A 72,089-nucleotide genomic window follows, 5' to 3' on the forward strand; every position below is an offset into this window, starting at 1 on the left:
TATTTAGGCAGAAAATGCTTTTCTCATAGCATGAATGTAAAATGTCCCACTGAATACCGTGTATATAAGAAGAAAAGAGAAAGAAGAAAAGAGGTGGAGAAAAATTACCAAGGAACTCTACATAGACTCAGGTGATCAGGGCACTGGGAGGTACACAATGATGAGAGGTTACAGTAGAAATGTTCAGTGCTAATGTCCTCTGAGAGGCAAAGGGCCCTCAGCAGTCAGAAGTGAGCTCTAGATGCTAGGGGTGAGCATGGTCAGGGTGGTGTCAGCCACATGAGAATAATTCACTGTGACACGCTGCTCACTATATCTTCTCCACTAGGAACTGCGTTCGTTCAGAACAGAAATTTTGTTTTGTTTTGACACTTCTGTACATATGGAGCCCAGACCACAGCCTGACAAAATGGAAAAACCACATGAATGTCCAGATTGACCTTGTGAATTAACCAGAAAAGGACAGCCAGAGAGAAACATAGAACTAAAGCAGAGATCATGATTGAGGTTGATCTCTAGACATTTAAATTTGAGGTTCTAAATTGATTCAAGAGGGCATGTCAAATGAGAAATTTGACGTTAGGTCTAAGGAAAAGGTGAGAACCATGGACTTGAGTGAGGATGTAGGATGGATTGGTTTTTGTGAAGACAGTACAGAAGCACATGATCATTCTCAAGTCCTGAGTAAAGAAACCACAGGAGCAGGTGGATGGTGGTAAAAATTCTGAACACAGAAGATGAACTCCATGAGCAAATGCATTGCAGAGCAGGGTGATTTTTATAAATATCTAGCAACATTTATATTAACTAAGAGCCAGTGAGGTATTCATTTACAAAATGTCGTATTCAAAGGCCAAAATCCAACATGTGACCCCCCCAAAACTACAACATTCAAGAACTCAACCCAGAATCCCACAGATGATTCTGGTGGGAGAACTTGTGCATAAAGAATGAAGGAATTTTGAGCTTGTTGTTAATAGAAGAGCTGTATCTGTACTGATTGAAGTACATAAAGGAAGAAAATAATTGGCAGAAAGGGTATGCACTGGTCTGGAATTCATTCTGTACAGTTTGGCATGGGAAGAACCCAGCAGCTATAACCTTTTCATTCCCTTATACTTCTTTCAGTTTGTAAATTATTAAAATTATTTTATTAGCTAAAATATAGGCCAAAGCACATTTCAGGTTATATTATAGTAGTCGGAATCCAACCATTGATTCAGAATAGGTGAAGCAACAAGTATGTGTGCTTATTCTAAATTACATTTCAATAAAAGGGTATCATTTTTACATCTTCAATGAGTTGCTTACACTTTCTATTGTCACTTAATTATATGTTTACACCTCCTAAAGACAGGCACAACTTCTTGAAGTGGCAAAATACAGCATTTATACTCAACGAATTGGTAGAAAATTATCCACAACTTAGTCCATATTTGTGTGCATAAGGGCAGTGACCTGGTGAACTGAAGAAACCAACTGAGCTCTCAAATCTCTGGGCCAAAGGGAGCTGCAGGGGACACTGTGGAACTGCCCTCTAGTCCCTACACAGCTGCTCAGTGAGGACTATTTACCCAAAGGAGCCCTGGTCTCAGTGCAGCCTGCTGTGCTCACAGATGGAAATTCTAGCAGAGCCTCTAAGTAAGGGCTTTGGCATTTTTTCAGCAGGTGCTTCCTCCCAGGGTTCCCCAAGGGGCATCCTCCTGAGTCTGCAGTGTGAGCTGAGCTCTAGCACCAAGGCTCAAGGAGAGCTGGGGAAGTCATGATGGAAACACATTTGCATGAACAGCCCCTCCTCTCCAGAGGACAAAAAAGAAAAGGAGAACTGGGGCTCCCCAGCTCCACTTTGAGGTTTAGGGATCTGTGTCCATCATGGCCAGGACTCCTCTCCTCCTGCTTCTGCTATTTCACTGCTCAGGTAGGGACATGCATCATAGTCTTCAATCAGCTTCTCTGTTAGAGCTTCATCCTTTTACTTCAGGCTCCCAACAACTTCAAGGTGGTCTCTGCCCCAGCACCCATGTATATATATATATATATATTTTTTTTTTCAGGTTCTCTCCCAGCCTTTGCTGACTCAGCAGCCCTCCCTCTCTGCAACTCCTGGAGCATCTGCCGGACTCACCTGCTCCCTGAGCAGTGGCTTTGGGGTTGATAACTATCTGATAAGCTGGTATCAGCAGAAACTTGAGAACCCTCGCCACTATCTTCTCGGTTACTACTCAGACTCAATTAAGGATAAGGGATCTGGGGTCCCTAACCGCTTCTCTGGATCCAAAGATGCCTCAACCATTGCAGGGATTTTGCTCATCTCTGAGCTGCAGCCAGAGGATGAGGCTGATTATTATTGTGCTACACTTCATGGAAGTGAAAGCATTTCTCACGTTGTTTCAAATAATGAGGAAATGATACAAAAACCAATGGGTGCCCAGATATTTATCCTTTGCCTTTTCAGTGTCAAGCTTCTGTGGAGGTGAATGTAGTGTAGACTCTTGTGCAACAGGATATGTTCATGAAGAGGAGACAGAAAAACATAGATAATACAATTGGACACACAATCAGACATCTCAGGAAGGCACAGATGAATGAGAACATAGAGCCTAAGGGAATATTCCCATAGTTTCTGCAGTAAAGAAACAAGGATACTATACAATCAGCAATCAGAAATGCAGATGAGTATACACATGTTCATACACAAAGCAGTTTCATCAGCATCTTACATAAACTATGACCTTGTCTTACTGGTGTCACATTCAAACCTGACATAGTGACCCTTACCCTGGTCATACATTCTCTGCTCTCTGAACCAGCCCACATGTCCAGTTTACACAACTTTATGGGTTTTCATGGATGCCATCCCTCAGACCCTCCCTGCCTATTTCTTTTCTGCTTTTTCTTCCATCAGGCCTCTCTCTGGCAGTGTCGGGTCCTTACCAATCTCCCCATTAGGTTTTAGAGACACATGAAATGTTTCTATTTCAGTTTCCATTCTCCAAGGTCCTTGTCTACACAGGAGAGTCACCAGAACTCAGGCCACCATTGAAACCTTCATAATCTTGTTATTATGCTTACTACATCCTTGAATTTCTGTTCCCTCTATTGTTATCAGTCTCTTAATATGACAATATAATCAAATAATTTCCTAAAAGGGATATCTCCATTGAAGTATTGAGTACCTATTTACATGTAGAGGCTGTTGATTTTTTTTCTTTTTATTTTTCCCTTTTTTCTTACTTTTCTCATTTTTTCTTTTTCTGTGTGCAATGAGGCCCTACACAAGGTGAGTCTAGAACTAATCAACAGAAGAAGGTGGGAAGCATCTTTCATCTAGGCCATTATTTTCCTTCAGTTCCAGAATTAAGACCACCTGAGACAGAATCCCAGCCACCACAATCATTTTTGCTGAGGTCTCTGAGGTCCATTTTTTAAATATCTTGCAAAATAAAGGTAAAGGATCTCTCCTAATCCCAAAGACACATGGGGACTTCAAGACCATGGTAGGTTATGGTTGTGGAATTGGGGGGGTAGGAATATAACACTCCACAGGATGTGTTCTCCAAGGGGAATTTGTAGCACATGGCTATCAGGGTATAAAACTCTCTTCTACACTTACAATAAACCCTACTCCAATGGAAGCAGGCTACAAGACACTGGGTCATCTTTAGCTGCAGGTTCCAGAAGCCTAGAGGATCTTTCCAAGAATCATCACTGAGTCTGATTTGCAATGAGAGCCAGATCTCAGAGTGTACAGCATTATGAGAAGGACAGGTGCCACTAGGACTCATACTTTTCCTCAGAGGGTAGAAATGACTTACTGATGGAACATAGCCATTTTCATTCATTCCCTGTCTCCATTTTTATCTATCAAACACATACACATGGCCAGGCATGGTGGCTCTTGCTTGTAATCCCAGCGGCTCTGGAGGCTGAGGAGGATCATGAGTTCAAAGCCAGCCTCAGGAAAAGCAAGGCACTAAGCAACTCAATGAGAACCTGTCTCTAAATAAAACACAAAATAGGTCTGGGGATATGGCTCAGTGTTTGAGTGCCTTGAGTTCAATCCCAGGTACCCAAACACAAACACACACACATACATACACACACACACACAATTCCTTCCTTCTAGGTTTAGACTGTCCTGGACACTTCTGTTTCTGGCTTCTCTGTTCCATCCAGGGCCACAGACTCATGACACCAAAATGTAGCCCTTTTTCTCATCACCTCTCCATGGCTCAGATGTGGCTTCTTTGACTGAAAATGTTAGCATCCACTTGGACTTAGTGCAATATGTCATTCCTCTATCCATGGATAGCACAAAGGACAGCTTCTCCATCCTGTAAGAGAGACAAGAAGGGGCTGCATCTAGGCTGACCCCAGAAATCAGTCTGATCTCCAAATGGCTCATTCTTGGAAGCTCTGTCTATCCTTTCAGGCTGGTCAGTCCATATTCATTACCTTTCTGCTCAAATTTCCAGTCGGCTGTCTTCAGATTTTTTTTTTACTTAGATTTTTCCCACGATAATGACCTCTACTATCTGAGTTTGAATTCCACGAGGAAGGTGACTCTGAAATGCATAGAAAGGAGCCCCTAATGGGTTTCTCTGGGCAAACATCATTGCTTTCCTATGTACAGTTCTAGATCCATTACACCTGACTCTAAAACTTGAAGTTATTTTAGAAAAAGATAATACATTATATGTAACTGATAGTAGAAGGCATGAATTTTCCAATTATTTCCATCTAGCTAACCCTATTTTCCACCAATATGCTCTCATCAAGAAGCATAATTGTCCCGACCGGCAGGACACATCAACGTGGGCAGCGAACCTAGATGGGCAGGAATGAAGGGACAAGAGACACAGAAGGATGACAGCAAGACAGGAATTCTGATGAAGCTGCAAACTTTTATTGTTCACACAGGGGTATTTATATGCTGGGGATGGGGAAGCTCTCTAATCAGCAATTGCTGGATGTGGGTGGTAAAACTGCCAGCTGCAAGATGTCTGATGATCCTGATAAAGATGTCTGATGATCCTGATAACCGCAGGATGTTCCAGGGAGATAGGTAGCTGCAGGATGTCTCCCAGGGGGCTGTCAGGCTATTCTTTGAAGGAGAATTTCCTTCTAGTCCCTGACACATAATTATGGTGAAGAGCTATGGTGCAGCATGGTGTGAGGTACAGCTCTGGCTTCCCTTTCCCAGTTGCTGGTTGCAGGACAATCTGAGTCACCAGCTGCAGTCACTGGGTGCTTCCTTTATGATGAGGAGGAGGAGGAAGAGCATGAGTTCACAGAGGCAATTGGACAAATAAAGGATAAAATCTTTTTTGAAACAAATGTTCAATGAAATGTAATATCTTGGTGCTTGATATCTAGATTTCCTGGTGCCCTCACTATGCCAGCAGCAGCTGTAGATCACAGTAAAAGAATTTATAAAGTTTAGGCTCATAAGCTGGATGAAGAGATGAGAAAAGAATTTGAAAATATACTTATGTTGTCAAAGATACTGAGTTTCCAGGCCTATTGAAGACTCCAAGAGTAATGCCGACTATCACTACCAGCTATTGCAGTGTATTATCTTGTTAAAGATAATTGAGCTAAGACTGACATTTATGAGTGAACAAAGAGAATGCCCTCCAGGAACTTTAGTCTGACAGTTTAATTTTAAATTTAATTTGGTGGAGGACATGCCCAAGACTTTGTAAAGCTGCTAACATCATCTGGTATCCAGTTTAAAAAAAAAAAAAAGAATGAAGAGGAAGGAATTCAGACCCAGTATTTTGCAGAACTTCTTGTGACTTTGAGAGTGGTCCTCTATGAAGGGGTTAAATGATAATCATTTCACAGTGGTTAGGACTTTGGCTATTTAATCATAATACTGACCAACTCTAATTTGCCCAAAGTAGAACTTAACTTTCTGAGATCCTTCAACTCTTTTTTCCTGTCATTTAAGATGTGAAATACCCAATAAAGAGCTGGGAAAAAATCTTAAAAGTGGATTACAGGAAGTTACTGAACAGTTAGAGCTGGAACAGATAGTAGATAACATCATACAGGATCCAATTTATTGCTTACAGGAATGGCCTTTTTCAAAATGATAGTAATGTGCTTTGAAGATTATATCAATGATGCCAAATATTGTGGTCACTTGTATGGCATTGATTCTATTTCATCCTAGGCATAGAATGGCACAGGGAATGCATATGGAGAGGAAGTCAACAAGTAGTCATGACATCAAATAGTCCTTTTATTTGAACTATCTCTGGTTAAATCCCTTGAACAATAGACACATCATTCCCATTGTGGCCCATCTTATTCTTTGCCTTTCAGTACTAAGTATGATCATTCTTCCCTCAGACTTTAATAACAGATGTATATCCAGATTAAATTTGACCTTAATCTAATATACTTACTAGTAAATATATGTGTCAGAATGGGGAAATCTAAATCATATTGAATACATTGATAATAATAATAGGACAATTTGTACCAACTTTGGCTTGTTTTTTTTTTTTTAATTTTATTAAATTAACTAGCACTGACTAATTTATTTCCCTGTTTCATGCTTCTTCCTTCCATTCTGCAAGAGTTTGGGCTATTTGTGATTGTGAACCATCAATTTTGCATTTTATAGAGTGATCCCAATCCTCTGTTTTATCAGAAATTGTGGTTTCTCTTGCTCTTAACTAGAAAAATGGTCATCTGCCAAACTTATACAGTTTTTGGTTGTTTTTGACCTACAGAATATAGCACATGCATTGTGCAAACTATTGATTCAGCAAAACTAGCAAAACACACACACACACAAGAAATTACTGAGAAGCTTAATAACTACTGTTTCTGGGTATAGTGTTTAATCTGTCAAGTACATCTAGTGTCTGTCTGTCAGTTTCTAATTGACAGGTACAAGTCTGCTTTGTGACTGAAGAATTTTTAAACCAGCCTTTCACCTTTCAGGAAAAAGAAAACAACAACAAAAAAAAAAACCTTTGTTGAAGATATATAGTCAATGATTATATATCTTAATACAACTTCATATCATTAGTTAATTATAATTTATTTTAACAAAAATAATTTTATTATATCATTGACACAAAATTTAAAAATATATCTAACCTATACTAAGCTCCTCATGACTATAGTGTTGATTGTTAGGTGGGATTTTCTGTGCTGAAACCAGGAAAGCTCCATGTAAAGAGAAACAAATTATCTACCTATAATAGTCAGCATACTCCATGTGCTTTATTCCAGTTTAAAATCTCAACAAATATAGAGAAATGTTATGTTCAAGCCATTGTTACAAGCATTTGAAACCTAATTAGAGGTTTAATATCCAATATCCAGCATTATTAGAATTATCGTTCACATCTTGAGTACGAAATGTGATGTTTTCACATGCTTTTTATTCAGCTATTTTGTGTGAGAGAATATTCAGTATGCTTTTATTGCTTTAGATTTACACTTGAAGGCCATATATTTAAAGCTGGAGTATGACTGGGCAGATATTAAGAAGAAAGGCTGTAATAAATTTCAGAATACATATTAAAATCATTTCATCTTGAAGTCCTAATGAAATCTGACTTATGATATAGTGCCAGTCAGCTTCAGTCTTAGAGATAAGTGTTCTTCAACTGGGGATGCTTCATATAATTAATGGAATGGTGTTGTTTAAAAATAATTAAATTGTAGGAAATTCATGAAAAGGCCTATAAATGTATGCTGGAGGGAAATGTGCCATGCTAAAAATTATTTGGTAGGAATAATTTTGTGAATTAGGAAAGGGACAGGAATAATTTATTGCACTGGCTTATGCATGAAAAAATATAGTTACAAACCTGGAGATGGAATAAACTAGCTGAAAATAATAAGAACAACAATGACGAATGTATGCCTACTCCTTAAACAAGACTGGCAGCTCTTGGAAAATAGTCATTATTAGCTATAGTCTGACTTAGTTGGCTCAGAGCTTGTTTGATTTCAACAGCTCTGTCCTCACTACATTGGTCAAAATCATCACAGGGATCCATTAACTTTGCAAATGATAGAGCCAACATAAAAATGAAGTAAATAAGTGTCTTTCCAAAATATATGAAAAGAAAAACTAAAGTGTGGAAGTCCATAGGTGCTGTTAATGACCTCTGACATACTCTTGCACATCTGGAATACTACTTGCATGCTCAGGGCTATGTGTGTGCTCAGGCAGGAAGCAAGAAGATCTTAAAAAGTCCCCTATCTACCTGAAATTAATGTCTGTGCAAGAATGAAGTGAAGGCCAAGGCAGAGCTACAAACTGATGGAGTGTTGAAGTTGTGCCCCAATAAACACAGAGAGCCTTTGGCGAAGACTGAGTAATTTATTCCTTCCAGGCTTTTAAGGAAATGTCCATCTAATATTTAGATAGCTGCTAGTATAATTGAACACAGATGTCAGCCACTAAAAATGCAGAAAATTCAAAGGTAAAGAAATAGTCCGATTCTTTGAATCCATTTCAATGCTTCAAGTCCTACCTCAGGAGCCCCAGGATTCTGTGGTACCCAGGAGCTGAAAGAACACTAAAGGGGAACACTAAGCATCCTGAAAGCCAGAAAATGTTGCTTTTGGAGCAACAGTTCGAACCCAGCCACCGTGCCATTGCCTTGGGGATCCTTCTTATCAGCCCAGAAGTAGTCACAGTAGCTCCACTCTAGCAGTTGCTGTTCAGGCATGGTGTCTGGCCGTGTGGATCTGAGGCAGGATAGTTTCTACTCTGTAGATTTGAAGTGTCCCTGAAGGTTCCCAGAAACTCGCAGATCCAGGCTCCATTTTCTGCAGGCTCTGCCACACTGCACGACCCAGAAGGCTCACCAACCAAGGACAATGGATAAACTCCAGGAGAGAGTGAAGGGAGTTGCTGGGAGCCATTAGCCAAGTAGGTATGACAATTTCCTTGCCAGCGTACCCCATGTTGCTGACATGTTGCAGTGACATTGAATGTAAGTGACCTTGCTCAAGGACCAAGGCAGATTAGGGTGTTCCCGGTTTTAAGATAATCTTGTTTAGGGCGTTCCCAATTTAGGTTCCAGGTTTAAGGTTTAAGATTATTCCTTATTCCTGCTGGGAATAGGGCGTATCCTGCTGCCTGAGTTCCCCTTGAGTTCTCACGGGATTCAGACAGTATATACTTTGGAGATAGAAGCCCAGTGGAAGTGGATTTGGGCAGAGAAGGTGGATTTGGGCAGAGAACGTGGATTTGGGCAGAGAACGTGGATTTCCCCAGAACGTGATTGTAGACGGCTGGTGTGAGTTCGGGAATAAAGAGTTGCTGTTTGAATCTACAAGCTGTGTGGTGGCTCGTGATTGTGTGCCCAGCCAGACTGCGGCATTTGTGCCCAGCCAGACTGTGGCAGATTGGAAGGATCCTGAAGGATGTGAAGGAACTATACAGCCATATGTATTGGATCATCTTCCTATAAATTTATGGGGACGAGATGTCCTAGATCAATTAGGTTTGACGTTAACAAATAATATCAATCCTAATGCGCCCACTACTAGGGCTAGACAAGGCTTTAGGAAAGAAAAAAGATTAGGAAAACAAGGGCAAGGTATAGCAGCACCAGTACAAATAGATCAAGGAACAGACAGACATGGGTTGGATTTTCAGAAAGGGCCACTGAGACAATCAAAATTACTTGGAAATCAGAAAGACCAGTGTGGGTTCCTCAGTGGCCCCTGACAAAAGAAAAGATACAAGTAGCCCATGATCTGGTCAAACAACAATTAACGGAAGGACATATACAACCTTCCATATCTCCCCATAATACTCCCATTTTTGTCATCAAAAAGAAATCTGGTAAATGGAGATTATTGCAAGATTTAAGAGCCATTAATAATGAGATGGTTATTATGGGACCTGCTCAATCAGGGATTCCTCAATTGTCTGCTTTGCCAAAAACCTGGCATGTTTTAGCTATAGATATTAAAGATTGTTTTTTTTCAATTCCAATTCATCCCGAGGATAGTCCACGTTTTGCATTTACTATCCCTGCATTAAATCATGAAGGTCCTGATCAGAGATATGAATGGAAAGTACTCCCTCAAGGGATGGCTAACAGTCCAACTATGTGTCAAATATATGTTAACAAAGCAATCCAGCCACTTAGAAATCAAAATCCTGAACTACAAATATTTCACTATATGGATGATGTATTATTGGCACATAAAGATAAAAACATATTGCTGGAATGTTATGCCACACTTACAAACTTATTAAAAAATTATAATCTAGAGATAGCAATAGATAAAGTACAATTAAATTTTCCAATTAATTATTTAGGAGTTCTATTGTCCTCAACCATGGTCCGTCCACCAAAAATTCAAATACGAGTAGATCAACTCAAATCACTTAACGACTTTCAAAAGTTATTGGGAGACATAAATTGGATAAGGCCTTATCTAGGTATACCAACAGGAGAGTTGGGACCTTTATTTGATATTCTAAAAGGTCCATCAGATCCAAATTCACCCCGCATGTTAACTCCTAAAGCAAGAAAGGCATTAAAAATTATTGAAACATATATGGAAAACATACATTTGGATAGAATTGATATAAGTTTGCCTTTATTATTTATTGTACTACCAACAAAAAATATTCCTACAGGAGTATTTTGGCAAGAAGGTCCATTATTGTGGATACATTTACCTTATTCTCCTAACACTATTCTTACTAGGTATCCTGAGGCTGTAGGACAATTAATACTCAAAGGAATAAAAGCAGCGAAGGGAGTGTTTGGAATTTCTCCCAATAAAATTATTACTCCATATACTATGGATCAAATTGATGAGTTAGCTAATGAGTTAAATACTTGGGCAATAATCATGTGTAAATCTAATGTTTCATTTGATAATCATTTACCATCTAATCCTTTGTTGTCTTTTTGGTCTAAGCATCCTGTAGTTTTTCCTAAAATGACAAGAAAAACACCTATCATGAATGCTCCAAATATATTCACTGATGGGTCAAATAATGGTACAGCAGCAATAGTTACCCCAGATCGAACTTTTACATTTTTAGTACCCAAACAATCAGCTCAAAAGGTAGAGCTTAATGCAGTTTTACAAGCTTTTTTGATGTTTAAAGATTCTGTATTTAATTTATTTTCTGATAGTCAGTATGTAGTTAATGCTATAGTATCTCTTGAAGATGCTGGTAGGATTTCCCCTTCTTCTACTGTTTTCTCTTTGTTTTCCACTATACAAAGTCTAATCTGGGACAGAAAAGATCCATTCTTTATAGGACATATTAGGGCACATACAGGATTGCCTGGAGCCCTTAGTTTAGGCAATGATTTAGCAGATAAAACTACACATGACATACATATTTTCTCTACATTTGAAGAAGCTACAAATTTTCATAAAAGGTTTCATGTTAATGCTAATACTTTACAAAAGCGTTTTAAAATAACTAAGGAACAAGCCAGACATATAATAAAACAATGTCAAAATTGTGTGACATTTTTACCACAAGTTAATCTTGGAGTCAATCCTAGAGGACTGATACCTAACCATATTTGGCAGATGGACGTCACACACTTGCCAGAATTTGGAAAATTAAAATATTTACATGTTACAGTCGATACTTCTTCTGGATTTTTGATGGGCTCCCTTCATGCCGGAGAAAAAACTAAAGATGTTATAGCTCATTGCTTACAAAATTTTGCCACTGTGGGCGTTCCTAAACAGTTAAAAACCGATAATGGTCCTGGCTATACCTCTACCTCTTTTAAACAATTTTGCTCATCATTTGGTATTACTCATGTAACAGGAATCCCATACAATCCACAGGGACAAGGCATAGTTGAAAGAGCTCATCAAACTATTAAAACATACTTATTAAAGCAAAAAGAGGGAATTGGAAGGGGGTATATATCCCCCAAAGATAAACTTAAAATAACGCTTTTTACTCTAAACTTTTTAAATTTGGATTCTTCAGGACTTAGTGCTGCGGAAAGGCATATGTATCCAAAAAATGTACATAAGCCTAAAGTACTTTGGAAAGATATTCTAACAGGACAATGGAAAGGTCCTGACCCAGTGATTGTCTGGAGTCGGGGGTCTGTTTGTGTTTTTCCACAGGGAGAACAGCAGCCCATTTGGATTCCAGAGAGATTAACTAAAACAGTTTCTACAGATCGAAAAGAAGATGATTTGACTCAAATCCATAACAGCTGATATCCAGAACTCCAGCTTGGCCATTCTTACATCTGCGACAGTGATTAACCAGGATGCTTTTTTCAATAGCTATTTTATTATTGCATTTTTCCACATCATAAGGTTCTATTTTTATTTTTTGAGCTCATACAAACCTAGGTTAATGTTTTTCTGATCAGTTTTATTTTTTGACTGTGGAGTTTTTAAACATTGCAATGGAGCAATTTTTCCCAAGGATCCGTCAATTGGCTTGGTGTTGTGGCATTTCTGTATCCTCCTCCCTTCTGCTAGTGATGGTCTAAAATTTGGGGGCCAATGGCTTATGCTGGACCGGTAGTCAGTGACGGGTATGATCCAATTGCAGTGGTATCAACCTAAGACAGGAGGCTGACGCCTAAAGGTCAGTTTTCCGATGACGGGTAAGAACCATATGTTGAATTGGACAACCTACCAGGCACGGTCCATAAGCCACATTAACCTCACTCCCCCACTGGCACCAAGGCCAAATTTGGGGGCCAACAGAGGTGAGGCAAAGAACCTCACCCCCCCACTGGTGCATAGACCTATCCACAAGTATGGCTGTATGCTGGACCGGTAGTCAGTGACGGGTATGATTCAATTGCAGTGGTATCAACCTAAGACAGGAGGCTGACGCCTAAAGGTCAGTTTTTCCCATGACGGGTAAGAACCATATGTTGAATTGGACAACCTACCAGGCACGGTCCTTAAGCCACATTGCTTGTTGTTTAATTAATCAGAAGGGGGGAGATGCTGGGAGCCATTAGCCAAGTAGGTATGACAATTTCCTTGCCAGCGTACCCCATGTTGCTGACATGTTGCAGTGACATTGAATGTAAGTGACCTTGCTCAAGGACCAAGGCAGATTAGGGTGTTCCCGGTTTTAAGATAATCTTGTTTAGGGCGTTCCCAATTTAGGTTCCAGGTTTAAGGTTTAAGATTATTCCTTATTCCTGCTGGGAATAGGGCGTATCCTGCTGCCTGAGTTCCCCTTGAGTTCTCACGGGATTCAGACAGTATATACTTTGGAGATAGAAGCCCAGTGGAAGTGGATTTGGGCAGAGAAGGTGGATTTGGGCAGAGAACGTGGATTTGGGCAGAGAACGTGGATTTCCCCAGAACGTGATTGTAGACGGCTGGTGTGAGTTCGGGAATAAAGAGTTGCTGTTTGAATCTACAAGCTGTGTGGTGGCTCGTGATTGTGTGCCCAGCCAGACTGCGGCATTTGTGCCCAGCCAGACTGTGGCAGGGAGTGAACTTCTGTTCCAGTTTTACCCGCCCTCCTCTCTATAGGTTCTTAATTAAGAAAACAACAACCCTTAATTCTAGGCACTGCAGTAGACAATCCATTCACAGAAAAAAATCTAGATTAATTAGAATTAATTAACAATTCTAAATTAATTAATTTACTGCAAACAAGTCTAGATTAATTCAAAACATTACAAAACACACTTAATCATGACAGGCTAGTGATAGATATTCCCTCTTTATGCTAAGTTCAAATGTCAGAGATCAAAAGTCTCAAGCCTTAGGCTTTAAGTCCAGCAGATGCACACTCACTCAGACCCTGGTGATCAGATCTGAAACAAAGGCAGATTTTCCTGGCTTGGAGTGGACAACCAGTTGAGAAGAGGGCCTATGGAAAAGTTGTGGCTCTCACTAATGTCCAGAGAAGGCAGTAGAGTTTGAGAGCCATGAGGATCATGCAGAGGATCAGGAGAAAAATGACAAGGATTGTCAGGTTCTCATCAGCCTCTCCAGGTCAAGTGCATTCCTGTTTCAGCTGGCTAAATCCCTGCTCATTAGCTCTATTATTTATAATAAATTTTGAGGCTTTTGACCCCCCCCCCCTCTTTTCAATCTTTATCAGCTACCAGAAGATTTCTCCAAGACATCATTTACCCTGGGGTCAGAAACATCTTGTCTGGTATTCTCTACCCTGATCTTCTTGTCTTTCCCTCTTATCAGGCAAGTACAGCCTGCCAGATATTTTACTCTGTTTATCAGGGTAAGGGGAAGTAACTTGTCAAACCAGAGACCAAACTGGAGAGCTCTGTGGGTGTGCCTGATGAGACTGCAGGTTTAAAACTGGAGTTTTTAAAATGGAGTTGCTTAGGCTCAGGCCTAAGGACATCCTCACAGTCTCAATTAAAGATTTTTTTTAATTTAATTGGTCCTTAATTGAGTTTTTCCCCCTATATGTAAAACCACTTTATTAAAATGACCTGTAGAAGCATTCCAAACATTCCAGAAAAATCTTTGTCCTGCTGTGGAGGAAAATAAAGGTGGGATTGGACTTGGTTTAAACTACAGGGAAGTTTAATCTCAAGAGCTACAGTACATAGTGCATCTGAACACCAAAAGCCATGTGAATAACGTGGTACTTTTTAATTTTTTTTTTTTTTTAGTTGGACTTTTATTTTATTTATTGATACCTGGTGCTGAGGATCAAACCTAGTTGCTCACACATGCTAGGCAAGCGCTCTGCCACTGAGCCAAAACCACAGCCCTAACCTGGTACATTTTTAATAACCTGTTTTACATAGATATTAACCAGTAGACTTAATACTTTTTCAATATTTGTTTGGATTGAATCAATAACCCAGAAATTAGTGAAGCAGAGAATCTTACTTTATCTCCAAATTTGTTTTCAGATATCACAGTGTCTGAGTTAAGATTCCTCTTTGAAGAATTTACTCTGTGTTGAGTTCTCTTTCCAACCTCCCATATTTGTCCAGTCCTTAGTTTTAGAACAGTCTTAAATAAGGTGCCCACAGATATCAATGTCTCTTGGCCTATTTAGAAAATATCAGTATCTGAGTCTTGCCTCCTAAACATCAGGTTGAACTATAGGTGTGTAGCATCTAAGGGGAGTAGTTGGATATTGTGAAGATGGAAGGAATCTTCTGATATAACTTTCATCTAAAAGGAAGTTCATTTTGGGGGTGCACACCAGGAATCCAGCTCAGGGACACTCCACCACTTAGCCACATCCCCAGCCTTATTTTATATTTTGTTTAGAAAGAGTTGCTTAGTGCCTTCTATTGCTGAGGCTGGTTTGAAGATTCCATCCTCCTGCCTCAGACTCCCAAGTTTCTGGGATTACAGGCATTTCCCTTCCTGCCTGGCTGGCAGTTCATTTTTTTTTTCTTTTATTAGATACTGTGAATAAAGCTACAATAAAAATGGATCTTCAGTTTAAAAAAAAAAGAGAAATAGTCCATAAAAAACACAAAACAATAAACCATCAACAATAATTTCTATGGGGCTGGGGTGGGGTTCAGTGGTAGAGTGCTGGGAGCCATTAGCCAAGTAGGTATGACAATTTCCTTGCCAGCGTAAACCCATGTTGCAGTGACATTGAATGTACGTGACCTTGCTCAAGGACCTAGGCAGATTAGGGTGTTCCCGGTTTTAAGATAATCGTGTTTAGGGCGTTCCCATTTTAGGTTCCAGGTTTAAGGTTTAAGATTATTCCTGCTGGGAATAGGGCGTATCCTGCTGCCTGAGTTCCCCTTGAGTTCTCACGGGATTTAGACAGTATATTTTGGAGATAGAAGCCCAGTGGAGGTGGATTTGGGCAGAGAACGTGGATTTGGGAAAAGAACGTGGATTCCCCCAGAACGTGATTGTAGACGGCTGGTGTGAGTTCGGGAATAAAGAGTTGCTGTTTGAATCTACAAGCTGTGTGGTGGCTCGTGATTGTGTGCCCAGCCAGACTGCGGCATTTTGGCGTCCCGTGCGGGGAACTTCTGAATCTTAGAGGTAAGTGAAATTTCTCACCCTTGAGGAAGAGAGAAAGAATGGGTGAACATTTCAAAAAACAATGTGTTATTGTTTTGATTTATTTTATTTTTATTTCAAGTTGCCTGTTCCTAGAACTTTCTCAGGCAAACTGGGGAAAATGGTTGACTCAAGGTTTGAAGTTGTTCGCTTCCGAGGAAGAGAAATTGTTAGAGAAAGGAGGCACCCCAGTAAGACCAAGAACAGTTAAGGCATATGTTGATAAAATACAAAAATGTAGCAAATGGCTTTTTAAAGATGAGTTATTAAGTATATTAATGAGACCATCATGGTATCCTGTAGAAGGATTTTTCTTCAACAAGAAAGAGATGGCTAGTTCTGTTTACTACATTTGTCTAAGATCTTGGTTTTTACAGACATCTGATTAATTTACAAAGCTAAAGTGTTAAAATATCAACCAGTAAATATAAAATCAAGTACTCTTACTTATTAAGTTCCATAAGGTAATATATTTAAACATTATGTGTGTTTTCATAAATTGGTAAATGGAAAAAGGTTTAATATTGCTTTGTGTCTGTGTCTTTGCTAAAACAAGGTTACTAAGTGTTAAGATTCTATCATGTGTAATTTATATACAAAGAGTAAAAAAAATTTCAGTTGGGTTTCAATTATAGTATTATAGTATCATAAAAAACATGAAAGTCTTTCATTTTATTAAAGTGGAGTAATTTGTCTAAATCAGAAATTTTATAAGAGTTGTTTCAAAATGTGAATTTATAAAAAGGGTTAACGGTTAAAAAAGAGATAGAAAAAGATTCAAGATGTGGAAATATATTTTAATATAAAAGGTTAAAGGAAAAATAAATGTTTCTAGATGAGATAATCTCTGTGTGGTAAAGTAAAAAGTTGTAAAATGCCATTTAAAAAGATTTTGAGGAAACTAGACTTACTTTAAAAGCTTGAGAAAGGAATAAAGAAGAAAAAGGTATTTGTACATGGCAGATTGAGAAAAAGCTTCTCAATGGAGTTAAAAAAAAAAGCCTTTGGTTGAAGGGCAGCCATGTAAACTAACATTAAAGCGATTTAAACAGAATCTAAGCCTTGTTTAAAAGAGTGAAGCTGTAGGTGGTGAAAAAGTACATTTAAAAGTACAGTATAGATGATAATTAAAAGGCTTTAAAAGGTTAAATTGAAGGTGGTCGAGATACCTTCATGGCAGAAAAAAGATTGCTTTATTGCATCATTCGAAGCCTAGTTAATCTTAAAGGCATTACTTTAAAAAAATGGGAAGATAATAAGAAAAGATATTTAGATAAAGAAGATTAAAAATTTAAAGTGAAAAACTTTAAAGACAGAAGTGTAGAAAGTTAAAAACAAAAAAAGATAGAAAAGATGTAGAAAGATAAAAAAATGTAGGAAGACAAAAGTTTTAAACCCACAAAATAGGAAGAAAAAAAAAACTAGGAGGAAAATAAGCAACTAAGGGTAAATATACAAACCTTAGAAAAAAAAAAAAACTAGAAGATAGAAATAAGATAAAAAATGGTTGAAAATATCAAGTAAGGTATTACAGATAGAAAATGCAAAAAGCTAAGACAACTATTAGATACAGACATACTTATTAAAGCAAAAAGAGGAAATTGGAAGGGGGTATATATCCCCCAAAGATAAACTTAAAATAACGCTTTTTACACTAAACTTTTTAAATTTGGATTCATAAGGACTTAGTGCTGCGGAAAGACATATGTATCCAAAAAATGTACATAAGCCTAAGGTACTTTGGAAAGATATTCTAACAGGACAATGGAAAGGTCCTGACCCAGTGATTGTCTGGAGTCGGGGTTTTGTTTGTGTTTTTCCACAGGGAGAACAGCAGCCCATTTGGATTCCAGAGAGATTAACTAAAACAGTTTCTACAGATCGAAAAGAAGATGATTTGACTCAAATCCATAACAGCTGATATCCAGAGCTCCAGCTTGGCCATTCTTACATCTGCGACAGTGATTAACCAGGATGCTTTTTTCAATAGCTATTTTATTATTGCATTTTTCCACATCATAAGGTTCTATTTTTATTTTTTGAGCTCATACAAACCTAGGTTAATGTTTTTCTGATCAGTTTTATTTTTTGACTGTGGAGTTTTTAAACATTGCAATGGAGATTTCACCCAGGTAAAGCTACAAGGCCTTTACTATTTTCTTATGTGTTGTACGTTTGTGTACACTCTTGTGTTTTGTGTTGTATGTCTGTATGTGCGTATGTCCATATTTCTTATATGAGGAGCGCTCATGAAAAAATGGATCCGAATTATTATTATTTTTTTATTCACGTGATTTAAATGGTTTAATTTAAATTATGTAAACAGCTGTTAAGGATTGTTTTTAAAGGTGGTTAACAGATCTGTTTGTTTACTAATTTAAATTAGGTAAAAAGCTGTTAAGGATTGTTTTTAAAGTAGGTTAACAGATCTGTTTGTTTACTTTCACCTTTCCTTTTCATTATATTTAATAATTCTTTTCAGGATAATGTCTCTTTAGCATCATTGCCAGAATTCCTATCTCCATCTCAGTGCTGGTGAAGAACTCAACAAGTAATGCTCAATCAAAGAGTTAACTTACTTTGGGAGGAAATGGACATATTGATAGATTCCTCTGCTTTGAACTGCTTGCAGAACTTGCCTGGACTATGTAACTATCGTTTGGTGCAGCGAATTGTGGTAATGCTGGCATATCTTTGCTGATGGTGTCACCAGTGATGCAATTTTTCCCAAGGAGCCGTCAATTGGCTTGGTGTCGTGGCATTTCTGTATCCTCCTCCCTTCTGCTAGTGATGGTCTAAAATTTGGGGGCCAATGGCTTATGCTGGACCGGTAGTCAGTGACGGGTATGATCCAATTGCAGTGGTATCAACCTAAGACAGGAGGCTGACGCCTAAAGGTCAGTTTTCCGATGACGGGTAAGAACCATATGTTGAATTGGACAACCTACCAGGCACGGTCCATAAGCCACATTAACCTCACTCCCCCACTGGCACCAAGGCCAAATTTGGGGGCCAACAGAGGTGAGGCAAAGAACCTCACCCCCCCACTGGTGCATAGACCTATCCACAAGTATGGCTTATGCTGGACCGGTAGTCAGTGACGGGTATGATTCAATTGCAGTGGTATCAACCTAAGACAGGAGGCTGACGCCTAAAGGTCAGTTTTTCCCATGACGGGTAAGAACCATATGTTGAATTGGACAACCTACCAGGCACGGTCCTTAAGCCACATTGCTTGTTGTTTAATTAATCAGAAGGGGGGAGATGCTGGGAGCCATTAGCCAAGTAGGTATGACAATTTCCTTGCCAGCGTACCCCATGTTGCAGTGACATTGAATGTACGTGACCTTGCTCAAGGACCTAGGCAGATTAGGGTGTTCCCGGTTTTAAGATAATCGTGTTTAGGGCGTTCCCAGTTTAGGTTCCAGGTTTAAGGTTTAAGATTATTCCTGCTGGGAATAGGGCGTATCCTGCTGCCTGAGTTCCCCTTGAGTTCTCACGGGATTCAGACAATATATTTTGGAGATAGAAGCCCAGTGAGGTGGATTTGGGAAGAGAACATGGATTTCCCCAGAACGTGATTGTAGACGGCTGGTGTGAGTTCGGGAATAAAGAGTTGCTGTTTGAATCTACAAGCTGTGTGGTGGCTCGTGATTGTGTGCCCAGCCAGACTGCGGCATTTGTGCCCAGCCAGACTGTGGCAGTAGAGTGCTTACCTAATATGTGTGAAGTACTGGGTTCAATACAAAGCACCCCATATAAATAAAATAAAGGTCCATCGACAACTAAAAAAATTACAAAAAAAAAAACCACAATAATAACTACAACAAAAGCAACAGTGACAAAAATAAAAACAACAAACATTAAGGGAACGAATCGGCTTTCAAGATTTATCACATTAAAATTTCCATTTTTCAAAAGGAGATTATGAGTCAGTAAAGAATCAGGAAAACACTGTCCATACATAGGGAAAAATAAAAAATAAATAAAAAATAAAAAACAATGCAAATATGACTCATAGAAACTATCCCTAAAGAAGTATAGACCTTGGGATTATTAGACAAATACTTTAATTGCCTGTTATTTCAAATATTGTAAAAGAAATAAAGAAAAGTTTGTAAATTATTTTAATAAAAATTATAGGAAGAATGTCTCACCAAAGAGACTAAAAGAGAAGAAAGAACCCCCAAATAAAGACAGACTATTATATTTCTTGTCCAAGAATAAAAATAGATATGAAAAAGATGCCAATCCTGAGTGACCTGTGTGACACAATCAAGGGAACCAACACACACATGAAAGTTATAGAAAGTAGCCTATGGAGAGGGGACATAAAAATGTTTATGGAAAATGATGACGAAAATCTTTTCGAATGTGATGATAAGAAAATCTATTACATCTACAAAACACTAAAAGATGTTATTCAGAGTTTATATTTACATAGTTCATGGAAAGCATTGTAGATAAAACTCAGTAAATTCTAAATAAAGAGTATGTTAATTGACATCAATTATGCCAAGATTGTGTCAATTTATATATATAATCCAATTATGATACACTGATTGGCAACAAGTTCTAGCCCTCAGAATGTGAGAAACTGAAGACAGGACCAAACATAGATAATGACTGTTTTCAAATATTGAATATCGGCCAACAGGCAGATTGAGATTACATGTCCTCAGAGAAGGAAAGCACATGTATATATACACAGACACACCAATGCATGCACATACTTATATACACAGAAAAAATACATGTATGAATAAACACACTCAGATGCACATTTACACATATGCAGGCACACACATACACACTTAAATATAAAACAGGTACACACATAAATACACACTATTTTAGTTTGCTTAGAGGCAAAGTTTATTTTAGATCATGGTTTCAGAGTTTCAGCCTATGGTTGGCTGACTGCATTGCTCTGAGCCTGAGGTAAGGCAGAACATCATGGCACAAGGGTATGGCAGAGGACAGTTGCTCAGTTCATGACAGCCAGGAAGCAGAGACAGAAAGAGCCATGTGCCAGGAACAAAATATAAACCCCAAAGGCATATATCCAGTGACTGACATCCTCCAACCACAGTCTACCTGGTTACCACATAGTTCATCCATTCAAGAAGATTGTTCCACTGATTAGTTTACAGATGTCATGATCTGATCATTTAAGCTGTAAACATTCTTGCATTGTCACACACATATGAGATTCTGTGGGACACCTCACCTGCAAACCATAACACATACTTAAATGTACAATCTACAGACACATGTGTGCGCTTGTGCGCGCGCACAAACACACACACACAAATGATCCCCACAGTGGTCACTGTTAGGACAAGTGATGCACACATGTTGAAGGTGGGAGATGGGAAGGAAGCACACCTCAGATCAGCAGGCTTTTATGTATTCAGTATTTAGCAGTGGAGTCAATTGGTGGAACCCTGATATGGCTCATTTTGGGGGGCAGAAAATGGCAGAGGGCTCAAGGAAGGGTCTGGGTTTTATAAGGATTATTTAGGGTGGAACAGGAAGGCAATTCCTGGGGCTCATTATATTGGAGTCTCGATGATTTGCTGATTCATTAGGGTGGGGTAGTAATGTGAAGAGGGACTTATTGTATTGGGGTTAGGTGACCCATTAGTGTGGTGGGAGGGGTCCTGGTGCCAATCTGGTCTGAGTTCCTTTTGTGTTCCTTTGCTTAGCTGAAGCCTGGGATTTTAGATGACAAAAGCTTAGGGAAAATGTCCTTGGACTTATTCCCATATCCTTTAGTCACAGTTTAATTTCTTGAGACAATTGTTGGCCCTGAGTGAAGTGGAGAGGGAAAGGCACAAGTGCCACCTGGAGTTGGCGACAGTCATCAAAGAGCTCTACCTCACCTGAGGTAGGCTAAGAAGCAAAAATTGAGATAGATGTGACTACAGGATGAGGTATCTTAAAGATTGCCTGAGACCTGGGTCTTCATGGGCACTAAGGGGGCCAGTAAGGGAAGAAAACTCTTAGAAACAATGTGGGGTTTTTAAAATTGAATTTTCCATGACCTGACCCAAGATCCCTAGGTCATGCAATCTTGAGTTCTTCTGTTACCTTCATCCAAATTCAACATCCATGATCTGCTGACACAAAGCATAACTCTGAATATTCCCCTGGAGACCCAACTCATTAACACTAACGCACAGGATCATATGTGCACTAAAGATCCATTTAGACCTCACCCACATGCATAGAGGACTCAGAGAATAAACAATAGTTTCACACAGGGAATGGAGATGACTGAACTCACTCTACTCCTGAGGCCTTGTGAAGGAATACTATGCTGTTCACAGACACAAGAAATTAAAATACCACACTGTGACACAAATGAAATAGGTGAGTTAAAAATGGTTATGAATACACAGATTTAATGCACTTCCAATCAAAATTTCAATGACATTCCTCACAGAAATAGAAAAAGCAGGCAAGAAATTCATCGGGAAAAATAAGAGACTCAGAATACCTAAAGCAATCCTTAGCAAGAAGAGTGAAGCAGGTGGCACCACTACACCAGCCTTAAACCATACTACAGAGCAATATTAACAAAACAGCATGGTACTGTCACCAAAATAGACTGGTAGACCAATGCTACAGAATAGAGGACACAGAGACTAACCCTCATAATTACAGTTATCTTATATAGACGAAGACACCAAAAACATACTGGAGAAAAGATAGCCTCTTCAACAAATGGTGCTGGGAAAACTGAAAATCCATATGCAACATGCACAAAACTCAAAGTGAATCAAAGACTTAGGAATTAAACCAGAGACTCTGCACCTAATAGAAGAAAATGTAGGACCAAATCTCCATCATGTCAGATTAGGCCCCAACTTCCTTAATAAGAGTCCTATAGTGCAAGAATTAAAATCAAGAATCCCAAAATGGGATGGATTCAAACTAAAAAGTTTCTTCTCAGAAAAAGAAACAATCATTGAGGTGAATAGAAAGCCTACATCTTGGAAGCAAATTTTTACCCCTCACACATCAGATAAAGCACTAATCTCTAGGGTATATAAAAAACTCAAAAAGCTAACCAAAAAAACAAATAATCTAATCAATAAATTGGCCAGGGAACTGAACAGACATTTCTCAGAAGATGATATACAATCAATCAACAAGTATATGAAAAAATGTCCAACATCTGTAGAAATTAGAGAAACGCAAATCAAAACCACTCTCAGCTATTAAGAATACAAACAACAATAAGTGTTGGTGAGGATGTGGGGAAAAAGGTACACTCATACATTGCTGGTCAGACTGCAAATTGTTGCAACCAATATGGAAAGCAATATGGAGATTCCTTGGAAAACTGAGAATGTAACCACCATTTGACTCAGCTATCCCATTCCTCAGTCTATACCCAAAGGACTTAAAAACAGCATACTCCAGGGGCACAGCCACATCAATGTTTATAGGAGCACAATTCACAATAGCTAACCTGTGGAACCAACCTAGATGCCCTTCAGTAGATGAATGGATAAAAAAATGTGATATATATGTACAATAGAATATTCTTCAGAAATAAAAGAGAATAAATCATGGCATTTGCAGGTGAATTGATGGAGTTGAAGAATATAATGCTAAGTGAAGTAAGCCAATTCCAAAAAACCAAATGCCAAATATTTTCTCTGATATAAGGAAGCTGATTCATAATGGGGTTGGGATGGGGAGCATGGGAGGATTAGATGAACTCTAGATAGGGCAAAGGGCAGGGAGGGGAAGGGAGGGGGCATGGGAGTAGAAAAGTTGGTGGAATGAGATGGACATCATTACCCTATATACATGTATGAAGATATGAATGGTGTTAATATACTTTGTATACAACCAGGGATATAAAAAATTGTGCTCTATGTGTGTAATATCAATTGTAATGCATTCTGCTGTCATATATAACAAATTAGAATACTAAAAAAATTAAAGAAAAAAATAGGTCTAGGAAAAGTCTTATTCTAATGTAGGGCAATTTGGAAGGGAAAAAAAATTAAAAACATATACCAAAGAATTTTTCTGTCTAAAAGAACCAGAGAACAATAAAGCGGGGAGGGGAGGGAAAGGAACTCAAAAAAAAAAAAGAAAAATTGTGCTGAATATATGGTATAATATGAATTGAAATGCATTCTGTTGTTGTGTATAACATATAAGAATAAATTTTTAAAAATTAAATAAATATGTGCTAGAAAAAAAATGGTCACTAGAGGAAAGTAGCATAGCAGAGTGAATAGGAGACCCACTAAGCTGCCACTGTTTAGGCAAAACATGAAACCAGCAGTGCTGAGCCAAGCTGGGTCTGGTGGCTGGAGGTCAAGAATGCATTCCAGGCAAGATCCATGAAATGTTATCATAAACTCCAACATGATAGTTGAGATAGCCATGGAAACCTCATTGGATCCTCACTAGATCTAATGGTAACTGGCATTCTCAAAAACTCTTCCTATCAAAAGTATCAGGAGTGAAAATATAAGACATGTTCCTACCACTTCAAGAAGGTCCTGTACAAGTCAACAACATCCAGAAGATCAGGTAGTTTCTTTTGTTATCAAGCAGATACTCAAACCACTAACATAAAAGTCACAAAATGTCTTTTTATCAATGTTTTTCAAAGTATGTGTGTTACCTGTTAATGAGTCAGAAATCAATTCTGTAACTTAATGTTTTTAAAAGAAAATAAAATATAAAGTACCAGAATGCTTTGTGTAGCCCTTTGCCTAAATTATGCACATCTCTAGGAATACTGAAGTCCATTTCAATATATGAGAAAGGTATTTGATAGAAGTGATATGATGACTAGAGTGTATATTCACCAAGGAATGGCTTTCAATCCTTTCATATGGGTGTCACTTGGTGTCCATAATGGCAAGGTTAATGTGCAGTCTGCCTTTATATTACCATGACTTGCAACTAGATGTGAAATCTGAGAGTCATTTGCAAATTTTGAGTACATTTTTTGGAAGAGCGCTATCTAAGCTATGTATTTTTTTTCCTTTTTTTTTTTTTTTCGCTTTGTTTTGTTTTGTTTTTGAGTTACTAGCAATTATAACATTTTAATCAAACTAGAATAAATTACTGTTAAAATGGATCCTTTCTTTATTAAAAGAAAGATAAATAATGGAATGAAATATAAAGAAATATGTTCTGGATCTCAAAGTGTGAACATTGACAACATTGAGCAAAAAATATTGACTACAATCTTCCAAATTCAACTTCATTAGAGGCATATTTCAAAAAAAAAAAAAAAAAAAAAAAGTACAAGGCATGTTCGTGAAGATTACTTAAAATATGATTTTATCAAATGTGAAAAGTTGTTTAAACTGACAGGCCACAGTGTGTTATTTGTAATAATATTCTTACAAATGAAAGTTTGCAACCTTTTTTAATACTTATTTTTTAGTTGTAGTTGGATACAATATCTTTAAATAATTTATTTATTTTTATGTGGTGCTGAGGATCGAACCCAGGGCCTTGCCCCATAGGCAAGCGCTCTACCACTGAGCCACAACCCTAGCCTAACTTAAAACCTTCAAAATTAAAAAGACACTTTGAAACTCAGCATACTGAACTTATTGATAAACCTCTTGAATATTTTCAAAGAAAAAAGACATAAAGTTATCAACATAATTTCTTAATTGTCCTACTGCTGTTAGTGAGAAAAACTTAGTCTCATCATATTTAGTTGCATATCGTGCAGCAAAAGAGAAAATGGTTCACACAGCTGCTGAAAAAATTATACTTCCAGAGTGTTTGGCTATGGCAAGTACAATATTTGATGGTAAGTCAACTGATAAAGTAAAAACTATACTCTTGAATTTGTACTATTGCAGAACATTTAGACTTAACACTTCTTACTCAGTTGTGATCTGATATAGATTTTGCAATCCAGCTGGATGAAAGCACTGATTGGAAGCTGCACAGCACTTTTAGTTTATGTCAGGTATGCAAGGCAGGATGATTTTATGGAATTGTGTATCTGTGTGTGTGTGTGTGTGTGTGTGTGTGTGCTTTTTAAAATTTAACCTCTCATTTAAGTGAATTAGATATTGTTAGAGAATTGGAAAAGTGCATTGTTGGTCAAGATAAATTAAACTGTAAGAACTGTAAAGGAATTACAAGTAATAGAACAGTAAGCATAACTGGAAAACACAGCAGAGTAATTTAAAAGTTGCTGGAAGTTACTAATAATGGTGCTGTGTGGAATCATTCCTTTATACATCATGAAGCTTTAGCATCCACAGAAATTCCACAGAATCTCATGGAAGTATTAGAAAAGCAATAAGTTTGTAAATCTTATTAAAGAAAGCTCATTCAAAATGTTTTGAAACATTTTGTTCAAAAATTGGAATGAATCACACCCATTTAGTGTATCATACAAAAGTTCATTGGTTGTCTCAAGAAAAATACTAGCCAGGGTATATGAACTTGGAAATTAGATTCATAGTTTTCTCACTGAAAAAAAAATCTCATTTAGCAAATATATTTGAAGAAGATATTTGGGTAATGAAATTGTCATATTCAACTGATATTTTTGGCATCTTTAATGAACTGAGTTTAAAACTACAAGGAGAAAACAATGATATTTTCCTACATGTTCAACATATCCAAGCATTCTGAAAGACATTGTTACGGCAAGCAAGACTTAAAAGTAATTGTCCTAGCTACTACCTGTTCCCAAGGTTTTTATAACATATTGAAGAGAATATTATTAATGAAAACAATTTGAAGGAAATGAAATTAGAAGTATTGTTGCATCTCACTTCTCTATCTTAAACTTTTAACCATTTCTTTCCAAAAGAGAAACATTAAGGGAAAATAGTTGGCTAAAAGATCCACTTGCTTTTCAAAACCCTGAATCAGCCAGGTGAAGTGGTACATGCCTGTAATCCCAGCAGTTCTGGAGGCTAAGGCAGGAGGATCTCAAGTTCAAAGCCAGCCTCAGCAAAGTGAGGCACTAAGCAACTCCTTGAGACCCTGTCTCTAAATAAAATATAAAATAGGGCTGAGGATGTGGCTCAGTGGTCCAATGCCCCTGAGTTCAATCTATATGCATCAGCAAGAAAAAAAGAAAAAAAAAACACCTGAATCAATAGTTGAGTTAAACTTAGTACCTGAAGAAGAGAATGAATTATTAAAGCTTAGTTCTTCATATACATTGAAGAAAGATTATGAGACCCTAAGTTTGTCAGCATTTTGGATTAAAATAAAGACTTTACTTTGCTAAGTAGAAAGAATATCCTGCTATTACTACCATTCACAACAACCAGTTTTTGTGAGCTGGGCTTTTCCATCTTAACCCAGTTAAAATTCAAGGGAAGAAACAGGCTGAATGGCACAGCAGATATGTGGGTAGCATATCTTCCTGTGCTCCAGACTGGAAGGAACTGCTGAACAGACAAGCACACTCCTCATGTTTAGCCAAATCTTACCTAGCTTTTGCCTTTGTGATATATTTAATGATATTTTCTAATAGTTTCCATTGTATTTAGATGTTAACATTGTATGTGATAACTTTATTATACTTCATGTTATGCTGTAATATTAATAAAATCGATGATTTTATATTTATTGAACAACAACAAAAAATGGTCACAAGATTCACCAGAGGATTCCACATGGCCCAGGTAAATTGTGATGGGAGTCCTTGATTGTCTCATGGCTATAGTGCACTAGCAAGTGCTAGGAACTTCCTGCACAAAAAGTATGGGTCAAAATAGCCCAATTTGCTGTGGTGATGCCCTGACCATAAAAGACTCTGTGCAAAGCATGGAAGCTGTGTCAGGTTCTGTGTAAAGCAAAGAAGCTGTGTCAAGTTCAGCACAAAGCACAGAAGCTATGTCAAGCTCATTGACTTAGAGCCTAAGTTAATCTTGGCCTAGATCTCAGATGCCAGCTCCCAGCAGGTAAAGGATTCTTAGAATAGCAAAATAACGATAATGTTTTGTCAGTGCTGTAAATTTCAAGCCTGCCTGCTTAGTAAAAACTGAACAATGGGCTTCCTGGGTGCCACAGAAAGCCTCAAGCATTGCAACAGTGAAACAGCTACAAGAATGTTTCTAGCCCTGTGACTTTATAATGCACCAAGAACAATGCCTCTGTAGTCTAGCTTCCTGATTATGGGACCCTATATAATAAACCTGTAGACCAGCTCTGTGTCACTGTTTCTCCATCAGAGTGCAGTGTTCCATCTAATCCCAGCATTTTCTCTATATCTGTATGTGTGCTTTCTTTAATCCCCCATCCCCTCTCACCATTTTCTTGGGTTTGGCCATGCAAGTTGCAACAGGCACCAGGTTCAGGCACAGGAAGTAGGTAGGGAGTAGCTCTCAGCAGTCAGGAGTGGGATTCAGATATCCAGGGTGAGTATGGTCGGGTGGTATCACCAATGGATATTTCTGTGTGTCTCTGTTCACTGAGAGTTTTCGCATAAGGAACTGAGCTCCTTAGGACAGGGGGTTTCCTCCTGTATTTTCACTGATGTATATACAGAGTCCAGAATGCAACCTAGCTCAAAGCACATGTTCAATCTGTTTGTATAATGAATATCCACCTGCATTGGAATCCCATAATGAAAAGTAGATATGAGGCAAAGTTCATGATTGTTACAACTAGGATATTTTGAATTTGGCATTCTGACTTGATTCAAGAGAAGATACTAAATTATAAACTTGAACTTTGGGTCTATAAAACAGGAGAAGACCATGAACTTTAGACTTGGAGAAGGTGACAAGTAGGATGGACTGAATCCTATGGATACATACAGAGAAAAGTAGATATGATGGGCCTTCAGCTACTGAGAAAAAAAAAAAAGCCACAATATTAGGTGGATGGTGTGGCAAACTCTGAGCACAGAGGACTACCATAAGCAAATCCACTGTAGAGCAGGGTGAATGAATGAACATTTAAATTAACTAAGAGCTACTTATTCATCAATAGAATGTTAAAGCAAGAGTTCAAAATATACTGTGTAACCAAAACAATTCTAAATTTCAGTCCTTCAACCCACAATCCCACATCTCTAGTGGAAAAAAAAATGTGAAAGAAGAAGGAAGAGTTTATCAACTTGGGATCCACAGAAGAGATACTTCTTCACTGGGTGAAGAGATTGACAGAGGCAATAAATGATTGTTAAAGCACATATGTACCAATCTGGACTTCATTTTTACACAAGGAATCCAGCAACTACAAACATTTGATTCTATTGTGCTTCCTTCACTTCATCAAATATTAAACAACTAATTAGCTTAAGTATGGAAGACCAAACACAATTTATATGAGAATAAGAATACACAGGTTAATTCAAAACAGATATAATGCTAGCAATGCAGATATGTTCTAAATCATATATCAAAGAAGAGATATGACTCTATAGCATTGTCTTCAGGTGTGCTAAATTTTTAAGTTTTTAAGTATTTACTTATTTATTTATTTATTGGTACTGGATATTGAAACCAGGCTCACTCTATCACTGAGCTACATTTTGCTTCTTTGTTTTACTTTGATACTTTGATATTTTGATATTTTATTTCTCTCTAGTTGCTAAAGCTAGCTTCAAACTTGCTGGTTTCCTGCTAGGGATCAAAGTTTGGCACCACCATGCTCAGCAAGATTGTCAGTATATATCTGTTTGTACCACCCATAGACAGGGACTCTCAGGAGTGAGAATCTATAGCAATCTTACAGTATATCAGAATCTCAGTGACTTGAAATTAGACTATTCATGTAAAAATCTAGAGAGACCTGTTGAGTTGAGCCACAAAAAAAGCTGGGTTCTTTTGTCTTCATGCCATTTGACTAGGAAGGGGCACTGACCAGGAAGGGGCACTGTGGGAGAGTCCTGTAGTCCCCACATAGCTGCTGAGTTGGGACCACTACTCAAAGGAGCCCTAGCCTTGGGCTGGGCCCTGTGCTCACTGATAAGGACTCACCAACGCATTATTTCTGGCCTGAGTCTTGAAGCAAGGACTTTTGTCTCATCTCAGAAGATGTTTCCTCCCAGGATTCCATAAAGAAATAAAACAAGCCCTCGTCTTCTCAGTCTATATAGTATGAATTGAGCTCTAGCACCAGGGCCCAAGGAGAGGCTGGGGAAATCATGAAGGAAGCATATTTGCATGAATAACCCCTATACTGGCAGAGAGTGGGAAAGAAAAGGAGGCATAAGGTGATCCAGCCCCATGGTGGGGCCCTAGGTTCTCTTTCCACCATGGCCTGGACTCTTCTCCTTCTCCTGCTCCTCTCTCACTCTTCAGGTAGGTTGAGGCCTCAATGATGTCAGGCAGCTTTAAAACCTTTTCTCTCTCTCTCTCTCTCTCTCTCTCTCTCTCTCTCTCTCTCTCTCTCTCTCTCTTCTGGCTCTGATTCATGGGAAATTTTGCCCTGGTCCATGTGCCATAATGCAGAAATCTCTGTTTGCAGTTCCCTCTACCATGCTGTGCTGACTCAGCTGCCCTCCATTTCAGCCTCTCATGGATCATCAGTCAATCTTACTTTCACCCAGAGAAGTAGTATTGGCAGCTATAAAGTATGCTGGTACCAGCAGGAGCCAGAGAGCCCTCCCTGGTTGCTCCTGTGCTACTACTGAGTCAGATAAGAAACAGGACTCTGGAGTCCTTGATCACTTCTCTGGATCCAAAGATTCTCAGTCAATGCAGATGTTCTGCACATCTCTGCACTTCAGTCATAGGAAAGACTCACTATTGCTATGCAATCTGATATAACAGTGCCTCTCACAGTGACATAGATAGATGAGGAAGTAAGGCCAAATCCCCCACAAAGCTGCCCTCTGATTTCCCTTTTGTTGATGTTATAATACTTCTACAGTAATACAATAAAATAAAAACTACAATATTCACTCAGAAAGCCTTCTCCAATTTAAAAAAAAAAAAAAACAATGTAAACACTTAGCCAGGTGTGTTGGCACACACCTGTAATCCCAGAGGCTCAGGAGGCTGAGGCAGGAGGATCATGAGTTCAAGCCAGCAACTTACAGAGGTCCTAAGTAAATTAGAGAGATCCTGTCTCTAAATAAAATATTACACACACACACACACACACACACGTGTGTGTGTGTGCATGCCCTACCCTCCCTCAAGTGACACAGCACAGGATCAGATCTGGCCTTGCCCATGGAATTCTGGGAAATGGAATCCTAAGGATTAAAATTGTCATGTGATGAGGTGCATGATGCAAAAGTAACAAGAAACTGAAGTTATGAGGGAGCTGAAATGACAAACTTTTCAGCCATCAGTTTGCAGAGTGAAATAGAATCCAGAGGGGAAATGTTGTCTTTCCTCTCTTCTGGTACCCACTCTGGATAGAAGATTCACAGATAGAGTAAAGACTGTAAGGAACTAATGCTTAAACCCTTCTGAATCTTAAAAAAAAAAAACAAAAAAAACATTTACTAAATTGTTTATTTGTAAATCAATAAAGAGTATACTAAACATAAAAATTTAGAGACATTAGTAATCAGTGTACATATAAAAGGATTCCACTCTCAATGCTGAATGTTGAGTAAATAGAATTCACTGCATACATATGAGTGTGTGTCATTTATGACTCCCCTCAGAAAGGATGGATTATTCTTAATTCTTCCCTAGTCTTATAAATTCCAAATTAATAAAGCTTTATTGTGATTCAGAACTGCCCTAAAGCTAAAATATTGATCCCTTTAGACATTTGTTTGCTACTTATATATGTATATAGATGGGTAAGTCCCGGAAGTACTGGTGCTTTTGCTTTTGAAGTTTAAACAAACAATGTATTGTTAGTAGCTGGCTGTGCAAAATTATCCTTTGGTTCCATTCTAAATTTACAATTCAGCTTTTTTAATGTCCTCTTTTGAGTATGTACAATTGTCACACATGGGGTAAAAATACTAGGACTTTAAGTTAAGGTGATTATTTTTGCTTAAGATTAATTATAATCAAGAAGTTAATTTACATAGACTGAGAGATTTTAGAATCCAATGTTCTGACCCTGTCTTTTTTTTAATACCTTTATTTTATTTATTTATTTTTATGTGGTGCTGAGGATTGAACCCAGGGCCTCCCACCTACTAGGCAAGTGCTCTACCACTGAGTCACAACCCCACCCAGCCCCTGACCCTGTCTTTCTTGAAGAAAAGTGATGCACAATTTCTGGATGATTCAAAGAGAAGTTACAACCTTTCCAACTAGTTTTAATAAACAGTTGTTTACCAAACTTCTGAATTCACTGGTTTCTAAAACAAGCCTTAAGCCAAATTCTGAAACTTAGGAATCTATTAAGAACCACATAACCTAGTCCAAAAAAGGTGTTTCAAAGTGTCTTAGAATCACTTTTCAGCTTATAGGAAACAATACAATTTTCTCACAACTCCACATTTTACTGACCTCATTACTATCTACATCTTACTACATATAACAGAGGCTGCAGAATGAGTTCATTTTTATTTACATAGCACCAAATATAACTATCAACTTTGAAAGAACTTATGAAAAAGATCAGAAACTTTCAGAGTATCTAAAATTATTTTTTGGTACCAGGGACTGAACCCAGGGGCACTTAACCACCTAGCTATATCCCCAGCCCTTTTTATTTTTAATTTTGAAACAGGATCTTAATAAGTTGGTGAGGCTGGCCTTGAACTTGCAATCCTTCTGCCTCAGCCTCAGTTACTGGGATTACAGGTGTGGATCACCACATCCAGCACAGAGTATCTAAAATTTAAATATTATGTTTCTTATACATATTTTTCTCCTTACATGAAAAGTACTAAGTAAGTTACATTTAAATGCCTTATATTTAAAAAAAAAGAAAAGAAAATTAGGTACTTCTCACTTAAGAGAGTTGAAAATATTTAAAATGATGGGTGAGGGTAAAGAATGAGCTATATATCCAATGTAAATTGGATAAAACCCAAATATAAAATATAAACAGAAGGGGAAACTTTCCTAAAAGGGAATACATACTAACTACTTTTCCTCCCAAGGTAGGTAAATTACCATTACAAAGAAATCTAGAGGAAGCTAGTTTGGGTTTCTTGCCCTTATAAATGTAAATAAAAATAAAATCCATAAGCTCAAAATATTTAGGGTTATAACTAGAAATATATAATTCTACTTTTATGACAAGGCAGCTAGTTGAAATAAGTTAACACAATCATTTGAATTGGTTGTCTGCACACTGGACAGGGCTTATTCCTTTTCTTCAGCTTCTTTGCACATGTGAAGCATGACATAAGATGTCCTGTATTACCATGAACAATGCAACCATTAGATTGACCTTGGCAAATCACACAAGGTTCAATGGCATTAAGGGGGAAACTAGATTCCATACTTTCTTCTTTGTCTTGTGTTTCTTCCTTCTCAAACTCTTTGACATCTTCTTGAGTGCTATAAATAATGCTATTTGAAGTTGATGGCTGAGAATAGTCCTCACTTTCTTGTGACTGGGAGGCTTGTGTGATCTTATCATTTTCCTCAAAACATGATTCTTTGGAATCATTTGCTATAGTTTTTTTTTTTTTTTTTTTTTTTTTTTTTTTTTTAACCATCAGGCACATCCAAGCCAGTTCTCATGAAGGTTCCAACATCTATTGCAATGTGGTGGAAAGGGAGGATTCATTTCATTGCATGAAGTACACTTCCAATAGTCAGCTAAGGAAATTTCAGGATCTTCTTCAAATGAATCCATATCACTTTCCCCTGCCTGATACACAATAACTCCATATACCTCATCATCTTCATCTGAGAGTTCTTGTCCTTCTTCACTAAGGCTATTTCCTCTGAATCAAGAGATTCAACTTCAAATCCTACACTAAATTGATCTGAAACTGAGTCCTGATCCAACCAATTACTGGAATTTTCACTCACACCATCTTCAATATCCAGATTTGATGGAGTCTCTATTGATTCACTGCTACTGCTTTTTTCACAATATATTTCCCTTATTACACACAGAGCCAGGCTTTCATCAAAGGAAAGGGAAATACTATCATATTTGTGGCACTTTCATCGTTCACCATAAAATTCATTTGAATTTTCTTCTGTCTCACTAATTGCTCTCCTTCTAGATGAGGTAGATGGTCTAGAAACCAAACAGGAAGATGAAGGCTTCTCTTCTTGTAGTTCTTGCACAAGGTCCTTCTGATCACTCCCACCTTCAAGGTGACACCTGTTCTCACTCACTAATGTGCTGGAATCTGATGGTTCCTGCTGATTGGCTACCACCAAATTTTTGTAGATCATTGTATATATTCTCCTGTGCTCCTTCACAGAGAAGCTTGGCACTCCAAACAAATCTCCTAGAAGATCATTTGCACAATATACAATATGTTGTTGCTTCTCATCATATAATAGTTTAATCATAATATACTGGCCAAGATAAAATATAACCTCTTTCATAGTGTAAGTGTCTTTTTGTGCACCAACAGACTTTAACAACTTCAAAAGCAATGGCTTTGGTCTAATCAGGGTCTCTTGTTCTGAAGCTGGAATCCGTGAGGTGCTTACAGCACCATCAGTAGACACAGACATGTTGGCATTGCACATTGGCCTGGATCAGTTCATAAAATGTGCCTCACGTCTGTGACCACAGGTGTCCACCTTCAATCACTGGTGACAACTGCTCAACACTCGGGGCTTTTTGCTTGGGGGGGGGGTGCGGAGGGTCCTTCAAGGCACCCCAGTTTTCTTCACTCAGAGCACTTGGGCCTCAACAACCATCCCACTTGCAGCCCAGACCACTGGGCGCTTGAACGCACTAAGTCCAGCAAGAAAGCAAGTTCCTGGCAGCAGAAGCGACAGGAACTTGGTTAGAGGGGTTAGGGCTGCCCCTCCATTTAAGTTTCTGGCTCCATTTTCTCCCAGGAATACAGGGCTGCAGAGGCCAGCACAGAAGCCAAGCTCCACAGTTTCTGAATCTTTTATTATAAACTCCCACATGTTCCCAAAACTTGAAGTGTACTACTCAAATTTAAGATTTAAACATTCAATGCAAAAGAGAGAAGTGCAGATTACTTTTGTCATGCAAACAGTTGTATAGAAAAATTAATTAATGAGAAAACTTTGAAAATGCAATGACCACAGTGTGAAACTTTGGTTGAATGAAGTGAGGTTGGTCTCATACTGATACAATAGCTCTCAAACTGGTACAACAACAACTGACACAACAGCTCCTTGTTCAAACTGAATCCAATTCTTACTTTGAATTGAAATATATATAAACAATGAAGGTATTTCTGCACTTAAATTATGATTCTAAAATGACAGATTTTTTTCTTTACTTGCTTGATTAGTGGTTTAAATGACAGTTGAGTTTCTAGTCTTTGTGCTATTTTGGTGAGATGAGATTTTAAAAAAAAATCTCATTGCTCTTATGCACAAGCAAACAAAACCCTTTTTCAAAGGATCATGTCTCAATCATGTTGAAATGGCACAGCCACAGTCAATGGGATATTCATTCATCTGCTCCTTGAAATGACCCTTTGCTATTTGGGGAAGTGCCTTGAGAGTAGATATTTAACTTATCTTTCAGGATCCCATGCTTGAGCTGGGCTCACTTATCCATCCATAGTCCTCTGTGTCAGGAAAGCAGCTAGCTGGACAAGCACAGGGTGAAATGGCAACATAATCATTCTACAACTAGGACATCAGAACTGTGAGTGGTCTGCCATTGTCCAGCACCCCACACTGTTTGATATCTCTGAATAATTTTAAAAACTGATACATCTGAGAACATTGCACCTTCAATAAGAATGTAGCATCCTAGGAAGAATGGAGGAACTTTGAGTTGGGCAAATGGGAAAGTGAAGAGGAGTTATGTGGATAGGAAAGATGGTGGAATGAGGTGGACTTCATTAACCTATGTACATGTATGATTGCACAAATGGTGCTTCTCTACATGTGTACAACCAGAGAATTGAAATGTTGCACCCCATTTGTGTTCACTGAATTGAAATGCATTCTGCTGTCATGTACAACTAAGTAGAACAACAACAATAACAACAACAACAAAAAAGAATGCAGCATTCTCTCTTTATCCTGATTCTGTAACTCACTCTTCATGCAGACCCAGATCACAGTTCCCTACTTCCTGGCCCCTATAGAAGGAGCTATTCAGTTCTGGGTTCCAGAGCCCTCTGCATTCTCACCTCCCTGCAGTCTCTTCATATGTTACAAAGATCTTATTCTATACATTTGAGCCTCTAGGAGTCTAGGAATTTCTCTGTAGCCAAAGTTATTTACTAACATCAGCTACTGAGTGATCAATCAGTGGGGTGTTGCCCATGGAAATCTACAAACTGACAGTGCCAGGTTATCCAGCCAATGTGTTTTCCACTGAGACTGATGTTTGAACAGTGTATAGCAGCAGGTGCTGTGGGTCTTCCCAGAGTCTCCACAGTAGGTACCCACTATTGAGTCATCCCTCTAACTGCTAGGCTGGAAAACTGGCCTGTGTTTGCTAGTTGGGACTCAACATCTGTGTCTCTCTGGGCCAGAGTCTCCTGCTCCCAGGTCTATGAAAGGTCCCAGCAGCTTCTTCCTTCCTAGTGTCTCTCCTGCATCAAAATCTGAGTCTACACCCTCTGCCGCCACTGACTAAGGAATCAAGCTCAGACTGTAGCTGGTGCTCAGAGTGGAGCAGAGATCACCAATAGAGAATAAAATTTTCATGACCAGTCCTTCCTATTTTAGGAGAGTGAAGACAAAATAAAAGTGACCAGCCGACCCTGCTCTTGGGCCTTAGTGAGCTGTATACATTATAGCCTGGACTCCTTCCCCTTGTGTTTCTCTCTACGGAGGTAGGAACATTTGTCAGAGAAATGGGACATACCCCAAGACTGTGTCAGTAACTGGCTCAGATAACCAACCAGTTTAACTCTGATCCCTGTCCCCATCATCCATGTGTCTTTATGTTTTCCGGTTCACTCTCCCAGCCTATGTTGACTCAGCTATCCTTGTTCTCTGCATCCCCTGGAGCATCTGCCAGATTTACCTGTACCATGAGGAGTGGCTTTAGTGCTAGTGGATTCTACATATACTGGTACCAGCGGAAGCCAGGGAGCCCTCCCGGATATCTCCTGCACTACTGCTCAGAATTAGAAAAACACCATGGCTCTAGGGTCTGACTGCTTTTCTGGATCCAAAGATACTTCATCCAATGCAGGTGTTCTGCACATCTCTGGGCCATAGCCTGAGGATGAGGCTGAGTTTTACTGCAGTATATGGGATGGTGGCTATAACACACAGTACTCTAGGCTCACAAGAAAGTCAAACTAAAATATCCCCTGTGTGTACCTGGTCTGATGTGATAACTGCTGCTGGTCAATGTGCTCACATCTAGCTCAGGGCATAACTACTAGGACTTCAGTGAATCTGTTGTCAGTCATTCAGCTGGTACCTGTTGTACAGGACTTGTAGATATGAAAATCTCTCACTATTTTTCTCAGTTAAAAATAATAATTTGATCTTTGGCTAATATTTTCTCACTCAGATCCTACCCACCATGGCACAAATCAGTTCTTATGGTTCAGGTTCCCTCCAGGGAAATGATGGTTGAGATAATGGGAGGCTGGCCATCCCTTAATGCCAAATCCAGGTTTTAGGTCTGCCTCAGAGACATATGTGTTCTGGAAGCTTCTGGTCTGTCTCTGAGTCCACTAGACCAATCCTAAGAATAAGGTCACCTTCCTCTGCACCTTCTAGTTCCAACCTGTTTCTGGGAATTGTCCTTCTATCCTGAGGCTGAAGAAGTAGGTCTCTATGGCTCCAGGGATATTGAGCAAATAAATCGAGTCTCCTCCACTATGACATGATACTGTGTCTGTGACCTCCACTAAGTACTGGAACCCCCAGCCTCAGGATCCATCCCCTACTGAGTCAGGCCCTGCAGTAACAGTCTTCCTTCTGCACATCAATGGGATCTGCTGCTCATTCCAGGACTTCAGTGAATCTCAGACACTCAATGATGGGTATATATTTAAATAAAGAGGTTCCACCACACAAGTATTGTACAAAGATCAGAGGAATTCAGGGAGCTATGTCCCCACTTTGGGGCTTAGGAAGTCAACTATAGGGACACCCTGCACTGGCTTGGTCTCTCTTCCTCACACTTCTCTCTGCACAAGTAACTGACTGAATGGGATTTAAGGGAAATGGCTCATAGGGGCACCTTCACTGCTCCTCTTTTCATCCCATAGTACAATGCAGGCCTTTATACCAGTTTCAAATAGTAGAAGCAACAGAGTCTTTGGGTGACTCCTATGTCTCCCTCAGACTTACCTGACCTGACAATAACCTGATCAATTGTCTATGCCTCTCCCAGGAATCTCCACTTTCCCCAAGTTCTTCAAGTGCTATGAGCAATGAATCCAGTCTTGATCATGCATCTATCTTGAGTAGCTAGAGAGTTCTCCTCCACATAACTCTTCTTCACATGGCCTCTTACCCATTTATTCTTTGATAGAGAATGTTGAGGTTATTTCTTCCAGAGTAAAACTTCCACACATATCTCCTTTTCACTAAGTTCATAAACAGGTAGAAGAGCTATGGAACCTTGCTGAGTCTATTCTTATAAAGATCATCAATAAACCTTGTTTGCTGCCAACACCTCCATATTTTGTGATTTTTTTAAATTAGCAAATGGTGACAATGAGGACAATTTTCTCTCCTGAGTAGGGATTTTAGGGAGCATGGGCCTGCTGAATTGTTCTGGGAAAGGGAGACATCTGCCTCAGTTTGGGGCAATTTTTACTGGCCATGTGGTAATGGGATTATGTTAAGTCTCATAGAAACCCTAGACCCTTAGGTGTGTTGGGATCTTTGATTATAGATCAGCTGCAGTGTCCTTAATCTTCCATAATATTTAGATATCCATTTGAGCCCCTAGCAGGTGACTGTCCTCATGGCTGGAGCTGACTGACTAGGGATCTGTAGTCTGTCGTCATTGCATATACTGCTCAAGGAAGTTTGGTGGATGTGTTTAGCTCATAGACCATCAGGGAAGAAACTTTTGTTAAACATCTTATGAAAGTTGTCACCACTTATATACATTTATCTGTGTAAAGCTTAGAGATGTTACTCTTCTAGACATGAGCAGAAACATTTCTCAGGGAAGCAATTTTCCATGGATCTAATATAAACCACAGGGAAGAGAACCAGCTCTCACTCTGACCTGTTTAACTTTCTTTCTCCCTGTTCAGAATGGTCCCCAAAACAAATGCTTTCCTGGCCTTCAGAAGGGGGTGGAAATGAGCCTGGAGAACAGTACCCATCACACACTTGGACAAACCCTATGAGAATTTAGGCTACATGGGTTCAAGTCACTAAATTGAATATGTTAAACAGCATCACTTAGATTATCAAGCCTGATGCAGAGTAGGGTTGTAAAACTATGTGTCTTCAACTCTAGTAATGCTAAAATATGTTTTCTGAGGACAGACAATTTAGTATGAGGATTTATTTGCTCCATAACAAGTATTTCAGCAGAATTGATTCTGAAATGAGTAGATTCTGCTTTGGGGTGTAAGAAACAGAGTCCTCATTGATGTAAGACTCTTCTACAACTGTCATCCACATTACCAACTGACCCTGGTCCTTCTTCTCTTAAAATATTGCTACTAATTCTGACTCTTTCTAGGTTTTCAGTGAACTTTTTCTGGGAAAAGTGTGGCAGTCTAATGAACATCTATCCAGTGGTTTTTGAAGCAGTGTTTCCCAGTTGTATTCACAAGATAGTTATTTGAGACTCCTTCCTCATGACCTCTCTCCCTCACCCACCTCACTCACACTGTTGACCAGTTTTGGAGATCATGTTTAGTGGCCCCTGAATATCACAGGGTGTAACTTTCTCTCTAATATTAGGTATCCTGTGGCCTTTGGCCTTAACCTTGTGTAATCTATCACCACAACCTGTGTCTTCAGCAGGGGTCTTAATGGCCTGGTGATCTGGTCAGAGCATCATTCAAATATCTCCTTGGAGCATCAGAAAGAGGCTGTCATTATGAGAATTGGAGCCACCACCTCTCAAGAAACCAAATGAGCATAAGAATAGCTCTACTTACATCAGATAAAATATAATTAAGTTAAAAAACTGTAAAAGCAGATAAAATCACCACTATATTATGATAAAGGGTGTCAATTCAGCAAGATAAAAATTGTAAGTTGGGCTGGGGATGTGGCTCAAGCGGTAGCGCGCTTGCTTGGCATGCGTGCGGCTCAGGTTCGATCCTCAGCACCACATACAAACAAAAGATATCGTGTCCACTGAAAACTAAAAAATAAATATTAAAAAAAAATTGTAAGTGTACGTACTCAACATTGAATAACCAAAACATATAAAGCAAACACTATTATAAAAAAAAAGGGAGACCTAGATTGCAGTACAATAATAATTGTTGGAACCAGGCACAGAGGCACATACCTGTAATCCCAACAGCATGGAAGGCTGAAGCAGGAGGATCATAAGTTCAAAGCCAGCCTCAGCAACTTAGCAAGGCCATAAGCAATTCAGCAAGTTTCTGTCTCTAAATAAAATATAAAAGAAGAAATATATTGTAAATTTCAGAATGAATATTGAAGTAATTTATTTTTGAAATCTTGGGGGAAAAATGTCTTTGGAAGTAGAGTCACATGTTACTAACCTTAGAGATAAGTATTCTTTAGGTTAGAATGGTCAATCTAATTAAGTGAATTTTATACATCTTTAAAAATAAAACAGTGTAGAAAGACACAAAAAGATCTCTAAATTTATGGTTGAAGGAAAAGCATCATACATGAAATTGTAGGTATAATTTTGTGAATTAGGGATGGAATGGTAATATATTATTATTATTTTTTTTTTTTAAATATTTTATTTACATTTTAGTTTTCGGCAGAGACAACATCTTTGTTTGTATGTGGTGCTGAGGATCGAACCCGGGCCGCACACATGCCAGGCAAGTGCGCTACCACTTGAGCCACATCCCCAGCCCAGGTAATATATTATTGGGTAGGCTTATGTATAAAAAAACATACTAACAAATCTTGAGAAAAAAATAAACTAAAAACAAAAACAATAATACAGGAAGTGTGGCTACTCTTTAAACAAGGTTGACAACTCTTGGAAAATTGTCATTTCTACCAGTTGTCTTAATTGACTCGGAGCTCCTTTGATTTAAATAGCTTCATCCTCAAAGTGTTTGTCAAAACCATCAAAAGTTACCCATTAACACTGCAAATAATCAAGCCAACTCATGAAAAAAGAAATAAGAGATTGACCAAACATACAAAGGGGAAAAAAATGAGAAACAGGTAATCCATAGGTGATGTTGAAGACCTTAGACAAATTCCTTGGTGGGGTAGAATTATATATATCATTGGTGGGGTAGAATTCTTGACCTTCAAGACCAAGGACCATGTACAGAAATTTTTGACCAGTAGCTCAAAGGTGAAGAACAAAGACAGTAAAATACTTGAGATCATTATCATGAAGTGTCCTTTCCCTCAGGCAGCAGTAACTCAGATGACTTGGGTTTATCTTCCTAAGAGCTAGGAACTAAGCCTACAAGGTTATACTTTAGACAGCAGTTGATTAGCATAGTGACCTAAAATTTATACTAGCAATTAAGTTATGTAAATACATTCCTAGAAGGTTTACAAAGTAAGAAGAAACTTCACAGGTATCTGTTTATTGCTGGCCTGTCACAGAATTGTTTACATATCAAAAGAGAGTCCTAAGGCTTCCAAAATATAGCCATTTGTAACCCAATAGATAGGGACTCCTGGTTAATTAGGTTCCCAGAAGAGAGACCAGCAGAGGGGAAAGGGAGAAATTAACCCTTTCCCCAGGCACTGATTTTTTTATCATAATATTTTTATAATTTTATTTTATAATCCAGTCTGGTATCTCTGTCTCAATTTTAATATAAAATAGCATCCCCAATGCTAAGGAATAAACTTAACCAAAGAAGTGATAGATATATGTCACCAGGCAAATACCTTCTCAAATCCTGAAAAAAAATCCACTTGGCTAGCCAGTATTTTGTTCCAGAGCAGACACCCACCTAGCCAGTTATGCAAACATCTGGGACCTGGGAAGCTGCTGGAATCAGGCAAAACTATGTTCAGCCGAAAAGGACAGTTTGTGGATCTGTTATTCACCCCAGACTCACTACCATCTCTTTGTAATATATGGCCCTACTAAAATTCCCACCCACCAGCCTTCTGTTAGTCTGATCTGCTTCTGACTCTGATTGGAACCAGCCTGTTAGAAATATCAGGGTGCCACAAAGAAAGCAGATAGTACTCAGAAGTCACTTGGTAAAGCAAACTTTACTTCTCAGAAGGGTGTGCTACAAAAAAAAATCTGGCAAGCAAGCACACTGGGTAGGAAGTCTGCCCAAGTCTTTAACCCTAACACAGTACTGCCCTTGCTCTGATAGGAGAAGTTTGGGATTACAATCTATATGATTGACTAATTTAAAATTAGATAGGGAAAATGAAAGTTCTGTAGTTAAGATTGGATCACCCACTATACTGTAGGCATTAAGACTGAGAACAGTCTTAATGCCTACCGTATAGGGGTCAAAATGGCTATCTTCCAATCACATGGTTCAGATTACAGCAAACACAGTTTTGCCACATATCAGAAAACTCAGACTACAGGTTTAACTTTGACAAAAAAGAGAGCATTAATCTTAAAAGCCCATTAAGGATCAAAAAAGTGACCACTCAGCTCTAGGCTAGACCTAACTCCCTCCCCAAGAAGTCATATATGTATAATAATTTAAAAATTATATTATTATATTATTAATAGTATTCCTACTCCTTAACTAAAACCCTCCCCTTTCTCCCTTTACTCTTTTTTTCCACCCAGGGCCTTGTGCATGAGAGGCAAGCACTGTAACAACTGAGCTATATCTCCAGCCCTCCTTTTACTCTTAAAGGACCTTCATCTTTTGCTAGGGCAAGAAGCTTATCTGAGAGGTATTTCTCCTGGCTTCTCCAAAGAACCCAGATTGAGTAAGAAATTAGTAACCCATATTGTGAAAACTGCAAAGTATTTGTGAATATGACCTAAATAAATGGAAAGACAGCCTCTATTCATGTATTATTAGCTTAGTGTGGTTAAGCATGGAAATACTCTAAAAGCAGCAAAGAGATTTAATATAATCCCCATCAAACTCTGTTTTGTTGTTCTTCTAATTCTTCCATTTTTGTGCACCAATTTAAAAATTGACCACAAAAATGGTATGAGATTGAAAAAACAAAAACAAAAATCAAAAAAAACAATTGTCAAAATCATCTTACAAAAGAAAAAAAAGTCTGACAATTTGTACTTCACAATTCCAAATTATACTATAAAACTACACTAATCAAGGGTGTGATACAAGCATACGGACAGACATGTCATTAAGTCCACACATCTGTAGTCAATTGATTTTGAATAATGTCACCATATATGTATGATAATTAAAAAAATATTTTATTGGCCCTTTATGAAATATGGTTGAAACAATTTCCACACAAAAAATGAATAAATTTAGACCCCTGCCTCACACTGCTGTAGGGACAGGCAAGGCACCGAAGATAGCAGGAAATAGTTTTATTTGGCTGCAGCCAGGTTCAGAGGGTACAGCCTTTGCTGTAATCAATCAATCCTCGGGGTTCAGGGAGTTTCAGAATTTTTATACCCAGTGTGTAAGGGGAGGGGCTCAGAAGTTCACAGACTGCAGAAGTTCACATAAAAGCAGATTTTTCTTTCACTGTTCTGGGCAAGTTAACTCTTCAAGGACAACACCTGAGAAGGGGAGAGCTTCTTCTCCCCTTTCTTTCCTCCCCCTGCCAGCTGTTACCATGGAGCCCAATTGTAACTTACCTTAAAAATGTAGACATCTCTGTGAAGCCCAGCTCAAGGCCAGAGACCTTGTTTGCACATTTCTTCAAAGTACTATACTTGATATTTTGTGAAAACTAGTAAGGGGGTGTCCAGCACCTGGAGTGCTGGTATCTTCTCGGCCAGTGGCCAAGTAAACAGGGTGACATGAAAACAGGAAGTTTATCTACATTGGACTCTTTCGCAGAGACTCCTTTGATGACAGTCTTAAAATCAGCCATGGTGAAGAGGGCTTTTCTGTAGAGAAAGGGGGTGCCACTTCAACACCATTTTTAAAGATTAACTCAAAACAGATTAAAGACCTAAATACAACATTGAAAACTATAAATTAACCCTTAGAATTAAATTATAGGGATAAATTTTAAGAAAGAGGTATATAAATGGATTGTTGGATGTGACCAAAAGAAAAAAACATAACAAAGGAAAAAATTTAAATATGACTTGATTAGAATTAAAACAACAACAACAAAAATATGCTCACATCAACAGATATGGCCAACAAAATGAAAAATCAATATAGGAATGGGAGAAATATATGCAAATTACCTATCTAAGAAGGCTCTAATATCTAGAACATTCAAGTAACTCTTACAACTGAGCAACCAAAGGGAAGACACACAACAAAAATTAGCAAAGTATTTGAACAGAATTTTCTTAAACAAGATGTACAATGACAAAGAAAGACATGAAAAAGTTCTCAAAATAATCAGTAATAAGGGAAATGCAGTTCAAACCATAATTATGTACCATGTCATTCCCATTAGTTTGGCTATAAATTTTTTTTAAAAAAAACAAGAAACATACCAAGTTTTAGCAAAGATGTAAAGAAGTTGGAACCTCCAAACTTGGCAGTTGTCCATGTAAAATGCTTTACCCAAATTAGAAAATAAATGGCACTTCTTCAAAAAATTAACAGAATTACAATGTGAATCAACATTACCACTCTAGGTACAATTCTCAAGAATTGGAAATATACCCTCAAATAAAAAAAATGTATACACAGCCAGTGATGGTGATGCATGCCTATAATCTTGGGGATTAGGAAATTAAGGTGGGAGGATCAAAATTTGAGGCAAGCCTCAACAACTTAACAAAACCCTGTGTCACAGAAAAGCAATGAGCTGAAGCTCCAAACCTCAGTTCTTGTGTTCTGATGAAAGAAAATTTAAAGTCAGACACCAAAAGTCATGCAAGAGAACATTATTATAAGTGAAAGTGAGGTGAAAGCAAAGTGAGGCTTAAACAGAGAGCACCCTCAAGAGAGAGTGGGCCATCTCTGAGCAGAGAATAACAAAGGAGACAACGCTGTCTCCAAATTTATTACTCTTTCATATTTATCAGGAGAACTGGGGACCACATTCTGTACTCTTTGCCAATCAGGAGTTTTTGACTCTAGTTGGTACTCTCAGGAACTGTCATGGTGGCCATGCTATTGGTGGGCAGGGGTGCTTCATCTGTAAGTCAATCCCATGTTAATTTAACACTGGGGTCACTAGCTGTTCAGAAGTTACCTTAGTGTGCTTGTACTACTAAAGGAATCTCTCTTCCCAGACAGATAGAGACACTTATGGCTATAATTCCTAATTTCACATGGACCCTGTCAAGAGTTAGTCTCATTAATCCTTTTCTTTTGATGTATTTTCACATTAGCTCCTTTGCTTTTGTTTATGTTCTACAAATTTACTATCATCCTTTGCTTTCTCACCTACTTTGGAAGTATAAAGAAGACCTTAAAGTAATTTAAAGAACACTTGTAAACTTGCCTTCATTTCACTGCTCATTGCTATCTATTACCTAACACCTATCTCAAAATAAAAAATAAAAAGAATTAAGGATGTAGCTCAATATAAAGTACCCCATATTCAATCCTCATAGCCAAAAGCAAACATTTTTAAATTGTATGCTCATATTTGTGGATTAATAGTACAATAGCCAAAAAAGAATCAAGAACCCAAATGCTTATCAGTTAATAGATAAACAAAATGTGATGTGTGCATATAGTGGAATACAATTTAGCAATAAAACCTTCCTATATAGATGAACCAGGAGGAAATTAGGCTAAATGAACTATCAAGGATAGGTAAATACAGAGACAGAAATTAGATTGATGATTACCAAGGGCTGAAGAGAGGGGAAGTGAAGAAATATTTCTTAATGGGTATAGTGTTTTGTATTTTAAATGTCCCCCAAAAGCTCATATGTTGAAGGCTCAGTCTCCATCCCAGCAGTGTTCAGATGTGGGACCACTGGGAGACGAGTGAATCATGAGACTCTGACCTAATCAATAAATTAATCCATTTATAGATTTGTGGATTAAAGGATTTGGGGAGAGGGGTTTTATTTTATAAAAGTTCTTTTCTCTCTCTCTCTCTCTCTCTCTCTCTCTCTCTCTCTCTCTCTCTCTCTCTCTCTCTCTCTCTCTCTCTCTCTCCTTCCTGGCCACCAAAAGATGAGCAGCATTGCTCCCTGCCATAATGTCCTGCCTTGCCATTGGCTCATACAGAATGGAACCAAGTGATCATACATGAAACTGTGAGCCAAAATAAACCTTTTCTTTCTGTATCTTGGTTTTTCTCAAATATTTTGTCAAGACAGCAGCAACAACATCAACAACCACAAAAAAAAAAAAAACTGGCTAACACAGTGAGTGTGTACTTTCCACTCTAGTTGATGCAAGAGTTTTAGGACTAGGAAGAGATAAGTAATTGCCCAACATCATGAATCACCCTGATTTACATACCTTAAAATGGTTAGTTTTATGTTAATTTCAACTCATTAAGAACAACAACAAAACTGAATTGGAATCTTTGCTGTGAACCAGATTTGCTCACAAACCTTAGTCTAGACCAGGTCTAGAGGAAGATGTAAAATATCCATTATTTCTCCCTCCCAATCTGTTTTAACCCAGCTGCACATATAGAAGAGTGCACTGTACCTGGAATTCTTCCTTTTGTTTTCTCTTCAGATTCTGCTTATCCGTGCATTCCAGTTCTATTTGCCAAAGTGACACCAACATTTAGACATAATCAGCATTTTAGTACTATTTTAGGCTGAGGATATTAACCTGTATTCAAGAAGGTCTGGATATCCCTAGTATACCTTAGAGCTAAACCACTACAAGACAAACCAAACTCATTCACTTATAGTGAGGGTCAATCTTTGAATAACTTCATGTTTCCCATCCTTTATGAGAAAAGGGGATGGAGGAGGGCTAAGGGAAGGAATATCCACCTGTCATGGTAAAAAATGGGGCAAAGGATAAGGGAAATCCAGGTTCCAGTCCTTCCCAGCTAAAAGCTTTTTGCTGGTCAATCACTTTCCTTTGTCTTTGGTGTGTTGATTCCAGAACAAGTCCACAGTGGAAAGAAAGGCCAGAATTATAAAATGCTTGGGGTGGGGGCACATCACTAAAATCAGCATTTAGCCAAGTATAAGGGTCTGCAGCTTGTGAAGGAGGTTCAAGGGTGGTGAAATGGTTCCTTTCTTTGAGGAGGGTATAGTTGCAGAAAAGCAGGGAAGAGAGTCTCTCTCCAGGGTCCACTGGGGTGCATCTAACATCTGAAAAGATCTGTCCCTAAGGCAGCAGAGGACATTGTGAGCCTGCCCAGCTGGAAATCAGTCACCTCCTCCATCCAGATGGCCTGAAAGACAGAGTTCTTCAGAACAAACCAACTGTTGAATCTCAGCCCTGGGAGGCTCATGACAGGTTCTGCCTAGCCCCAAGCAGAAAGGACTCAGAGCTCTGGGTGTGGGAAGCCATCCAGAGGGAGCAGCATAATTTTCATGGAAGGCCCCAGACTCCTTTAGTGGGGAAATAAGTACAGGAGACATTGGCAGCTCTGATAACAGCTGCGGGTCCTCAGGAATCAGAGTTCTGCAGGAACCTCTACCATGGCCTACACTCCTCTCTTCTTCCTTTTCACTCTGCTCAGGTGACTGACTTTGAAAAGCAGAAGATATCATGGAGGTCCTCCAGGGTTGATTTTTTTTCCTTTCATTTGGGAAATATCATACAGGCAATAACCAGACTCATTTCTGTGTATTTCTGCATCTTCTTTCAGCACCCCCTGGGCAATCTGAGCTGAGCCAGGAAACCCCAGTATCAGAGTCTGTAGGACAGTGTCGCCCCTATCTGCACTGGAAACAGCAACAGTGTTAGTATCTATGATACAAACTGGTACCAGGAAATTCATGGTGCTGTTCCCCAAATTGGGGTTCTCAGTACATTGGGAACACAGCCTACCCCACAATCTCAGACCTGCTCCTGTTATGCCAGATTCGTGGACCCCAGTAGACCTCCAGTAGCTGAATCCAATGCAATCACACAAGAGTCTTTATTGCAAGCTCGAGCCTGGACTCACAACCATTCCCAACACAGTGGTCCCAGGGAGTGAGTCCCGGTCCTTTGTTCAGTGAGATTTTGTAGGTTTTGGGGGGATACTCTATGCAAGACAACATCACACAGCAAATCATTCCACAGCGCGAGAAAATCAAACAACAACTCTTAACATTGATTAGCACATTCAATGGCAGGAACAATTTGGGTAGGGATGATTGGTTAGTACAAGAGGGGGATTTGTGTGAACTGATTGGTTTAGGCTACGAGGGGTGTTCGTGCTAAACTACATGGTTTCCCAACATGTTATCAACCACCATAAACTACTTGGGGGTCATCTGGCATTCCAGGTATTTTCCATGTCTCATGCTGATTGGAGGTTGTTAGGGGGGTTGCTATAGGTCCTCACCTAGCCTAACTGAGTCAGGGACACCTGGCTCCTCAGACCTCTCAGGTTATTTACAGACAAACAACTCAGCAGGGCGGGTATGTGCTTAGGAGTGCTCTGTGGGTTTTTCCAAGGACAAGGGTCACACCCCCTTCCTTAGGACAGGCCTTGAGATAGAAGCTGCTGTTATTTATTTATTTTTTAAAATGTAGTCACATCAGTTTCTTACTCCCTAAGGACGAGGGTCATTATTACTGTCCAACGTGGGATGTCAGCATGAATGCTTACACAGTGCTCCAGATACACAGGACACTGAGACAAAAACCTCCCCTTGGCTTCTTATGAAACTGATCTTCCCACGACTGCCTATGACAATCAAAGATAGTAACCATGGCAGACCCAATTATATCTATATCTAAGAGTCTGACTTCCAGAGCATAGACACACTTTAAAGGGATAGTGACAGTGAACCCCTTTCATATTGTTTATAAAAGTTATATTGAGGGGCTGGTGTTGTGGCTTAGTGGTAGAGCACTTGCCTAGCATATGTGAGGCACTGGGTTCAGTTCTCAGCACCACATATAAATAAATAGAATAAAGGTTCATTAACAATTTTAAAATATTTTCAAAAGTTATATTGAGATATAATTTATATACTATAAAGCCCATCTCTCTAATATGTAAAATGCAATGTCCATAATATAATTATATAGTTGTTCAATCATCACCATTGTCTAAATTTAGATTTTTGTCACTCTCAGATTAAAAAAATTAGTATCAAACCAGTATTACTCAGTTGTAATTTTAACTGTAATTTAATGTTCTTAATTAAGAGATGTGATTCATCTCTTAATTAAGAACATTAAATTACAGTTTAATGTTCACATAAAGACAATTATTAGTCATATGTGTATTTTACACATATCAATATAAAAATTTTTCTGTGATATCAGTAATTGTTTAACAATTATTTCCAGATAACTGTTGGACATAGATGGCTTAAACTTCTTGGAAATCATGCATAATACTGCTATTAACATTTGTGTGGGAGTTTCTCTGTGGACACATGTTTTCATCTCTCTTGGGTAGATGACCAGGAGAGGAATTTCTGAACCATGTGGTAGCTCTTTTGGGAAAAATTCCAGACTGCTTTCCAAAGTGGTGGCACCAGTTAGTATTTCCATAAGCAATACATACAGGTTACAATCTCTCTGCATTCTCACTACCACACAATATCATCCTGATGGGAGCCATCTAGTGGAGAGTGATGTTGTATCATGCTGTGGTTCTGATTTGTATTTTCCCAATGACTGGTGATGCTGACATCCCCTCGTGTGCTATACTGTTCCTTATCCATATGAACAGCAAAGGGTCTAAGGTATCATTCAATAGGAGGAATTTCAGACTAAATCTTTGCTGTATTTTTTTGTATTTTTAGTTTGGCTGTTACCTCCACCCTGGAGAAAATCTTTATTAAAGAATGCAGTTCCTCCCAGGAGCAACAGAATATACAGAATGAGGTAATCCATAGACTTCAGCATCAGAAGAGAGAATGCAAAGCAGAATCTGCCTATACAATGCACTGCAGCCTCAGAGCTCACACAGGCTCTAGCGCTGCTCTAGAGATTCTTCTTGAGCACACTGTTCACTTGATCACCAAGGAGACATACACCAGGCACCCACTGTCTACTGAGGCCTCAGCATTGGCTGATTTACTGGGAGAAAAGCCTTTGATGGAAACTTGGCTCCATCCCCTTCTTCTACACATACAGCACCATTCATTAACTACACAGCCAGTGGATAAGCACCTGACAAAGAATGAATAATTTTTTGAAGAAATAAAAACTCTTCAAAGTATAAAGTGAAAACCAAACACACATAGAAATCTGTCGCGACCCCTTGCCCGCAAGGAAGACGCAACTCAGGAATCTTCTTTCAGCAGTTTATTCAGGCCCTTGATATTTCTTCTTCTCCTTCTCGGATGCCCCTCCCAGCCTTAATAAAGCATCTCAAGCCCCAATGCGAAGCTGCCACGTGGAGCTTTCTCATAGGGTGGTAAGGGATTGCGTGCCAATTCTCCATATAAGGAGTTGTTTATCACAGGCCACAGTGGAAGCCGGCGCCATCTTCTAATGGCGGCCACGGTCTATTAGAACGGCTCACCACAGAAATCCACTATATTGTTGGTCAGGATGACTTCATATTAATAAGACTGAAAAATATGCTAATTTATTATATCAGCCATACCAAGTATATTTTAATAAATATCATCAGAATTAAAGGGAGTCTTGACTTTCTTCCCCTACACTTATATTGGAAAAGATAAATTCAGAAATAGCAGAGAATATTTTACAAATGAATTTAGTTTCAGATATTTAGACACATCTTAAAGCAACACTCATTTAAATAGTGTAAGGCTGATGCTGGAAGAAAAACAGGGAAGTTTCATTTAAAATTCAGAAAAATGAGGCCCTTGCTTTTTTTTAGTTGTCACAAACATGTCCACTTGGGAGGCACCGGCTCGATGAGCACCAATGAGGACCAGGAAATGGAACTAGAAGCATTATATTCTATTTATGAAGGAGATGAAAGTTTCCGGGAATTAAGTCCAGTTTCATTTCAATATTGGGTGAAAATGGTGATACCAAAGCCTTCTTAATAGAGATTTCCTGGACAGAAACATATTCCCAAACACCTCTAATTATATCTATGAATGCTTTTTTTTTAACACCACCATATTATCAGCTGTAAAGCAGAGCATATTAGCCAAGTTACAGGAAGCTGTGGAAGTGAATCTTGGAATTGCTATGACCTATACGTTGTTTGAATATGCCAAAGACAATAAAGAGCAGTTCATGGAGAATCATCATCCCATTAATTCTACAACATCTATAAGCAATATCACCTCTGTTGAAACTCCTGATATAGTTCCATCAAATAAGAAAAAAGACAAAAAAAGAACAACTTTCTAAAGCCCAGAAACATAAACTGGCAGACAAAACAGATCACAAAGGGGAACTTCCTCCAGGCTGGAACTGGGTTGATTTCATGAAGCATTTAAGCAAAACTGGCTCTAAGGATGATGAATAACACTCGGAATTTGAGAAAAGGAAAGAACATCCTTTAAAAAGTAAACTAGGTTCAACATCTTTCAATAACTATTTTCTGGTATTGAGGTGACTGTTTTATAAAATGAAGGGTTTTTTGTACATTTCTTACATTAAAAAATGTTGTCAGTGGAAAGTTCATGAAAAGATCTGTTTGTATTACATTTTTTCACAAACTTGCCTTAATAAAAGGTGAAAATGTTACTGTTTAGTATACTTTATGAAGCCTATTAAGCTTTATAAATGGATAAATATGGGAAATAATAATCAGTGTTAATTTGTATGATCTTCTTGTAGGGGCTATGAGCCCTTTTCAAATGTCTTCCCAATACAGCAGAATTTTACATATACAGTTATTCTGTAGTTATTAATTATAGGTTTCCCATCTTAAAGTCTTCATCTCTTCTTTTACTTAATCACTGAAGCATAAATTGCTTCAGAGAAATTTAAATACCAGTATTTAAACTTTTTATGAAACTCTTTGTAGTTCCTTTTTATATTTCAATGGTGAATTGTTTCCCTTTAATAAATTGGTATCTATTTATACTTTTCTCTTGCTTTGTGTCAGGTGTTTGATCATGAGAACTTTCAATGATATGTGTAATAGGAGAATATAAAAACAAACCTGCCAAATACATTAGAAAACATTTGAATAAATGCTGGCTCTTATTTAAAACATTTGCTGCATATACTAGGATGGGAATAAAAGATGCCTTAATGTTAAAAAAGAAAGAAAGAAAGAAAAGAAAAGAAAAAAGAAAATGACCTATGCCTCAAATGGGATTTAGGATGAATTTCAAGTACCATGTATTAGTCAGACACAACTAATTCAATGGACAAATGAGCATGATCATTATTAAAACTTTACTTTGAACAGGGAATGGTGATGCATGCCTCTAATCCTAGTAACTCCTAGGTGGTAAGGCAGATACAAATTTGAGGACAGCTTCAGTAATTTAGTGATATCCTAACTAACAAGTCAAAAAAATTTTTTTAAAGGACTGGTGATGTATTCCTGTAGTAAAACACCCTGGGTTCAACCCCTAGTATCCCCCCCACCAAAAAAAAAAAAAAAAAAAAAAAGCTTACTTTGGAATCTTCCTTAAAAATGATGTTCAGGAGGGAGAAGAGATTGTGGATTAGAGGAAAGAAGCACCTCAAAGAAATCCCTCCACATTGGACTTACAAAGCAGGAAGACAGCTTCTCAGCAAGGTGGATAACTAAGGGAACTCACTGGAACTTATTTCTCAACTGTTAAAAAAAAATAGAGAGAGAGATGCACAAAGTCAGAACCTTGAATGTAAGAAATAATAAATTACATACAAAAGCACTAGCCCAGGCACCAGCAAGGGAAGGGGCAGTGAAAACAAAGGGTATGATGTGGCCCACAGATAAAGACTTTTAAAAAAATTTACTTGGGGAAACCCATGCATTAATGATGGGGATTGATTTTAATGGACACAGAGTCAGTAGGAGAAGTGCCTTAGTAGAAGGCAGATATAAAATTAGTTCCTCCAGAAAGGGAAACCTTGGGGTGCTTAAGATGCACCTGGACAGGGAGAGAGGATGGTGTACTCCTGAGTACTTTGTGGAAAAGCCCCAGTGACTGTAGATGGGCTACAGAATATACAAATATTCTGGACAACACCAAGAGATCAAAACTTGTCAGGGACTAGAAGGAAATTCTCCTTCAAAAAAATAGCCTGACAGCCCCCTGGGAGACATCCTGCCTGGGAGGCATCCTGCAGCCACCTATCTCCCTGGAACATCCTGCGGTTATCAGGATCATCAGACGTCTTGCACCTGGCAGTTTTACCACCCACATCCATCAATTGCTGATTAGAGAGCTTCCCCATCCCCAGCATATAAATACCCACCCACATCCAGCAATTGCTGATTAGAGAGCTTCCCCATCCCCAGCATATAAATACCCCTGTGTGAACAATAAAAGTTTGTAGCTTGATCAGACCCCTGTCTTGCAGTCGTGTCTCTTGTCCCTTCATTCCTTCCCATCTAGGTTCGCTGCCCACGTTGGACGGGACAGAGAATCATTGGGATAGATGAGAACATGTAGACACAATCTAAAGACATTAAGAACATTTTCAATGCGATTGTCACAGGAAAGTTTCCCCATTTCAGAAATGAGATAGAAATACATTTACAAGAGTCATAGAGTACTCCCAAATAGACCTGATCTGCCGGGGTCCTGCCCTAGCGGGGTCCAGGGAGTCCTGAAGGATGAGTGGCATCAGCAAAAAGATGAGACAGGAGTCGTTCTGTTAGAGCAATCTCCAGAGAGAGAGCTCTAATGCAGCTTTCTCTGGGTCATCTTTTATTGCAATTTTTCTCATCATTATAGACTCAGAATATGTCACTGATTATACAATTTCAAAACTTTGCTAAGACATAACATTTCCTTAACCATAATTAGGGGTATAGAAAAATATAACATCAATTTACATTTTTCCAGGATGTGACCTTTAGTTATCAATCATTAATAAAATGCGTCACTAATTTACATTTTTTCAGATTTTCACAAGATGTACTATTTTCTCCAAGATATGCTATTTTCTTATTAACTAATGCCAAACTACATAACCAGACTTTAAGTCTCCTAACCTATCATTAACAGTTAAGTTTTAAAGTACACTTGCACTTTATTTCTAATCTAAAATTCCCATATAAAAAAGTCCCCTTAAATCTTACACTTAAAATATCCTAAAGTTTATAAACAATTCTTAAAACAGAAACCCATACAACTAAAAATTTAAGAATTCTAAACCTGAGAATCTAAATAGAATAATATTTCTAACATTATTCTAAAAATATGTCTTACAAAGCTACTTTAATTAATTCCTAAATTTATTCTCATAAAACTGGTTGAACTGCTTTCTCTCTTTGTTTCTCAGTCAAGGTGCACTAGTTCTTATATCTTTATAATCTTTCTCAATAAAAAGTAAGTTCTAAACATCAGTCCACTTTCCGCCAATATTAAGTATGCTCATCATAAATCCCTATGTGAAGTGAAAGAGGGTTTATAGAAACGAGAAGAATGTATCCTTATATGTCTTAACTTTCCTAAGTGTATAACATAACTTTCCTTAATCAAGAATGAAACTACATATGGTGGGTTTTGTACAATGAACATAATGATTAGGTTTTCTAAAAGACAGGAAATATGGGCTTGGGTTCTAGTTGATATAATCAATGTGGTGCCTAAAATTTTTGTAACCTTTTGGAGAATGATTGTTGTCCATTATCAGGTTTGTCCTCAGTGTGCTGAGATAGAAGAGCAGCTTTCTACTTTGTCCTTGATATGCTGAGGGGTAGTAGAACAGCCTTCAAGGCATGAACTACCTGTTATGTTCTAGCCATCTGAAATTTAATTTGGTTTGGCATTTAACATACTCATGCCTCCTGTCAGGAACATGAACATGAAAATGAAAAGTCCCAATTACATAAAAAAGGGTCTCATGGTTTCAGTTCCCTCCAACCAGTGAGGATTTGCCAGCATTCATTTTCATTGTGACCTTGTCAAGACAGTGGGAGAGCAGCTTTGCCAGCACTTATTTCACTGTGACCTTGTCAAGACAGTGAGAGGGGGATCACCTTCACCACTGATCAGAAGAAAAGTTCTCCAAGATACATAATAAACCAGCCTCATCTGTCCCTACAATAGCATCTCAGATACAGCATTAATCTCCAGGATATACAAAAAGAACTCAAAACACTGAACACCAAATATATATAAATATAAATATTATATATTATATATATAAAAAACCCAATGAATAAATGGGCAAAGGAACTGAACAGGCACTTCACAGAAGAAATATGATCAGTCAACAAATATATGAAAAAAATGTTCAACATCTCTAGCAATTAGAGAAATGCAAATTAAAACTACATTGAGGGCTGGGGATGTGGCTCAAGCGGTAGAGCGCTCACCTGGCATGTGTGCAGCCCAGGTTCGATCCTCAGCAGCACTTACAAAGATGTTGTGTCCGCCGAAAACTAAAGAATAAACATTAAAAAATTCTCTCTCTCTCTCTCTTAAAAAAAATAATTTAAAAAACTTAAAAAAAAAAAAAAAACTACATTGAGATTCATCTTACTCCAGTCAGGATGGCCATTATCAAGAATACAAGTAACTGGGCTGGGGATGTGGCTCAAGCGGTAGCGCGCTTGCCTGGCATGCGTGCGGCCCGGGTTCGATCCTCAGCACCACATAAAACAAAGATGTTGTGTCCGCCGAAAACTAAAAATAAATAAATAAATATTTAAAAAAAAAAAAAAAAAAAAAAAAGAATACAAGTAACAATAAATGTTGTCAAGGATGCAGGGAGGAAAGGTACACTCACACATTGCTGATGAGACTGCAAAATGGTGCACCCACTCTGGAAAACAATATGGCAATTCCTCAGAACTTGAAATAGAACCTCTATTTAGCCCAGTTATCCCACTCCTTGGCATATACCCAAAGGATGTAAAATTAGCATACTATAGTGACACAGTCTCATCTGTGTTTACAGCAGCTCAATTCAAAATAACCAACCTAGGTGCTCTTCAACAGATGAATGGATACACACTGGAATACATATACCATGAAATATTACTCAGCCATAAAGAAGAATAAAATTATGGCCTTTTTCTGGTAAATGGATGGAACTGGAGGTGATCATGAAAAGTGAAATAAGCCAATCAAAAAAAAAAATCAAAGGCCAAATGTTCTCTCTGAAATGTAGATTCTAACACACAACAAGGTTGAGAGGAGAGAAGAATAGAAGTTCAGTAGATTAAACAAAGAGAAATGAAAGGAAGGGAGATAGAACAGCAATAGAAAAGATAGTGGAATGAATCTGACTTAACTTTCCTATGTACATACATAAGCACATTGCAGTGAACCTCCATATGTTATAATATATCAAAATACACTCTGCTGTCTTATATATCTAAAAAGAACAAATTTTAAAAATTATATAACTTTCTGGAGAAGACCGTCAGAACGGTGCAGAGATCACACGCCCCAGCCCTGGAAGACGGGGAACTGCCTCAAATCCCCCACCTCAGATGACATCTCCCTGCTTCAGGAGTCTCAGTCGACCGGGCTAGCTTTGGCGAGGGGATGGAGCCGGATCAGGAGCGGCTGCCGCCATATCAGGAACAAGTTCCAGTTCCAGTTTATCATCCAACACCTAGCCAGACTCGCCTAGCAACTAAGCTGACTGAAGAGGAACAAATTAGGATAGCTCAAAGAATAGGCCTTATACAACATCTGCCTAAAGGAGTTTATGACCCTGGAAGAGATGGATCCGAAAAAAAGATCCGGGAGTGTGTGATCTGTATGATGGACTTTGTTTATGGGGACCCAATTCCATTTCTGCCGTGCATGCACATCTATCACCTGGACTATATAGATGACTGGTTGATGAGATCCTTCACGTGCCCCTCCTGCATGGAGCCAATTGATGCAGCACTGCTCTCATCCTATGAGACTAATTGAGCCAGGGTCTCTCCTCTGACTTCAAGTGAACCATCATTTTTGGTGGTTTTGATCTTTTGTCACTGAGCCCAAAGAGCCAGGGATTAGGAATTAAGATCATGCACAAAAAGTTTCCTAAAAATTCCTGGATGGCTGCAGATGTTGAGGAAAGTATGTGATATTTTAGAAACTTAGGGGGGCGGGGGAGTAGGATGGTATTTTTATGTAAAGCCTTGACCCAGTGTTTAAGAATATAATTGTATTTAGACCTTGTTATTGCTCCAGTACATAGGAATTGTGTAAAGTGTTAAAGCAACTGTATATGTTTAAATTGTGTGTGTTGAAGATTAGGAAAAAAGATAGTGGTTATTTTTCCTAAATGAAATAACTTTCTTCTCTCCACCAAATTTTTTTCTGAAGTTAATGGCATTTGGGTCAAGGTTTTATTAAAAGCTACATTTTATAACACTGGCACACACAAAAAAAGTAGTTTTAAGCTTGTTTGCACAGTTCTTTTTTTCCATTGGAAATGGAATTCATTGCCTTAGGTCTTTTTAAATAGTGTATTATCATTGGGGCTGGCTCTATGCTTGAAATCAGTTTATGTATAACCTGTTGTAAGTGTTATATTTTGTTTGCAGTTAGGAAATGCAGAATTTTAAGTGATCTCCTAGCTTGTAAGCAAACTGAGATGCATTATCCCTTTTCCTTATAAAAATGAGTTAATGTGTCAGTAAATCAACTCAGCAAGGTGGGTTTAATATTACCCTTTCCTATGTGTTTTATCTAATTCTTTTGGTTGTTAATATGGTGATAAATGAAAGTCAAGGTAAATTTTAAATATTAAATTTTAAATCTTAATATTTAAATTTTTTCCTTTCCGATTTATTGAGCTTGAATTATGCCACCATGCTTATGTAAAAATGAAGGTGGCACCATGGTAAAACTTAATGAGAAGTAGTTACTCAGTTGTAATAATTTTGATTTCTCTTTCTTGTGATCTCTCCTTCCCTGTTGTCTTGAACAATAGCAAAAGGATACTTCATCTCTTATTACTATAGTGATGAGGTTATTGAAGTTATATAAACACATCTCAGTTCTCTGTTTCTTTGAAAGGTATCTGTTAAATCCTGCTATGTGATTGACAAGACTAAGTAGGGAGAATAAAGGTAAATGTGATTCATGTTTTGCACACAAATGCAGAATTTTATAACCACATGACTTCATAGTTGTGATCTCAAGAAAGGAATTTCTCCTTTAATTTTTCTTGCAGCTGAAGTGTTAGAGGTAGAGATGGCCTAGTAAAGATGTAGTAGTAATGTTTATCCATTTAGCATGTGTTTATTCTTCCTTATGTACTCAAGGTTATTTATTTGTTCAGCTCAGTGATATTACAGCTAAAAAACATTCATTAGCAAAAGGAGAAGCAGTCTACACCTAACAGAGGAATCAGAAATGTTTCTTATTTTTGTTGAGTTGAATGTTTGACTCTAACACTTTTCTACGTACAAAACATAAGTTCCTTAAAGATTCTTCATAATTGTATTATAGAAGAATTTAGTATGTCATAAATACTTAATTTGACATTCAACTGTAGTAGCCATATGTTGTTTGATTTCCTTATGAGCACCATGATGGAAACACTCAAATGAATTTGAGAAAAATTGGAAGAAATTAGATTATCGGGTTCTGTTAAATTGTTAATGTATCTTGCTTAAATTTTTGTTCATTAATTTATATCCATCTGATTATATAAAGTAAATTTGGAGGAAAAAAATTATATAACTTTCTTATGTTATATGTGAAAATTCTAACTTACAAATTTCAAACCCTAACTAGTGTTTTGGGGATTTTTCAAGGTATTTTAATCCCCTCAGCAACTTCAAAAGAAAGGTACCATCATTATATTTATGTTATAAAAAGTCAGCAGCAGCAACTCCCCCTTGAATGTTACCTTTTATAGGCTGGAATCATGGCTGTGCACTAGGGACAGGTTCAGTCTTGACTGACATAGTAAGCATCCCCTGATCTTGTGGAAGGCACGTTTGTTTCTTGGGAACAGAGACAGGCAGTTTTCCTATCTCTTAGATGGGGAACAGGAAAACTGGCATGTCCCTTTATCTTCTCAAGGAGAAAACAGGGAAATCAGTATGTCCCCATCTCAGGGGCCATTAAGTTGTCTCCTATCTGTCAATGAAAGAACAGTGAGAGATCAGCATGACTCCAGGCCAGTAGGTTTTATCTCTGGCTAGTTTCTATTTCTTGGGAATAAGAACAGTATTTATAAAGTGGGGGTGGGGAAAAGGAAGATGGCTGCAATTATGCTAACACTGTACTGATTGAATGTAATGAATACACATGTACTTGAGTGACAATTAAGAATTGTAGTTAGTTGCAATTGAAATTGAGGTAAGGTTAGAGGGTAAAAGACAGTGAAGTTAGGCTGGGCATAATAGTGTGGTGCAGGCCTATGATCTCAGTGATTTGGCAGGCTGAAATAAGAGGATCACATTTATGAGGCCAGGTTCAGCAATTTAGCAAGACCCTCAACAACTTAGCAAGATCCTATCAAAAAAAAAAAAAAAAAAAACAACTAACTGGGCACAGTGGCACATGCCTGTAATCCCAGGAGCTTGGGAGGCTGATTCAGGAGGATCATGAGTTCAAAGCCAGCCTCAGCAAAAGCGAGGCACTAAGCAACTCAGTTCAGTGAGACCCTGGAGACTCTGTCTCTAAATAAAAAACAAAATAGGACTGGGGATGTGGCTCAGTGGTCCAGTGCCCCTGAGTTCAATCCCCAATTAAAAAAAAAAAAAAAAAAAAAACCTTAGTAGAGGCTCCTGAGTCCAGAGAGAATGACTTCCACCTTTGCAGTCATAAGTATTCAGTGTCTTATTTGAACAATAAAAACAAACAGGATTTATTAAAATGTCCATGAAAAATCATCAGACTTCTGTATTCTCACAAAACACAGAAATGGTGGTTCAGCAAAAGAGAGAAGCTGTTGAACCACGATGTAAAGACAACTGACTCCAATTTTAAATCAAATTAAAGCAAGCTCATATTGTGCACACAAAAGCTGGCCAGCAACTCTCTCTCCCAAAGCCAAGCTAGAGATCAGTCCCCCAGCTCTCCAGGTAAAAGGTTTTATAACACAAAAGTTACACAGGGTGAGGTGTCTTGGGAACTTACAGCTAACAGGATTCTGGCAAGCATAATACAAAGGCAGATAGCAGGTTAATAATCTACATGGCTTAACATTTCAAGGTAGGGAATAAATCGAGATTCCAATATCAGAATTTATGAGGTTCCACCAAGGTTTTAGGGAGGGTTGTTATCTAGCCAATGAGAGCTATGTCTGTGTGAGTTCAGAGCACAGGCAGGAATTTCAAACAAGTTTTTAAACATCAGGTTGTCAGGCCAAATAGAAATCTGAAAATTTTATAGTATAACAAAAATGAATTTTTCATAACTTTGTGACAAGATAACTCCCAATCTTAAGATGGAATTTTTTGGTTTCATCAAAACAAGCATTTTGACAGTGGACTGTGCACAATTATCTCATTTAAGCTTTAAAAACCTCTGCAACATTTTTACAATTTAATATGTCAAATCTTGGAGTCTCCAAGCACAGTGCCTACAAAAAAGTAAAAGGTCAATAACATCTGCTATGCTTATTGTTAAGCTATCAGAAATCAAATCCTGTTATCCTCATGCTCAATTAGCTTTAGTTGTTTTCCATCACATGTGAAAGTAAATCCAAATTTTGTGAATGACTTAAATGGCCCTGCTTGAAAATTCCTGCAGCTACATTCCTAACATTGTTTCTTATCACTCTACTTGTGACATTTCCAACTACACCCTCAGTCATTCTCAAACACACATGCACATAATTGAGAGAGGAATGTAGCACTTGCTCTTCCTCCTCTAGCAAGGCCTGGGGATCATTACCACTCTTCCTTCAGGGCTTTGCTTAAATACTACCTCCTCAGAGAAGGTACCCACCATCTCCATATCCTCCTCTGATTCTCATCTTCTCTATGCAATTCAGCACAGTCTCCAAAAGACATAAATGACATAATTTTTTTTTCATTTCTATTTCTTTTTATTCAAATTCCTGTCAGTAGATAAGTGGAAGGAGAGACAGAGACAGAAAGGAGAGAGAAACACAGTCATTGACACTTATTTGTCATGGAACCTATTAGGTTCTGTGCCCAAGACCATGTGCTTATTTATGCAACAACTGTATGTTGGACCTCCTAAATACCAGACCAGCATTTTTTTCTACATCAGTAGGACAGACATGATACTGATCTCACCTATATCATTTGTATAGTGTCATTTCTGGGCCTTTGATATTTTCTTCATTGAGTGCTTAATTTACAAATGCAGTTGTCACAAAACATCACCACAAATTCACAATCTTTAAAGCCTGGTTAGTTTTCTTTAATACTCCATTACTCTTGCTGGGCACAGTGGCACATGCCTGTAATTCCAGTGGCTCAGGAGACTGAGACAGGAGGATAGCAAGTTCAAAGCCAGCCTCAGCAAAAGTAAGGCCCTAAGCAAATCAGTGCAACTCTGTCTCTAATGAAAATACAAAATAGGCTAGGGATATGGCTCAGTGATTGAGGGCCCCTGAGTTCAATTGCCAGTATGAAAAAAAAAAACAAAACAAAAAAAAAAAAAAAAAAAAACACTGAACAGCCAACTTTGATTCTCTCTTGATACCCATGCACAATTGTAGCTGATGAAGAATTCATGGAAGTAGGGTTGCTAGAGAAATGTTGCATTATCTTGTGATAGTAGGAGCAAATGTGACTCCGTTATGTTTTATGACTTCATCCTGTAAAACAACCATGCCAAGTAGAAGAGTCATGACTGGAGCAAGATGTTCTTTTCCTTTTGCTATAGAAACCTTTAAGGACACGGAACTACCTAATGGGGTATTGTTTCTGTAACTAGGGTTTTTGTAACTGGGGTGACTGGGCTAACTGTGATTGGTTAGGCTTCCCTCTGCTTGATTGCACTGTCTCGATTCTGTAACCTGGCTTGCTTGCATTGGCTAGACCCCCCCGAACATCCCTTTTGCGGTTTTCAGGCTTATAAGAAGTGTCCTTGCAATTGTTCAGGGCTGATCAGGGGAACAGCTTTATGTTCTGGTCAGCCGCCACCGGTGTGCTTCAATAAAGGCTTGATTTGATTATACATGAGTGGTCTGGAAGTCAGTTTATGAAACCCTGGGACAAAGCTTTAACTATAACAATCTTATATTTTGATAGTATCTAATGCCTTCTCATAAGGTCATGTGAGTAAATCAGCACCACCCTGCTTCTGCACCATCTCTCTTTTTTATAATTTTAATCCATATGATACATAAATCCTAAAGAGATTGACAAGTATCAATAGGATAAGATGCATATGGCCAGATATTCATACCTAAATTGTATTGAAAATTGAGCTACATCTTTATGTAAGATACAGAAAAATTGTCTCAACATTGTCCAATGCTGGAATCTCCACCAGGCCCTCAGGAGACCCTAGGGGGATAATACTGACAATAACTATCAGTATGATGATGATTGGTGATAATGAATCACTCAGGATGTTTTCTTGATGTTGGACATAGGGCTAGAGTTGTTCAACCCTAGGACTGAAAATGTCCAGTGTACTACTCTTTACTTATCCCAAAGAAGGAACTTAGAGGACTCAGTGGAGGTTTTGGACATTTCATTTTCTGTGTACTCCTAAGTGGTGACAATCCCAGATACAAAGGAGGACTGCACTGTTCCTACAAGCAGGGGGAATATATAGGAGAGGTTGCATGCCCACTGTGCGGATGAATTTCTTTTGAAGTTTTATAAGTGCAAGCTTTTACTTTACAACCAATACTACTCTGTTTATATCCTCATCTAAAGACTGGAAATAAGGGAAGTAGCAGGCCCTACCTCTGCATTTCTTTCATTAGCACAATCTTTAGAGTCCTTCTTATCTTACTGCAAGCTTTTCTATTGGTCCCATTAGTGTTTAACCTAACAAGAGTACATAGAAGTGGCCAAAGAGCATGGACTAATCTGCTGCTGGGGCACCTTACTCTTAGATAACAGACGAATTGGAAAGACAGAGAAAGAAATGAGACACAGATGGCTTAGCCTTGCAGGAAAAAGCATATGGTCCTAAAATGTCCAATATGATTCCATACAAGACTCTCCTCATTTCTCCACCTCTTTCTTTCTTTCTTTCTTTCTTTCTTTCTTTCTTTCTTTCTTTCTTTCTTTCTTTCTTTCTTTCTTTGTACTAGACATTGGATCCTCCCCCCCATTTTTAAGATTTGAGACAGCGTCTCATTAAGTTGCTTAAGGCCTCTCTCATTTGCTGAAGCTGGCCTCAAATTTATGTTCCTCCTGCCTCAGCCTCTTGAGTTACTGGGATTACAGGCATGCACCATGTCACTTACCTCCCACAGGTTTTGACCTCATCTAAACTGCTAGTGTCTTTATGATATTTCCAAGCCCATTTCAGTATACAAGGATCAAATCATGCTGCTGCTATGTTATATCATTTGTTACCAAAGGATTTCTGAAATTGATCCTAAACCAATTTTTATCTATGAAATAGATTTCATTCTAATAAATACATTCTTTGGCACTTAATGCTAATTTTAGTTGAAGATAATCAAATACTTCTGACTTGAAAATATTAAAATACTACAATTCATAATAGCAAACTATTTCCATCTTGTGTAGTCCTTCTCTCACTATTGTGTACACATACTGTTTTGTTTTCCTGTGATCAGAAGAGACAGAAGTCTTTGTGTCACCCTCATTGAAGATGTTGATGTTGAGACTGGCTTCATTCACAGAGCTGACACTCCCAGAGCCTTCTGTACCTACTTTAGTGTAACTAAGAGACCTGGCCCAGAACACTGTTTGGGGTAGGAATAAGTTCACAATTTTCTTCTGAGACCACCTCAAGATGGAGATTTGAAATCAAAATATTTCCTCTATCTTTCTCAAAGATGACTTTGGATAAAATTCTTTCCTGCCAACATGACTTGAGTATTTTTATAATTAATATGCACCAATGAAAACTAAAAAATAAAGCCCAGAAAATAATCTATGCTGAGTGATAATTTATGCTGAATGGCAGCTAATCAAACTCTCAAGTCATGCATTATGATCCAAGAGTATTCAAAAGAAAATGGAGGAAGTTACATCAGTGGAAAGGGCAGAATGAAGATGGCCCCAAATTCTCTCCTCCATAATCTCTCTTAGGTATTTAAGAATTCTGGAAATTAACCAAAGCTTTCTGCAATACAGGGAGCATTTATTTAAAAAAAAAATGGATGAATATTAGTGAAAACAATAAGCTTTATAAAATTTTAACGTGTCTCAGTACCATCATCCTCCCTCCAATTGTATGCTTGGCTTGAAAAGTAGCAGCCATTTTCATGGTGAAAATCAAAAACCTTCAAGTCACTTGAATGGGAACAGAACTTCAAAGCCTCTTTCCAAGAGAAATATCATTATATTATCTGTCTGATAGATCTTTATTTGTATTGACTGTGTTTGAAATGATTCAGAACTTGCCGGGTACAAAAAGGCATTTGATTTAGATGCTTCTGGAAAACAATTAGAGACAATGTTTTTCTTGTGGTTATCAGAGGTGATGGCTAAGTGTCAAGGCAAATATCAAATAAAAAGCACAAAAAGAAAAATAGAATATTGACAGAGGTGATTTAGATTGTCCCGTCCGGCAGGACACATCAACGTGGGCAGCGAACCTAGATGGGGAGGAATGAAGGGACAAGAGACACAGAAGGATGACAGCAAGACAAAAGTTCTGATCAAGCTGCAAACTTTTATTGTTCACACAGGGGTATTTATATGCTGGGGATGGGGAAGCTCTCTTATCCGTAGTTGCTGGATGTCTGCACAAGGTGAGATAACTGCAGGATGTTTCAGGAAGATAGGTTTCAGGAAGATAGGTGGCCTCAGGATGTCTCAGGTGAGATAAGTAGCTGCAGGATGCCTCCCAGGCAGGATGTCTCCCAGGGGGCTGTCAGGCTAATCTTTGAAGGAGAATTTCCTTCTAGTCCCTGACATTAGATAGTTCCAAGTGAAGAATAAACAGAATTATAAATGATTGTGTTGGGAGTTGACAGTGTTTCCTGACACACAGAGTCCCATGAATGCTACTTTGATGATTGATGCATCAAATATAATGCTTGTATTTAAAAATACAGTCTGCCTCCTAGTAATTATTAATAGCACCATTCCTGACAGTGTGTGTATGTGTATATGTGTGTGTGCAGTCAGACCTTGTCATGGGCTCCACATCCATGGATTCAATCAACCATGGAACAACAAATATTTGGGAAAAAACTACATATATGCTGAACATTTACAGACTTATTCTTGTCAATTTTCCTAAACAATGCAGTATAATAAGTATTTATATAGTACTTGCTTTGTATTAGGTATTGTAGGTGTTCTGGAGATGAACTACATGTGTTACAGAAAGCTCAATCCTTATCCCTGATGGCAATCCAATAAGGAGAATACTGTTTTAAGAAAAAGGACAAAGAAATTTTAGTGCTTTGCTCACAAAAGAGAAACACAGGGGTCTCCTATCTCAGAGGTTGTAACACTTCCCATTAGGAAAAGTGTATAACAGTGGTCCACTTTATGGTTTAAATATAGCTCTTGCTGCTCTGCTAATGCAACCTATTTTTAAAATGGACTTGTTTCTTTCTCTTCCTCTCTCTTGCTCCTCCCTAATCTTTCCCCCTCCCTAATCTCTGGGGAAATAGGATTACCTTTCTTCCCATCCCAGACAGAGTTATCTGTCCCTGTGCACTAACCCCCCCCCCCCAAAGGAATAAAGTAATCAGACTTTGTGGATTTTCTAGATCTCAGAAATGGCTATCTCCCAAATTAACAAGTGAATTGCTGTTAGTTAGGTCCTTAGGCCAAAGTAACTCCATTTTAAAAATCAGTTTCTGTCCACCAAGGCATGACTTTCTGGTTAGGCCAGCCCCCAAAGAGTCCCTAACTACTAAAACTACAAAAAAGATGTCAAGTAACAATCGCAGCACCAGATGGGTTATTTTTTAAGTACTCCTTTGTACATGACCAAATAGTTAAGGAGATTTTTCCAATAGGCTACTGTACCTTGCAGAAAGGCAGCCAAGCAGACATTCTCTGTGAATCAACCTTTGCTTGAACTCAAAAATGTGTCTCTCATGGATATTTGAGCCAGCTATCCTAACAATTATAACTCTAACAGAGAACACATGGAATATAGCCTTTGAATCAGCTTTTTAAAAGCCCCTGTTCCTGCTGACGGGCACAATCATAGCCTTTGGGACAGGAGTCCCCTGTGTTTCTCCTTGGCTAGCAAAGCAATAAACTTTCATGTTCCTTTTTCTCAAAACCATGTGCTCATTATTGCATTGGCATCAGGGACAAGGATGGAGCTTTCTGAGCAAGTAGAGGGCTTTTAAAGAGCCTTTTCAAAGGTTTTATTCCAGGTATTGTCAGCACAAATGATGCACAAATGATAGAGAGGCTGAAGGCAGGAAGCCGACCTCAGACCAGCAAACTCTTCTTTATTCGGTGACAGAGGCAATCTGTCAAAAACCTGATGTAGCTCATTTTCCAGGAGGAAAATGGTGGTAGATTAAAGCAAGGGTCTGGGTTTTATAGGTTTCATTTAGAGTGGGACAAGAGGGTAGTTCCTGGGGTTCATTGTATTGGGGTCAGCTGACCTGTTAAGGTGAGACCAGAATGTGAATAGGGAATTTCCTGGGGCTTATTGTATTGGGATCAGCTGACTCATTAGGGTTGGGGGGTCAGGAGCCAGTTAGGTGAGAGTCCTTTTTGTTCTCCTTCTGTTATTCTCAAATTCAGGACCCTAAAAAGACCACCAGAGACCAAGATCGATGTAAACAGCAAAGGGGTGTTTATTGTGAGCTAGCTTGGTCCTCCGCGTGCACACACAGCAACTGGTGATGCTGAGAGGCCCCGAGCCCAGGGTTTGCAGCAGTTTTATACATTCTTTGGAGAAGGCAGGGACCCCCACATACATCATAGCATCTCTTAGCAAATCATCACACACCGTGGGAAAATCAAATAACAACTCTAAAACATGATTAGCACATTCACTGGCGGGAACAAGTTGGGTAAGGGTGATTGGTCAGTACAAAAGGGGTATTCATTTGAACTGATTGGCTTAAGCCAAGAGGGGTGTTCATGCTGAACTACATGGTTTCTCAACACCATAAACTACTGGGAGGGTCATCTGGCATCCCAGGTATTTCCCTGTCTCATGCTGATTAGTGGTTGCTAGGGGGTTGCTATGGATCCCCACCTAGCCTGACTGAGTCAGGGACACCTGGCACAGCAGATCTCTCCTGTTATTTGTAGATAAACAACTTAGCAGGGTGGGAATGTGCCTAGGAGCACTATGTGGGTCTTTCCAAGGACAAAGGTTATGTCCCTTCCTTGGACAGGCTTTGCTCTGAGATAGAGGCTGGTTTTTCACTTCCTTCTGGCTGAGGCCCAGGCTTTTAAATGTCAAAAGCTTTAATTTTAGGGGATGGAGGTATGGTTCAGTGGTAGAGCATTTGCCTATTTGATCCTGGGCACCACATAAAAATAAATAAACACCAAGATGATATGGCTCACACCTGTAATCCCAAGCAGCTAGGGAGACTGAGACAGGAGAATCAGGAATTTAAAGCCAGCCTCAGCAAAGGCAAGGCACTAAGTAACTCAGTGAGACTCTGTCTCTAAATAAAATAAAAAATAGGACTGGGAATGTGTCTCAGTGGTCAGAGCACCCCTGGGTTAAATCCCCAGTACCAATAAACAAACAAACAAAATAAAGGTAGTATGTCCTAAAAAATTATTTAAAAAAGAAAAAAAGCTTCTATTTTACCCCAGACAAGGCAGGTAGGGGAACAGCTGCAGAAAGGGAAAATGTCCTTGGACTTATTCTTCATATCCTTCAGGTGTACCCTGATAAGGGGTCCCAGGTGCTCCCTGATAGTGTGTTGAAATTCACTTCTTAATTTTGGAGACAGTCACTTCCTAGATCTTCTATGACATCTCCTTCCATGAGTACCAGATACTCCTACTATGAGTTATCTGGTACTCGTGGATACCCTGGTATATATACTCTGGTATCCATGAGTACCAGATAACTCATGGTACTCTTATTCCCATCCCCAGGTTAGGGAGGGAGAGAAGGAGAAAAGAAAAAGAAAAAAATGTCCTTTTAAAATAAGGAGAAAGGGCTATATTCAAAAGATGAAGTGGATCACTGTTACACACAGAAGGATGTGCATATGTGATATAAATATACCACAACATGTAATTTAAGGGACCTGATTCCCTTCAGATTTTGGCATTTATGGTGGGTTCTGGAACCAATTCTAACACAAATACTGAGACACAACTACATATAATGAAATAATACAGAAAACCATTTTTCTTTAGTTCTTTAGACATGATTTTCTGTATAGAGATTATCAAAGAAATTTAAAAATTACCATGAGAAAGAGCCACACATAAATTCCAAATTTTAAATATAATCATGAATTAGCAGATTCAGCCCACAGAAAAATCAATATAGATAATAGCCAAACTGTAACAAGGATTCACTTGATGCTTTGACTATAGCCCCTGTGGCTTTGAAACTTACTTTTTTTTTTCTTTTTCCAACCCTTCTCCTTGATCATTTTTCCCCTAACCTTTTCCCTGATCTTCTCCTTCCTAATCTCTCTTCTATAATCTCGTTTTCTCTGAATCACCTTTATAAAAGCCCCCTGTTCTTGCTGATAGGCAGAATCAACATTTGGAACAGGAGTCCCCTGTGTTTAGCAATAAACCTTCTGTTATGCTTGAATTCGGGAACCCCAAAAGACCACCAGAGACCAAGATCGATGTAAACACAAAAAGGTGTTTATTGTGAGCTAGCTTGGTCCTCCGCGTGCACACACAGCAACTGGTGATGCTGAGAGGCCCCGAGCCCAGGGTTTGCAGCAGTTTTATACATTCTTTGGAGAAGGCAGGGACCCCCACATACATCATAGCATCTCTTAGCAAATCATCACACACCACAGGAAAATCAAATAACAACTCTAAAACATGATTAGCACATTTACTGGTGGGAACAAGTTGGGTAGGGGTGATTGGTTACTACAAGAGGGTTATTTATTTGAACTGATTAGTTTAAGCCAAGAGGGGTGTATGTGCTGAACTACAGGGTTTCCCAACACGTTATCAACCAGCATAAACTACTGGGAGGGTCATCTGACATCCCAGGTATTTCCCTGTCTCATGCTGATTGGTGGCTGCTAGGGGTTACTATGGGTCTCCACCTAGCCTGACTGAGTCAGGGACACCTGGCACAGCAGATCTCTCCTGTTATTTGTAGATAAACCACTTAGCAGGGTGGGAATGTGTCTAGGAGTGCTCTGTGGGTCTTTCCAAGGACAAAGGTCATGTCCATTCCTTGGACAGGCTTTGCTCTGAGGTAGAGGCTGGTTTTTCACTTCTTTTTCCTTTTTCTCAAAACCCTGTCCTTGATATTGGTTTGGCATCAGGGACAATGACCGAACCTTGGGGAACAGAACTAAATAGTACCATCATTTCACAAGAATTAAATAGTTTGTGAAATACTACATCTAAAACAGGAAAACAGATGCCCTACCACTTGCCCCCATGGGTGGTAGGGCCCAACACAGAATGCTGGGCCCCAGGGCACACTAGGATGTGTCCTGGGGCTTCTCTTACCACTGTCGTGGACTCTGGGGTCCTGGAGATAGGGGCAGTGAAGGGGTGGTCAGGATCCTGGGAGGAGTGGGCTAGTGATATCACCAGTTACTGATGATAAATTCTGCTCCCACCAATTGGAAGTTTGAACATTAGAGAAGCACACCGAGGCAAGCATATAAAGCAGGGTTTATTTTAAAAGGGATAACATAGACTTCTCCCAGTAGGGAGAAGGGGACCATAGCTGGTATCCTGGTATTCCCAGAAGTGAGGTATTCTGCCTTTTTTTTATAAGTCCTAGCTTCCTTTGTTCTCCTGCTCTCTTCCCCTTATCTTTCTCCTTCCTGAGTATATGACTAGGCCCAGGAATGCTCACTAGGCCCAGGAATGCTCACTAGGCCCAGGAAAGCTTGGTGGGAGGACCAAAAGGTGGGAAACAGGTGAGCTGAAGGGGGAAGGTTAGGATGGTGCAGCCCAGGAAACATTCATTACCAACTTTATAGCTCCCTGTAGGGAGGGCCAATTCCTGGGACTGGATACCTTAGCAACAGGTTAGAGCAGGGGCAGGTTCTTGATAAGGGTGGAGGAAGGCTCTGAAGGAATTAACATTTTAGTTCCTCAGGGGACAGTCTCCAATTTCCCAGGATTCACTCAAAATTGGCCTGATTGGATCTGACCTGACTGGATTTACCTATCTATTCTGACTGCATGTTTAATTCTGGCTTCACTAGGTTGAGCCAAGTTGGGGAGGGGCCCAGGTGATTTGTAGTGCTATAACAGTGGTCCCTTCACCTTCTGAATATGCCCTCATTGCTCTAAGGGTATATATATTTTACTTTTAAGTGGACACAAAATCTTTAGTTTATATTTATGTGGTGCTGAGGATTGAACTCAGTGTCTCCAGCATGCTAGGCGAGCACTCTGCCACTGAGCCACAACCCCAGTGTTTTTTTTTTTTTTCCCTCTGTTCCCTCCCTGCCTAACAAGATTAGGGAGATAGTGTTATCTTTTCTTCCCCTAGTTAATTGCCCTTGAACACACCCACTATGGGAAGGAAATGCCTGCTGAGGATCTGGGAAGTGCATTTTTCCCAAATTAACAACTGAATCCTAACTTGTCAAGAGGGCACCCAGGGACCCCCTATCAGAGCACACCTGGAATGTAACCCTTGAAGAGTTTCTTTAACCCCCCACCCCCACCCTGCCAGTCCCCTGTGCTTCTTCTTTGCTACCAAAGAAATAAACCTTTTTCCTTTTTCTCAAAACTGTGTCCTCATTATTAAATTGTCATTGATTGTCACTGGGGAAAGGGACCAAGTTTTCAGTTACAGTGCTCACCAGACTAAAGGGATGCAAAGGGCAGGGTTTTCAGCCACGTGGCATTCCCACAGTCCCCTGTGCAGCCAATGTCCAATTCAGTCTGGTTGATGAGGTGTCCCCTGTATTCCTCTGGTGTCCAGGCCCCTTTGTAGGGGAACAGCTGTTGGCCTGTCCTTCCCCTGAGACTGTTACCAGTGATTTGACTCAATTAGGGCTGAGTTCCATTTCCACTGATGTTAAGATTGAACACCAAAGAAACAGAGAGGCAAGTGTAGAAAGCAAGTTTTATTTAGAGGATAGAACAGAGACTTCTCCAGAGAACAGGTCCCAGACCTGGGTATCCATGGGAAGAGAGTGTCCTGTCCCTTTTATAGTTTCCAGGTTTCCTATTTCTTATGCCCTCTCCTTCCATGTAGCAAAATGGTGGAAAGTGGACAATTCAGGGGTACCTCTTCCTAATTTACATTGTCCAGAAAAACAAGAAGGGAATCAGCCAGGGGATACTCATTAATAAGTCCCTGCTGGGATGAACAATCTCCACCCCCACCCAGGCAAGTGACTTTTTGGCCACCTGAGGGGAGGGGAAATAAGTCCTGAAGGTATTAACATTCCATTCCTTTTGAATCAGCTTTTATCTTACTGACCCAACCCCAACTCTAACCCTAACCCTAACCCTAAATAACCCAACTTGGCCTTCTATCAATGCTAACTGCCTGACCTTTGTACTTGTTTCAAGATAGCTAAAGGATTCTGGAAAATATATTCCTATAAGACAGTCCCCAAGAAAAAAATGTAGAGA

General features: G+C 38.8%; 4 pseudogenes; 3 read left to right on the forward strand and 1 right to left on the reverse strand.

The window, feature by feature from the left end:
- Positions 1-5,395: 5,395 nt before the first annotated feature.
- LOC124108952 (CCR4-NOT transcription complex subunit 7-like) lies at positions 5,396-6,226 on the forward strand (annotated as a pseudogene).
- A 26,838-nt stretch (positions 6,227-33,064) lies between these two features.
- LOC124108977 (E3 ubiquitin-protein ligase Mdm2-like) lies at positions 33,065-34,571 on the reverse strand (annotated as a pseudogene).
- A 16,555-nt stretch (positions 34,572-51,126) lies between these two features.
- LOC124108948 (RWD domain-containing protein 4-like) lies at positions 51,127-51,772 on the forward strand (annotated as a pseudogene).
- A 3,411-nt stretch (positions 51,773-55,183) lies between these two features.
- Positions 55,184-57,782, forward strand: LOC124108954 (RING finger protein 11-like; annotated as a pseudogene).
- The last annotated feature ends 14,307 nt before the right edge of the window (positions 57,783-72,089 follow it).

The sequence above is a fragment of the Marmota monax genome, unplaced genomic scaffold (assembly GCF_021218885.2).
Source record: "Marmota monax isolate L192 unplaced genomic scaffold, Marmota_monax_Labrador192_F-V1.1 WCK01_AAM20220418_F8-fsc00414, whole genome shotgun sequence".
In the NCBI taxonomy this organism is placed as follows: domain Eukaryota; kingdom Metazoa; phylum Chordata; class Mammalia; order Rodentia; family Sciuridae; genus Marmota; species Marmota monax.